Source organism: Ischnura elegans, chromosome 11, assembly GCF_921293095.1.
Source record: "Ischnura elegans chromosome 11, ioIscEleg1.1, whole genome shotgun sequence".
Taxonomy (NCBI): domain Eukaryota; kingdom Metazoa; phylum Arthropoda; class Insecta; order Odonata; family Coenagrionidae; genus Ischnura; species Ischnura elegans.
In genome coordinates, this window is record NC_060256.1 from 64,950,524 (window position 1) to 65,022,612 (window position 72,089).

The following is a 72,089-nucleotide window of genomic DNA, read 5'->3' on the forward strand; positions in this document are numbered from 1 at the left end:
GGACGTAAACTTAAAATTATAATGCAACGGGAACTATGGAGCCAGTCCTCAAAAAATAAAAAGAAAAGAAAAAAAAGAGGAACTGCGCGAAAACCTGGACGAGGATAAGACCGCGAGATGCATAGATAATCGACATTTTTACAGCTGAAATGGAGTTCAAAAGGTCACGCAACACGGACAAAAGAGACTTACGTGGAAGAAAAAAGGGCTGGGGAGGAAAAGAATATCAGGGGAACGGAGGAAAGAAAATCTTTAAATATGTAGAGAGATAACTCAAAATGATATTGCGAGAAAGAAGAAAAAATATGAAATGAATGTGGATGAAAGAGGTTTGTGCGTTCTTGCGCGTGGAGATTTCCACATAGAAGCGGGCTAAACGATAAGAAGGCTCATAGACACTTAAGATGTTTCTTTTTTTGCATTGAGACCAGAAGAAGGCTTCGAGAGGCGTAGTGTGGAAAGATAAGTGGAGGCGTGAACATTTTTTAAAAAGCAAATCTACTGAACGCTAGCCCTCGGGTGGTGGAGAGTCAAGTCAGAAAGTTAGGAGATGGTTTTACGCAGAAAAAATATTGTCGCACTTAAAATGTTTGCAAGAGAAACGCATTATACGTCGTTTTTGTGAAACTTTCAAAATATTCTCTTGTAAAGCTTTCTAATTGGCCGACTCCACGATAAAGGCTTTACGTGCTATAATTCCTGCTAATTGTTTTTAAAAGTTCACATATTCATACAATTTGTCACGGCAGTTCTTATCTACGTATTGGACAAATATTGAAGACTCTTTGAGTATATGTGCCATTTAGAAAAAAACGCAATATGATGATCTTTATGCCATGAAAATCATGATCCAGGCCTGTTTCTGGACAACGTTTTGCGTAAATAAAAAGAATATTTTAATTGAGGTAAGATAATAACTGAAAACGTAAAAAAAGGCCTCAAAATACAAAAAGAGGAAGATGGAATCAAAAGCAAACATTTATTCGCGACTTATTTAAAAGGCTTGAAATCACGAAATCCGATATTACGAAGTGTCAATTTTTTGGGCCCGCTGACTTCACTAGACTCTCAGCTAAGTGCTCTCTACGGATAATTTATTGCTTGTTTTATCCATTAACCACTACCAGGAGAAATATTGCTGTACTTTTATTTTAACGCAAGCGTAACAAAACATGGGTATTGCAGAATTTTGATCTCGATGTCACCGCTATCCACGTTGGTAACCGTTTCTAATGTACTCCTTGGCATGAGCGTCAATTCCAAGGCGGTCACGATAGATGATCGGTGGAATACTACGTCTGGATGAGGTATTGTGTATAAATTTCGTTTCCGCATTTGGAGGGAAAGATTCCGTCTATAATCCTATAGGGTGAGTAGTGAAGGTTAGTTACCGATAGTAATGGAAGTGATAAAATTCGTCATACTTTAAAGGGATATCGCTGTCTCCTATCTCGATTGGATATAGGTACGTATACGTATCAAATGTACCGAGATTTTACTAATAAAAACGGCAATCTTAGTCATAGAATTCAGTTAAAATGTAAATAAAGGTCTGGTCGGTACATAATAATTACATATCTTCTAAGCTAGTAGTATGTAATGAAGAAGGCGATACAACCATATTGGCCATATATTGAGAACATGGAATTCGTTGTCTCCAATCTCGATAAGATATAGATACTTATAAGTATCATATATATCTTCCACGAAAATGTTCAACTCGTTATGTAAATATTGTATATGAATAAAATATCATAATGAATAATATCCAATCGTGAATAGATATAAGTACCAATAGGTATCAAATGTATGTTCTACCAAAATATACTTCAATTCTTGGAAACGTGTTATATATTCATTGTATCTCCTTGCCTTGTAGATTTCTATTAATGTTCAATTGATTGTACCTACTCTTTTTTTTTGGTATTGGACTTTAAGATTCAGCTAAACGGCAAAATTTAGTCGAAGAATCCAGTTAAATTGTAAATAAATCTTTGATAGGTACATAATTATTTGTACAATAAGCTAGTAAGTAATGAAAAAGTCCTAAAATGAGTTGGGAATGCCTCATTAAAACCTTGGCAAGAAAACGGAATAACCTTATAAGCCATATCTTGAGACATGATGGCTTGATGAAGACAATGGGGACAAGTGGCAAGAACTGAAAAAGAAGACCTCGAATGAAATATATGGAACAGGTAAAGATGGATGTGAAAGAGAAGAAGTATGCAGGTGTGAAAAGATTAGCTAATAGGAGAATTAAATGGTGAGCTGCTTCAAAACAATCTTAGGATTGCAGACCAGTGATGATGATGATACTAAGCTAGCGTGATGAATTTTTTTAATGATTCAAAATTAACTCAATCATTTAGCTTTTATTGTAATTTAAGCATATTATTTTTATTGCATAAAACACTTTTGTTGGCATCGAAATATACTGCAGTCATGACAGCGTTACATACCGGAAGGGAGGAAAGACTGGGCATATCCTGCGGTTGCCTACGGGAGGAGGAGGGGGTATAAAAAGTCGCAGAATACGGTATGGCATTAATGCAATACCCCTGAGGGGAACTAAATCGTCACGTCATCTGAAGACGAATCCACTACAGCATTCTAACGTGGCCATTGGCAAAAAACGGTCTGGTGAACCTTGTGACCGACTGAATTGGATTCAACAACTGATCCTTCTCATGCGGACCGCTCCCTTTATCTGTATACATCCACCACCTGTCTCTTCTTCTATTCCTGCTCTTGAGTTCGTTCAAGGTATTTTTTGTATACCTTTCTTAATTTGCATGAAATAGGAATTTCAGGATCTTCAACAGCCATTGAAACTTCATTGTTTCCTTCAATTGTTAAATTAAATTGAATATCATGCCCAAATTAATGTTCAGTGATATTAAATATCCTCTTCATAATGATCTTTATTTTACTGGCTTCTACTAATAGATATTTTACTTTTTCTTTAACCTAAAATCTTATATTAAATCGAAACTTGTGTCATTTAGCCGGTGAAAAGAATCAAGTATTACAAAAATTACTCTTACTGTTTTCTTTGCTGACTCCCGGTTATCCTGAATGAAACAAAAAAACATATAATTAGCTAGACTATGGAAAGTTTGACATCCTATTCTTAAATATGCCTAAGCCGTGATGGAATCAAGCCACAACATGTTTTATAATCTCTCTTATGCTGCGATTGAGGAAATTTTATCACAAATGACTAATCGACTTCGATTTCATCCACGGATTTATTTTCTCGGTACAAGATGTTTCAACGTCAAGAGTTTATTTTTATGTACCTTGAGGTTGTGACATGTCGTACCGAGAACATAAATCCGTTGAAGGAATCTAAGTCGTTTTGTCATTTATGAACTTCAACTTCCACAAAGTTGAGCCGGAAACCATTGAATGTATGAAAATTTCATCACATTTAGGCCCTTAGAAATTAACCTTATTGTTTAGAAGATGGTTTCTGCATATTGCTGCTTGTGATAAATGCCATTTCTAGCATGCCTCATGCATTCATTTTATTTCACCTTCAGTTGCTGGCATTCATATGATGCAGCCTTCATGAACCTTTCCTTGCTTGTCTCATGTACCTATTCTCCTTTAACTCCACTCTTATTTTCATCAGATTCCTTACATCGCAGGCAAACACTCATTAACACTGCGGATTCTGGCTTCCTGAGCTAAATCGTCTCTCACGTCTTCGCTAGGCTGCATAGAACTTAAGATAGTAGAATATTCTTCATTGTATTTATCCCACGGATCTTAATATGGCTCAGATCGGGTAATGGGGTCCTCCATAAGAAATTTTTAATCTAAACATTTCCTTCTATATTTCTTTTGATTTTACTAACGTGTCATAATAAGTTCAGTTCTCATATCTTTGATGTTTAGACGGCATTATGCTGACACGAGTCATAGATTCCTTTGCCTGACTTGATTTTAATCCAATTACGTCATCAAGTCAATCGAAATTGGAAGGTTTTACGAGGAGGATTTTATAAAAACAAGGATAACCTGTTTACTGTTTGACCTCCACCTTGGTCGTATTCCTCCAATTTTCCAAAGCCATAGCCCACTCAAGCTAAAACATGGCTACGGAAATAATGCACAACTTTATTTTTTACACGGTTATTTTGCTTTGACGGAACTTGAAATTGGGAACAGCGTAGGAAATATGAGCCCTTAGAAATTATCCCTGGTTTTACGCAGCGGGCTTCAACATATTCCAGCCCGTCAAGTGACTTTTCTGGCACGCCTCATGTATCCAAGCTATATTATTTCGCCTCCACTCTTTATTCACCAGATTCTCTCCATTCCATGCACACAGTCCATCATCACGCCGCGGATACCAACATCTTGGGCCACCATCCGTCATCATGCAGCCGTATTATATCCCTCATCAGTTGACTCATTCACATCTCGTTTGGGATGCGATTCAGAGCCAATTAACTCTTTCGCCAATGGCATTGAAAATTCCGCGCGGGAAATTAATTGACCCGAGCGTGCGTGAATGTATGTATTCCGGCCGACGTTCGGTTGGCCAGCAGAGCAAGACTTGTTACGACTCTCGCGTTGATGTGAGGAAACGAACCCTTTTGTAATCAACTTCGCCGAAATTCGTTTTGATTCACGAAGAGGGAAAAAAGGATTCTCGGGTATTTTTTCTCGTAGGATCGACGCAATATCGTGAATGTTAGGGTTCAAATAATAATCTCAAAGAGAGTGTATGTGTGTGCTTTTCCTGCGATACTTCTTTTGGAATCAATTGTCAGTTATGCGAATAGGATATGCTTGTGGAGGAATTTCATTAACAACTTATTTGGGAAAATAATTATCGAAATGGCATATATGTTCAAATGGGTTCTAAATTATAATTTTATTTTGATGGGATAAATTCTTAGGCCTAGAATTTTGTCAAACAAACCATTAATTCGGACACTGCGGTCTGAATTCACTTTTTACCCTCGTTTTATGTCTTATAATTCTAGTGACATGATGGCTTTTACCCGGGTTTTATTGTTTAGATAAAGTGATAACCTGTAAGATTTAGTGAAATTTCAAATTTCTGCCAGCTGTGCCTGTGTATCGTCTCCTAGGGGAAAGAACTTTACAACTGTACTAAAGTAGAAGTTATTTCTTAAATCCTATGATAATTCTAAGATTTCCATACATCCAGGGAGCAAAATTGCCACTTGGGTGGTTGAGAGGTAAAATGTTCTAATTTTGAGTGGAATAGATAATATACTTGCTGGTAGTGAAACAATTTTTTAGAGCCCATTTTCTTAATTAAAGACGCCAAGGGGACCATAGTTTAACGTCCCATTAGACGGACACGGTGCTGTAATTAGAGAGCTTTCTACAAAGCTAGGGAGTAGTCTCTGACAAACTCTGGGTTTGAACACGGGCTTATTGATGGGAAGCTAACACAGTGGCCGCCTCACCTACCTAAAATACATGAAGGATAGGTGGGAGCATTCAAATTCACAAAAGAAATATGTAAAATTTCATAGCTGCTTACAAAAATTTTAATTAATATCCCGTCTCTAGTAACCATTCAGCTGCGACAACTATATAGTCCTCAAATCCTTTGTTGGGCACCATCATTAGCAATTTCGGGGATTGCTTTGATTGGCTTTGATTGCCTTGCCGGAGACCATACTTCTCTGGCAATTAACTTTTCTTTTTCAAAATTGATTGTTTGAGGCGTAACTTGGTGAAAACGATTCATTATTAAAATTAAAAAGAAGAACTTAGGGTTGGGTATGAATCCCCCCCTCCACCTGCCATACCCTCCCTAAGAGAGCCTCCTCCCCCTAACTTTTTTCTACCGCACGACCAAGTTCTTTCCCCCCCCCCCTCTTCTCTGTTAACCAATCCGTTCACCCTAGTTACCTTCCTCCCTACCCCTCCTAGCCTGGTATAAAAGGATGTGATGGACCTTTGTAGAGTTCACCTGATGATGACGTCTAACGCTGAAACCATGGTCGTAAATTTGTGAATAAATATTGATGTGAAAGACCAAATTTCTTCTTTTTAATTTTAATTTTTCTTTTTCATTTTAGTGTTGTAAGAGCTGTTTTCCAAATTCATGCGACTTCGGCTACCTGAATGTTTCCGGTCATAGAGTTTTGGTCTTCTCTTTGGATCTGGTGAGTTCTATTTTTTACTATTGAATTTTATTATTTAGAGATGCCAGCCTCGTTTAGCGCTGAAAAAAAATATCCATGCCCATTGCTACGCACTAACCCATTCACGCCTTTTACTCTTTCCTCATGAATTGATATTTTAAATGCTTTTGCGGAAATTGGCCAATCTCTACGACTTTGCTTTTGGGGCACATCGATTTTATTTTTGGGATAAAGCAATCGTAGTTCAAAGGCACTATGACCTATGTTGCTGTCCTTTGGCTACCAAAGACGTGTGTATTCCATTGTGGCTTTGCCATCATCTGCATACATGCTTTGTTTTATCTCCTACGGTAGATTCAAAGCATAAGTTTGTAAACTGATCGTGAAATTATGCTTTGCGCAAGCGCAACCTTTTAGCATTTATTCTCTATGAAAGTAATCACAAAATTAGCAAGCGTATCCATCGCGAAGATTGGAAGAAATCGTAAGGCGTGTATGCTTATTGAATTTTGTGAACTGGATAAATTTCGAAATTAACGCTTTTTATCCTATGTGGATTTTTTTGTTGAATTCAAATACATTGTTTTATATCTATAGTAATCTAAACTTATATTTTTAGATGCTTTCCTGCAAATTAATATTTTAAGCTATTTACACCAGTAGTGGGATGTTTTGATATCCTTTGACGGTTGAAATACTTTGATGAGAAGCATTTTAAATATTTTTTGAATATTTTTTTTTACAAGGAACTACGAGAAATCGGGGTGCCGCAGTGTTTTTTGCTTGAACAATTATATTTCAATAATATCCGCTTATTAACGCTTTAAGAATAAATCTCTCACTTAATTATGCATACCGCAGCTGTATGTTTTTTTCATCGAAACCAGACGAGGTAAATTACGTGCATTGCAGCCCTGCTAGCTGGTTGAATTCGGGCTAAGATACCGTAATTAATTCCAAAGCAGTTCCCTTACGTTAGATTTCTTACTCATCACTCCACTGCTTTTCGCGGTAGTGGACTGTTTTTATCATTACCACGCTGCCCGCATACACTTCAAGTGGCCATTGGAACACAAAAAAATCGCATTCAACTAACTAATCAAGCATTCCGAAGAGGTGGGGAAAGCAAGGGAAAAAAATAGCTAGAATCTGCATTCTCTCCCTTTCGGAGCGTCTCAGCACGGCATTCAATTACAGGAACCTTGTTGAAATCCCTTCTATTCAAGCCAATGATCGGTGCAGCGTACATGCATATTCATGCATCAAAAGGGGTAGCGTCGTCTCCAGAAAGTAAAAAATTAAATCACTATCAATAGATAAAAAATACTATATGTACGGTGAGATGTAAGATTTTATTCCATAAATTTCAATAATTATAGTAACTTTAAGCGTTCGAAAAAAAATTAGCCGGAAATAATCCAAATAATCAGCAACAAATTTGAAAAATTAGGCACCAATATTTCCGAAGTTATGGCTTACTGATAATTAATTGCCAATATAGGAACGCTGAAGTCAATGGAAGGCAGATTCATATATTTCAGAAGCATATGCTGAAAGAAGCTTTATCTATAAATATAAAAGAGGACATATGTCCGTCTGTCCGCTATGCGTTTCTATACGGCTCCACAAATTGCGACTAAAGCTTAAAAAGAAACTAGTAAATAGGTGAATTTTATGTACCCTAACCTTGTAGTGCCACTTTTGGTTGCATCCGACGTGTCCTTTGCGACATTTATTCAATACCATTTATTGCGTCACGTCAAACAGCTTCTGCGATTGTATATCCAGCAGGGTAGGCATACCTTTTTTATACGCACAAAGAGAAAACGTAAAAATCCCACTTAAGTGACCATGAATTCGGTGTTCCAAGTTTCCCAATTCTCTGGGTACAATGCTTCCCGAGCAATGCCGGGTGGCTTGCAGTTTCCTTGTATAGGAGTGCTAATCTATTTATACGTTACAATACGATTGATGCTCCCATAGTTACCCTATAATATATTCAACGTTGATTAATGAGTGGGTGGATTACATGAGCATGGTTTAATATCCTTGTTTAGAGGTGCAGTTCATCGTCGATGGCAAGGAAAGGAGTATTTTTTACAGTGCTATTCGATCAGTACGTATCAATTGTTCTTCCTTCTCTCCCATCATATATAGTGTTAAACTAGGGAATGTAAGATTTCATCCCTAACTACGCCGAATGAATTACACATCCTAATAGGACGGAATACCAGCATCTTTCACCGAAACCTTCGTTAATATTTATCGGGAATGCTATCATTTTCCTGGAGGAAGATATAAGAAAGGTAAAAAAAAGATGCTTGATGTAGGCTGATGGGAGAAATGAAGAGTATATTATTATTAAGAAAATCTCTAAATATACTAGCTTCTCTATATATTTTCATAATAAATTGAAAATTGAAATAAAAAAGAAGCAATACGGACTATACGTGAGAACCACGATGAAATGTAATGTAAGTACGTCACTGTTCTAAGTTTTGAAGTACTAGCAAATGTATCCTGTAATTCAAGTTAAATCGCGTTAATTATGCGTAAATCGAGCTGTCTTTGGTTCAAATCGCTGAAAAAGTGCCACCTTAAAAATATAATGATAGGATTATCCATATTTTCTGTACGCTAGTTTTGCTTTATATCCTCCATGAATACCGTCCATTTGACAAAACATTTTTGAAGTACATGCAGGGGAAGTTTTCGAACGTGCATTTACGAACCTATCTCCATAAGTAATGTCAACTATGGCTATATTACCTACCATTTTCAGCACCAAATGCAACAAAATACCTTTAAATTTTCAAGTGCCTATCCACCTGTGTGCCGTTAAAATTTCCAAGAACGAATACTACGCAGTGCTTTTACCAAAATTCCCCCTGTGACCCATGTCCTTCGGGGAAATCATTAACCCATACCAGCACCTTCCACAGCCGGACTCAACGACCTTCCATAGACTATTGTGATTTAGAAAACTCAATGTACCCCGCTAATCCTCTCTTTCTTCCCCAACACCGCCATCTTCTTTAGCTCTCATCTCCTCACCCACTTTAACCCCGCCCTCCCCTGGCTGGTCAGATACCTATCCTCACAGGAAAAACCCTCGTCCCAAATCAAGGCTGCCCCTTTCCCCCTCTCACTATTCCATTCCGTGTTTAGCCCTCACCCCCGCCCTTTCAACCAGTCCTTTTCCTTTCCGATAGATGTCCTCACTGTCACTTGTGTACTTTGTGTATAAATGTAGGATGCATGCAAGATTAGTCACCTGACGATGTAACCAAGTTACGAATCCCGGGTCATACCCATAATTAAATAACAGTGAACCTTGCAAAGTTTTATTTCCTTACTTCTAAAATTCTTTTTATTAACCTTATATTAAAAAAAATAGTTTATTTAAATCAGCAACCAATTATTACTTTGGTTTATTTGCTCATTGATGTTAAGTATGCGTATAAAATTTTGCATAAACTTCATGTATGGCTGAATATTATCAAGATAAAATTTGCTACAATGTATTAATTTTATTTGGATCGCAGAGAATATACGTAAAAATGTATTCATCTGTTTATCTCTTCCTCTCCTTTCCATTTGTGACGGTACCTTTCCTTATAACAAGACTCATTTATTATCTCCTAACTCATTGCCAGTAAATATATGCAGATGCTAGTTTACTTCATCCGTCATAAGTGTCGGAAGTTCTTGGAATATGTTATTCTCCCGTGCTCAAATCAGGAAACCTCGTGCGACTGACGTCGCGTTTTTTTTCTCGGTTGGGCGGGTTTATCGCCTCTCTCGTTTTGTTTCCATTAATTAAAAGGATCTTGATATTAACTCAAGTGGAACCTTTTTCTTTAATATTTCCATGCATACATTTCTTGGAAGAAAAGAAGGGGCTGACTTAATCACCCTGACGATCTAGAGTTTTCTTCCTTGAAAGTGCACGAAGTAGTCTAGTTTTCGCGACAGTATATGATTGCTTGTTAGTGAATACTATCCTGGAGAAAAATGTGACAAATCTGTGCTAGTAACTCCATTGAAAACCTAAGAAATTTGTACTAGACAGAGTTAAGAGTATAATATCATGCAAAATATATTTTATTTACTCTAGAACATGTCCATTACAGTAGAATAAGATGCAGTGATGAAATTGTGAGCTACGAAACTAAAATAAAAAACGACAAAAAGTGATTATCTACCACCAGAATAGGGTATTCAAATCGTAAACACGCAAGGATGAATACCGAAAAGCGACCGGCCTCTATTTATCACTTACTAATGTGCAAATTTTTTAAAGTAATCATTTTACTCGTAATTCTGATATTTTCTTGGAAGTAACTCAAAAATATTTTTGAGTTTATGAAATATTTATAAATCAGGATTACAAATGAAATAATTATCTCAGCTCAGTGAGGAACTCTCTGATAAAAGTCTTAATATTTATATATAGTATATGTATATTCCACTTATTAAATTCTACTATATATTCCTGTTTTTAAATGCATTAGTACTTAATTAGTGATCAGAATGAGAGCTCATTTAATTACACGTAATTTGGTTATCTAAACAGGATTTTGAGTGAAGCAGGGTTCCAAGATGAAGTACGTACGATATTGCCATATAATGCCAACATTGAGGTCATAACTATTTCCTACTCCCTATCACGACGCCGTATCTCAGGTTAGCATGAATCTAGTCTCTGTGTGCTGAATTCAAAGGGTTTGAGCGCAGCACGGTGTTGACACGAAAGCCACCAGTTTGGAATCACTCAATGATTATCAAGTTCTTTCAGGGTAACTGCCTCAGACATATTTCCGTGAATCAGTATTGCCGAAATGACGAGGTTTAGGAGACAAAGGTCTATATCGGTGCTCTATCCCTGAGGTCCAGTGTCGTGACAGACGCAGGGAATGGTCCTAATCACGAGGGAGGCATGAAAAGCTAGGCATGTCAAGTGACCGTGACTCGTTGACGTGATGGGGAAGGATAGATATATCTGGAGTCAATGCTACGTAGCATGCAGGAGAAATGTCATTATAGGTAGCCTTTGATGTACCTTAGATTATCTTTTGTTGCATGGGCGTGTTTTACAAGGTACGAAAGGCATTTGGAAAAGACAAGCAAGCCATGTGATGAAATTATATCTCATTGAGGAAGAAAAACAGGTAAGATGGGTTAATCCACCGTAATTTTAGGTAATCTACCCATTGCAGGGGTACTGGGCTGCTTTATGATTTTACTCAATGGATTTTAATACCTATGGGTTTATCTTGGTTCGATTTCCGGCCCTGATGAATTTTGTTTTGTCGCAATGGATGTGGCATGCATTTTTCAAATGCTGGCTAATAAATAACTGACGGCCCCACGAAAGTCTGACGTAACTTTTATGTTACCTATCATAAGTCTAATTCAAGGGGAAGTGAGGAACATAAAAAACGTTTCCATATTTTTGAAGTACTTAGTCACTGAAGCAATGGGATGTATATAACGCAGTGTGCAGTTGTGGCCCTTGTGTCATGGACTTTAGAAAATAATTTGATACTTTAGTGCATAATCATTGGAAAAAATTAGGCTTAATTGCAAGTAAATTGAACCACGAAATTAGATGTTTGTGTTTTAATAACAAAAATAATAATATTCTCCAATTGATTCTAACATGGTGGCCAGAAACAGATTTCAATTATTATTTAGCATCCGTGAATAAAGACAAGGTACTTATATATACCGCGCTATAAAAGCTGCGCTTCTGACAGCGGGGTTTAGTTGGTACAAAATTATTTTAATTATATTCAAGGTAAGAACACATTATTTTAATTATATACTCAATAATTTAACTCTATTAATCATTGATATATTACAATTTTTCTGTTGCAAAATAAAACTGCTAATTTTTTCTGTTCTTTCAATCGTTTACCGTCTAGAACTCTTATAATGCTTAGAAGAATCGCTTTTTGTATGACTGGAAATGTAGGGAAAAATGATGTGGCAGATAAAGCGCAAAAGCTCCAGCATACGTGTCAATGGCGTACAGACCGGAGTCTATAGTCTTTTCTGCAAATCTTCCGTGCATTACATATGGGTGTAATAATAAATATAATTCTTGAACTGCCTTTGATGTTGGGGCCGAGAAAAAAATCATGATGGATTTTGATATGATTTTATATAGAACGTATTATTATATACTTATTACTCTATGTTATTATTTTCGCTGAACACGTTATAGTCCTAACAGTACTGCTGACCAGGATAGTACGGATGATATATAAAACACTTTTCTAGTAGTAAGTAATAACTGTATATTTCACCATCGCTTATCGCCCATGGCACTATTGTGTTCTATGCGAGGGTTAGACTAGCTTGAAGGGTGAAGCAAAATAATGTGGCAGGAAATCATAAAAACTTCATTATTGTAGCATACAATTCGAAGGTTAAATATTCCGTTTAGAAGGAGATGTGGGTGTAATAACAAATATAATTCTTAAACTTACTTTGATTACGTGGCCAAGAAAAAAGCATGACGGATGAGATTTTTTTAAATACACACGTTGCTAAACTTACTATAGTCCTAAATGTGCTGCTGACCACGACAGCACACATAATATAGAGAACCATTTTCCAGTCGTAAGTCAAAACTGTATATTTCTCCATCGCTTATCGCCTGCGGCACTGTTGTGCTCTATACGAGGGAAACACTTGCTTGAAGAGTGAAGCAAAGTGATGTGGCTGGTAAAGCACAAAGGCTCCAATATGTGTAGCTGTAGCGAGCAGACGGCCCGGCCAGTCCTCTCTCTGCCTTGCTGCAGTGGATGTACTATGTGGGTGTAAATGATTCGTCAAATGTTCGAATCCGCATCAAAGCGACCCCTTTCGCTAACGCCCCCAAAGTGTCTCTCCTTTTTTTCCCCTCTCTCTGAATTCGAATATCCCTCCTTCCTCCCCATCTCACACGCGCGCCCTCTAGTCCCTTTTCCCTCGCATGCCATCCCCTGGCCCTCCACAGCCCCATTCAACACTTCATCCCCCATTTTATTTGCAAAGAAAGCGTCGCCCTACCACCCTAACCCGGTCTACAATCTCTTCATCTGCCTCGGCTTATTTTTCCTCGTCGTCCCTCGCCCTTTCCACTTTCATCCTGAACTCTCGTCTCCTCACTCTTCCAACGCCTCTTCTACTTCGGCATTTTGTCTCTCTCTCTTTCCTCTTAAATTTCCCACATTTTCCGATCCGCAATTCCCCTCAATATTAATAGTTTTATAGGAAAGTGACCTTTGTTGATTATTGAAAATATTTTCATCAACGACTTTATATACTTACACCAGGACTTAAGTTCATTAGGAATTTTTTTATGAAGGACTTTATATAATATTCAAGGACTTAAGGTTATTAGAAATTTTTAATCTAGAACTTTTATTCTAAACGCTCTGTACTAACCTTCAATATTTATGCCTTTTATAGAAAAGTAATTTGAGTTGGTCATTAGATTTTTTTCTTGAAGGACTTTACATACTATTCAAGGAATTAAGGTTGTTGGAAATTAATTTATCCAGAAATTTATACGCTAACGATGATAGATTATTAGAAATTATTTTATTTTAGGACATTACCCCATCGGTCTCGATGGTGGCGAGGTCACATTCCACTGAAGAGGTTGCGGGCTCGAGTCCCGTCTATGTATGCTGCCCTTATGCGTGGAATGGATATTCGTGTTCTTTGATTGTTAAGTGTAAAAGGCCAATGGCCCTGTTTTCGGTTGCAGAGGAATAAATAAATCAAATTATTAAATGTTAAATTATTGAAATTTTATTTGCAGTTTTATTTATAGATTCAATTGGTGATTGAAAATAATAATCATGAATTTTGAATTTTTTTCCATAGACACGTTGAAAAACGCATTATTGTCCTACATAGGTATACTGCTGACAGAGAGAACGCACATAATAATTTTTTAGCCTTAAGTTGTAACTATAGAATCCTCTATCGTTTATCGCCTGTTGTGTCCAATACATGATAAAATCTTGCTTTAAAAATGTTACTTTGGCGTATTTCTTCCTCTCATTCATATAAATATTTTATCTGTTCCTCTTGGTATTATCCCTCAATATTTTTGACTCTATCCGTAAGTGATTCGTGCTGGAAATTAAAATATTATCAAATATTCTATAATTTAAAATTTATTTACGGTGTAGTTGATTGATTTTATTGGTGGCATTGTTTCCCAAGCTATAAAAATATTTATCTTCGAGTTCCATTGAATTTTCGTTTCACATAAATCTGTTTTTGATATGAAATGGGAACAGTAGGACAAACATTTCTTTAATTCTGTGTATTATTCATCAGCCTGGGCTTATTTTTCTTCACCGTCTCGTCCTTTACACTCTTGTCCTGAAATCAAGCCTCTTTCGCTCTTCCCAGGCCTTTCCTCCGTTTGATGTGATTCTTTCTGTCTCTCCTCTTATATTTCCCACCTCTTCCTCTCTTCAAATCATAATCCTTCCTTTGTTTCTCATCACCGTTCCTCGCTAACACTGATTCTTTATTGCAGAATCCCCTTCGAGCTGTATTTATTTTCTCTCGTTCAATTAACTCCTTCATCAACGCATGATCAGTCGATTTCTGGGACATAGCCTAATTTGGCCGGGTTTAGGGTGTTGCAAACCTCTTCGTGATAGAAATCATCTGAACTATTCTTATAATTATAGCTTTTAATTTTATAAATTGTCTTCAAATAATAAATCCGGTTTTATTAACGTTAAATATATATTTGTAAAATATTTGCGCAGGTGTCACTCTTAACTACCTTCATAATTCGAGGTTTTTAATTAAGAAATTGTGTTAAATTTATGATTAAGTTTTGATTAATGTTGCATGGATTAAAAAATAATCGTTTAATTAAAATGTTCCTACTCAAGATAAATAGACAGAAAAAAATCTCTTTTTTGATGTATTTAAGATGTTGATGAATCTGCCTCCCACCAGCACGTTTAGTGGCTAAGCTACCGATTATATAAACAGCATTGATGTGATTTTGACGTGAAACTTTGGTACTCAAAACATTCGAAGTGACTATGTCTATGATGTAGGACGGTTTTTTTCGTCAGAATACATTATTTGTGAAGGCAGTACGTCCCCTTATTCCCACGACTGCGAATATTATTCGAGGATTCTCTAGTCCGCCGCTAGAATTGTTGTCACTTTACGTACATTAAAATCAGATTTAAAAATCACCACTCGCTAGAATTCATCTATATCCAATTTTCACGTAGAAATCTTTCGGATTCCACGATTGCTGTTAACTTAAACAGCGCTAACAGATCGATATACGATGGCTGAAGGAAGCTATAGGAACACAGAATGATTATTGCAGAGAAGTTCCTACGATAATTCTACGCGGGGACGAGCGAGTCTCTTTATAAATAATCGGCAGCAATACTGAGCCAGTAATTCATGTAAATCACACATTTAACGCCTGCGAACCGATTGTCAACTAAAAAGGACCACTTTCTCAACGATTAATGCCGAAAGTCACACTAACGAGATACTGCTACCTGCTGTCGCCGCCGAATAAAATGGGCGCGAAACGGCAACAGATATAACGCTTAACCGCCATGTTCTTGAGCCTCCTTTAATGGAGTCCGTTGACCACGACTTACCGTATTACCCTGCTTCATTCACTCTCCCCTTTCATATTTCTCACATTTTAATCTCTTCAGTTCATAATCCCTACTTTTCTTTTTATCATTCGTCTTCGCTAATCCTGCTCTTTAATAGCATAATCCTCTTCCAATTCAATTTATTGTACCCCCACGATCCTCAAATTTTTAGTACAGACATGATCATCCATACATCCTTGATGATTATTATGCATGGTGGAACCAGCAATAACCGTATCACTCCCGACAATTATCATTTTGAGTATCTATTATCGTGTGCCTTTTTTAATTAGTTACTTAAAACTTTTTATGATTATTATTTTTCTATTGGTATACAATTTGTCACATTTTTTAGGGCTTAGGGGTTTAAAAAGACTTGTAAATGAGTCATGTTTTTAAAATTATGTAAAAATTAAATCCTTCTGCTTTGCGATACACTTTTTGCATATAAAATTAATGGTATTATCGAAAAGCTCTCTTTGAAGTGAATATACAAATTTCTTTTCATGTTTCGTTTGCGGTGATTTTTATCATTATATTTTCCGTCGACACATTCAAAGCTATATATATTTCATATATCTTTGAAAGATAATACTTCTAATCTATATGTCAGCAGTGTAGTCAGGTTTGGGGGGTTAAGGATACGAGGATACCTTTTAAGGAATGAAAGACATAAAAAAACACCAATGAACCGAAATTTTATTGATCAAAGGTAATGAAAATTAAAGAAACTTCCTCCTATTTTGGGAAATGCTATCGTAGAAATATTTGATGTCCCTCTGATTTTAATGTCTTGTCTTTTATCTTAAATCGCTTACATAGATACAGTTCAACTTGAAAACCTCTAGATTTAGCCCAAGTCACTCACTATTCACGAGTCCATTTTTTTGAGTTCCAGTCGTCTCATGGCAACGTAATAAACAAGCTCACGCAATATTTTCTTTCTAGACGAAATAAAAATAATAAAATTCTATCCTTTCTACTCCCGTTTTATGCAGACCATTATAGCGCGCGCATGACCTGCGTGCAATGCGTGATGGGCGACATCCACATATTCTCGTACCTCAATATACATGTATTCAATATTTCATACAACGTTACTCAGCAGCCATCCAGTTACACTCTTGTGGTCTCTTTAACCTTGTTTCACTGTCTCTGTTCCTGATAAAGCTTTAATTTATCACCTGGCATCCTACCATTTTGATTTGCTCCACGCAGCTTCACCACTTTCCTGCTTGATTTCTCTCCTTTGAAAGTAGTGTCTGTTAATTATTTTCGGATTAAGTCTTAATTAATTACGTTCCTTCTTTTTCATCCGCTTAGGTGTTCGCTTTTCTCCTAATTTTCCTTTATCACTCTGTTCATCATCATCTGAATTTAGCTTTATCTTCCTGTTGCGAACTACCCAGCGAATTACACTTAATAGAGACACTTGCAAGTGTGCGTGAAATGCGAACATTCTACGGAAGTTAAATCATTTGTCATCATGAGATTCCAACGTATTCATCTCGAATTCACGAAGTTTTCTGCCACCTATCAGGTGTTTTCCCACTAGCCAAACTGCTAAGGCATACATTCTTTCCCTTAAGAGCTTCTGGATTCAACGCAAAAGTCTCTTATTTGGGAAATCAGGTTTTTAAACATTTAGTAGGCATATGATTTTTCATCTGTAAATAATTTCTTACTCCATAATTATAAGTTCAACAGATTCAGGTGATATAAAGCGGAAGTTTGACGTATTGAAATAAAAGTAGTTGCACGTCACGCGCCGTACACCTTCTGCGGTTTTACATCCTGGCGCATAGGCATACTTCGTGACATTCTCAAAAGGAAAATAACTCAATGGTCACACTTACTTATTGCATACCTTTTTACTGGGAGATACATTCACACGACAATTTCGGTCTACGCACCAACATGCATGTGTAACGATGAATGTTGTAGAGCGCGGTTTTTATTTGATCTCATGCACTCACTTAAAAGGCCCTACACGTAAAACTTCTTCGAGAACAACAACGAGACATGTAACATCATGGGAATAGTAGGAAAGATTCATCATTTATCTCTTCCGGCTTCATCTAATTTTCTTTTTCTTTACATGTAATGGGTGACATTTTCCATGTAATTTATTCTATTTGCAGATACCCAGGTACATTAGCTCTCTCAGTAGGTTTTCGCAGGTTTATCACGCCCCCCTTCTTGTGTGGGCGTTTTCCTGCTGTGGGTTTTTCCAATAAGGACGACAGTCAATATCCTTAGGTTTTTCCCACATTCACTAACATATTTTTACACTTGGTCAATGGTAACTTTGTTAACTTATAACTTTATTTGTTGATTGAAAATGGAACTTCTATTTATTTTTATGTAATTTCTCTGCATGTAATTTCACGAGCAACTTGACAATGTATTTAACTGCATATATTTCATGTTTGACGAGGGGTTAGATGGAAGATGGGACTTTCTAGCCCCAATCTCGCCCAATAGAGACATTTATTATTATTATGCACAGTATACAAAAATCAATGCCGATATGTCACCATACCTACTTAGTTCCTTTGCCTTTGTTCCTCGTGCCATATGACCATGAATTCCAATTTTTACACTCCTATGGGTTATGTCCTCCCCGAGAAACGCCAGGTGGCCTCCTAGTTTATGATAAAAGTAACCTCACGTCTTTTATCCATCATAGTCATTACCGCTCCTTTCTTCACACGAGGCTCCTTTAAATTCACCACATGTCTCTACTATAAGTTTCCACTCTTCCACCCTCGCTGGCATCGGTCAATCTTTGGCCAGTTTTTCGATTTTGCCCTCTCTCATATATAATTTTACCTCTTCCATCCTACACCGGCCCCTTCAATTTTTTATAATTGCCTCACTTTTGTCCACACCTACTTTTATTAATGCTTTCGACACCCTTTAAGGATCTGTTATAGTCTTCGTCTTTCATATTTAGTTCGAGTGTTTGGTCATTATCATCGATAAAAATCTATTTTCAGCGATTTCAGGCGGTTTTGACGAGGTTTTTTCTACGAATACACATATTCAGCAAATAATTAGGAATCTACCAACTGCGGCGACTTTTTATCAATTTCAAAAGTGCAATGGAGAATTATATTTTAAAATAATTGATTTTACATGAAAATGCTTCCGCCTACTTACTCTTCCTTATTTTCGTCCAGATTATCTACAACTCCGCAATTCACCTCTCTTTAATTATAGTTCCGGAACATATTTACTAGCTACCAAATTTTCCTATAATTTCTCCCATTTTGTTTTTATTCACTCCCATGCGTATGAGTATACTTTATTTTGATCTTTATGCAAATAACTCTCGGATTTCGATTCACTCGAGACGGTATAGCTATTTTTTCTCGTGGAAAATACTGTTGCTTTAATTACTTTGGCCTTTCACCTGTCAGTTCACATCACTGGTTGGTTCTTATCTTTTTCTTCTACAACTTTTTAGTTTTATTTTTCGAATGACGTATCTTCCTTTCATTTAACCTGTGTTTTTCACTACTGTTTACTCAAACTACTTGTCTTTCGTATTTGCTATTGCTACGTGTTTCTCTCCTATTGCTTCAATTTATCCTTCTCTCTGTTTTAATGTCTAATTAATGGTGTCTTTGACTATTTTGGTGAATCCTTTTCCTGTTCGATTTAGCATCTCAAATACCTTCACGCATATCTCAATTGGAATTCTCATTAACTCTTTCAACTTGTCACTCCCCTTTATTTGCCAATGGAGAATCCTGCGTTGTGATTAGGTCCTTCTTTTGGTTAATCTATGTTACATTACACCTTCACTTCTTTCTCTCATTTAATAGGAATTGAATAGTGTTGGAATTTATTTTTACCCGGAAAATAAACGTGTTTATTTGCTATTACTTCAATTTATTCTACACTCTGTTGTACCGTCTAATCCATTATGTTTTTGACTATTTTTTGAATTTTAAAAATAAATATCTTCCTGAAATATCTAGTATCTCAAATTTTTTCACGCATAGCTCCTCGGAATCTAAAGAAATATTATTGCTGTTAAATTACCTTATATTTCAGTAGGGAACCCCGCTTTGGGACTAGGTTATTACTTTGGTCTTACCTATATTTAATTTCACCTCTGCTTCACCATGCTTTCATTTCTAAAGGAATTGATATGTGCTGGGGATTATTTTAGAACAATAAGCAATTTAAAGAAAAAATAAGTTTGAGTCGGTAGTAATATTTTTCTGCTAATCGAGGTCCTCGACGCTACTTGGAAGCGCCACCTGTAGGTCACCCCTGAGGATGATATATTTAGGCGGCCATTTCCATCTATCGGCACTTATACCTATTCTGAAGATGTGGCCAGCATTGTCCGCGAAACGCCATCGGTAATCAACTCCGAGGTAGCTAACCCGCGAACCATGGAGAGAACAGTAATATATATCTAATTAGCAATTCCTATCCTTTTTATTGTTGACAGCTGGTGTTCTGACTTTTCCCGCCATACTCCTATTGATGCTGCTTGCGTAGTAGCATGTACATGTAGATGATATGACCCAAGAAAAGGTCCTACCTACTTCCCACCTAGAGAATGCCCCTGAGTCCTACCCTGGAGTTTCGGAGGCTGCGCGCTAGGCTTAGATTGCTTGAACAATTGAAAATGAATATCTTTACGAGCGACACGGAGAACATAAAATTGGAACCGCACTATATTTCCAGGTCCGACAGAAGCGATAAATTAAGAGAATTATTTTGCCGAACGGATAGATATGCGAATTCGTTTTTCCCCCGAACCGTAAAGGATTTTAATAAATGCTAGTCGTAATTTTCTTAGAGCACTTCCTTTTTATATGTAAATGGCTGGTGTACTAACACCCCCTGCCACACGCCTTTCAGGCGGCTTGCGGGGTATTATGTAGATGTAGATATCGTTACCACCCTTAGAGTGCTAAAACTTTAGGTGAGTGAGTGAGTTACACTCCCGTATTTCTATTTCATCCTTTGATTCTCATCAATGTTTTCGGGTCAATTTTCCTTTGATCTTTTATCCTCATCTCTCAACCCTCCTGCACTCTTACCCCAACCGTATTCCGCAGGCGTTCACTAGCTTTTCACTCTTCTTGTCTGGCACTGGTCAATCCTCTCTCCTGTGGTCAGATCTTTCTTTTTTTTTAGCCTCTCCCATCTCACTTCCACACCACTCTTGAGTTCACCTCCTCTCAAAATTTTCCGAATTTTATATATATATATCTCTTCTTGCACATCTTCCTCCTTCTCTTCTATTGGCCGTGCTATATCTTTCCTCTGTCTTTTGCCGCTTGCTTTCCGTTCATCCCTCTGCCTACTCCTTCCTCATCCTTTCACTACATCTATATATCTCTGTCGAAAACCTCCTCCTCACATTCTCTTTCCCCTCTTTCTTCTTCCCTGGCACTCCTGGCCTTCCCTCCGCCTATGTGAGCGAGGGAGTCTCATGAATATTTCACCGCCAGTGGTACGCTAGGTGGGTGCGTGATGTGAATATCACGTGGGCGACGGAGGGGTACCCCCACTTACACCCCCACCTTTCCCCTCCATACACATCCCCTACTTCTCCTCCTCCTATTTACCCCGCCTCCCCTATTTCGCAGTTGCTATTTCAGTCCAGGGTTTCTTCTCCTTGCGCTACTAGAGCAGCGCTTCTTTCCTTTCTCATCTGTCCTCCTACGTATTCTAAACTCATCTATTCCAATCTTAACTAATTAATTTTCCGCTTCAAAACGAATTTGTTATTTAGTTACATAGTTGTTAATTAAGTTCAGCGTTTCCTAATCTTCTTCTTATACAACTAGAAGAGAAATCCTTTCTTTTCTCATCTATCCTTCCATGTATATACTACTAATCTATGCTACGTTTTACGGAAAAATCCTCGTATTTGGGAATGGATATCACCCTAGAAAACAACGCTATTACCCTGGAAAACCTGTACATCTCAAGGAAAATATTATTTATTATGTATTGGATATCAGTGGTATAAATTATGTCATATACCTAGTTATATTTTTCATTACCTCACCTTTAATCTTCCTTTTACTATCATTTTTATCTGATTTTAAGGACGCAGTATATATTCAAAGATCATTAAGACCATCACATCATCAAAGACCTTTAGATTTTTATAATTCATATTAATTATCCTTTTGTTAAATATTATTGTCCTATATTAAGTTATCGCTATCGTTCTTCAATTTCTTACACTCCTTTCTTTTTCAGCTTTACTCCAAGATATTTCTTCCTATATTCTACGTTTTCTCGCAAGAGTCATTTACGTCTAAGGCTGTTTGTTGGAATATTTTCGAGCTATATTTATATTTCCATCGAAGTGCCGCACCCGAAAACTCACTCTCTCAGATGAATAAGCGTATTCACGGCTACCCAAAAAAAAAGATTCTTTTGAATAGTTATTGTAACAGAAAAAATCATTTAAATAGGTATAAGTATTTTGGGATATTATTGATCATAATCACTGGTCAACAATCCTAGGATTGGTTTGACGCAGCTCTCCACTCAGTTCTCCTATCAGCTAATCTTTTCACTCCTACGTATTTCTTCTCTTTCACATCTCTCTTTACTTGTTCCATATATTTTGTTCGAGGTCTTCCTTTTCCATTCTTGCCTTCCACCTGTCCTTCGACGATTGTCTTCATCAGGCCATCATGTCTCAAGATGTGGCCTATAAGGTTGTTCCGTCTTCTTATTAAGGTTTTCAAGAGGCTTCTCTTCTCTCCTACCCTTCTTAGGACTTCCTCGTTACTAACTCGGTCGATCCATTTGATTTTCATCATTCTTCTGTAGCACCACATTTCAAAGGCCTCTATCCTTGCTTTCTCCGCTGCGGTCATTGTCCATGCCTCACTTCCGTATAGGAGCATACTCCAGATGTAGGTTCTTATAAATTGTTTCTTTACATCCATATTTAAGTTTCCCGCTGTTAGCAGGTCTCTCTTTTGGTGGAATGCTCTCTTCGCCTGGGCTGTTCTGCTGATAATTTCTTTCTTGCTTCTCCCGTCACTAGTTATCTTGCTTCCCAAATAACAGAATTCATCCACTTCTATCAGTTTTTGCCTCCCTATTTTAATGCTGGTCTTGACTTCTTCTCTTCTGCTGCATACTAAGATCTTGATTTTCTTCGTGCTTATTTTCAGCTGATATCTAATCATTACTCTACCCATATTAACCAGAATATTTTTCAAATCCTTCTCTGTTTCTGCTATAACGGCTATATCATCGGCAAATCTTAGCATGCTTATTTTTTCTCCATGGATATTCACTTCCAATGCCTTTTCTTTGATTTCCTTAATGGCTTTCTCAATGTAAACGTAGAGAATTACGGGTGACAATGTACAGCCTTGTCGCACTCCTTTCTTAATTCTTGCTTCTTCACAGCTGGGCCCTGATTTTATCACGGCTATTTGGTTTTTGTATAAACTGTGGATGATTCTTCTGTCATTATAAAGAACCCCAATTTACTTTAGGATTCCAAGCATTGTGCTCCAATCCACGTTATCAAATACTTTCTCTAAGTCCACAAACGCAACGAATGTTGGCTTGTTCTTTTCCATTCTCTTTTCTATGAGCAGTCTTAGGGCCAATATTGCTTCCCATGTGCCTTTGTTTTTCCTGAATCCAAAATGGTCATCATCCAAGTACTCTTCTGCTTTTCGTTCTATTCTTCTATAGATGATCCTTGTCAGTATCTTTGATGCATATGTAGTAAGGCTTATGGTCCTAAAATCTTCGCACTTCTCCGCTCGTTTCTTCTTAGGAATAGGGATTATAATATTCCTCTCGAAATCCTTTGGTATCTCATATTATGCGATTACGTGGCGTAAAAATTCAAATGACTGTCAGAAGCACGGTGGTGAATGGATAGAAATTAATTTTAAATTATTGATATAAAAATAAATTTCTATCCATTCACCACCGTGCTTCTGAAAGTCATTTGAATTTTTACGCCACGTAATCGCAAAAACGAAACACATTTTGAATCAGCGTAATGACAGCTTCTTCCACGAATATTACAAAAGAGGATCCTCAAGTCGGCCTCTAAATCTATTTTCAACCACCGCGCATTTAAATGGGTTTACAGAAGTCGCCACTCGCGTCGCTGACGGGCAAGTTGATCCGAGTTTCACCGCGAAATTAGGAATAATTAGGGGTGCTTACCGAAATTTTTATGAATGATGATACGTTCTGTCAAATCCATAACTCCTCAATGCTATTCCCAACATTATACTGCAAAATATGGAAAAAGTCGCGTCGTGGACATTTTTGAAATCCGATTAAAATGCGACCGAAGTAACAATAGAAATGAGTCACCAATGGGATGGAATTGGGCTTCCTCTATGCGGTACCTATGTCTCACATATTGGCCTAAAAAACTGTATATTTAAAAGGTCAAAACATCGAATGGATGTGTCATCAGCCCATGATAGCACCCAATGATATATTTTTGTTTCCATCCGTGAAGAATAAACCATGTGGTCAAGGAATTTCAACGCCAGAAGAATCTATTGATGCGTTCCAAATGCACGTTGTGTGTAGTGTATATAAATGTGTGTAGTGCATAAAAAATAAGTGTTGTCGCGGTAAAATTCGGCTGGTTGAAAGGAAAATCATTCGCAAATAGAGCGGAATATACTTATCTCACGAGCTAATAAATTTTCGAAAAAATGATAAACAGCTGATATTTATTGAAATTGTACAAAGCATAAACAATCATGAAGGTGTACTATTCTAAAACACTAATTTGGCTAGTAATAATCAAACTGCATCCCACGAAGCACCTAAACCGAACGAAGAAATGATAAAATATACCGGGTGTCAAAATGACACCCTCCGGCATCCAAGGTAAATTTGATTTTTTAGGCCGGAAAAAAGAGAGGGGGATATCCCTAACACTGTCGTCTTATTGAGCCTTTAAAATGGTTAAAAGTCACGAAATATTTCTTTCTACAACAATCTTTAAAGATCATTTTGAAAAAAAATGTTCGCATAGGGTGTCAAAATGACACACTTCGGCATTCTAGTGTTAACTACAAAAGAATCATTCATATAATATTTCATTTCTTGCGTGGGTATCAAATACATGCATAATAACGATGGAGATATTTATATTTATATTAATGAAATACTTAACACACGTTTTTTTCAGCAATGATAGTTTCATTCATGTGATATATTGATTAGAATCATAAATGTGTCGCAAAAAGTTGCGTACCCAAAATTTAACGATTTAAATAGTTGTTAATTATGTTTTTAAATTAATCAACGAATTTAAAAACTTAGCAATCAATATTGCGGAGGAATTAGCAAATAATGCGTTGTACCTCAAGTAGTCGAGTGGCGTCTACCAGACGCCATAAGCAACAAAATATTCATATTCATTCCAGAAATGCGACGAAGCATAAAATCATATAGGTGACTAATTCAGAAGTATGAAATAATAAGGAAAAGGAAGTTCCCGAAGACAGTTCCCTCACTATGAAAACACCATGTGGGTAAAGGAAAAAAAATGGCTTTTTCGTCCGGTTGACGCCACGCCACCAACAGAGTGTTAAAGGTACTTAAGTTCGGTTCTGAAATTTAGCGATTGTATTTTAATTAAAAAGTGATAATATGAACGATGCCTTTGTTTAATGATTCTTCCACGCAGTAATAATTTTTTACGTGGTCGTCTTGTTGCCTGGATTTAAGTGATATTTTTTCTTTGAGCCCATGGCATCAGAGTCGACTATCCATCCATCACTAGCTTTTTCTGAAGCAATTTCCTTTTTCGGTATTCTATACCTACATGCTCTCGTTTATCACCGCCGAGCTCACTAATTCGTAACGCCCTGCGTGAAAATATATACAACTCTTGTGTAGATTAAAACGTTTATATTGAGACGTTCCCTCCCCGTGCTAAAATAATTTTGTCACAACTGTGTTATTTGAAGCCATCAATTATTACAGCCTCAATGTTTCCCGCGGATACAAGTGAGTTGCCAAATCCAATTAGTAATTGAAATATATGATTAATGAGGGAAAATTTCCACAGGCGTTTAATTGCACGAAATGGGTTTCGAGGAACACACATCACAGGATTAAAAATGTTTTTTTATAATTATCAATTTTGCCTGAGGCGGAGTTGGGACGCACTCAATTTTGTAGAAGTACAATTGAATTCAATATTATTGCGTTATAGTTCAAATTATTCCCATGAATTTGAGAACATGGTTTTTGTTGTTAATGTTTAGGGTTCCATAGAAAAACTAGATTTCATGATGTAATTATAAGTGGAGAGCCTTGCAGAAGTAGCGTTGCATATCGCTTGAATATAACATTGTCGAGCGTCTCCTTTACATTTATTGCTCTGTCATTGTGTGTAATGAGTTTTACCTAGAGAAGAAAATGAAAGACATGATCATGCTAGTACTTAAACTCCTTTGAAATGAAATGAAAAATGCAAGGAATGAAAAGTGTTTATATTCCCCTATTTTTACGTCCAATATTAATAATAGTTGTACCTTCAATTATAGTCATTTTTCCTTGCAAAGAGGGTATTTTTATCATTAGGACGAGAATAGTTCTTTTGTATTTAAAATGCGTTAGATTTATTGAAAATGTATTTTTGAAGGCCATTTTAGGCTTTTTTTTTGAATTTGCTGTTCTATAATTTCATCGGTTAGAAGATCAAATTTTCAGAGATCCGTTAGATTTTGGTACTTTTTATGTATCTTTTTCTATTTATTTCTCCTTCTTTCTCGTCACTATCTGCAAGTACGAGAACTCTAAGCTGCCCTTTTTTAACTGTTATGGGTGTGAGATTATCACCCCAGGTGAAATTATCTTATGATCGATGAAGCTATCTTCTGATTTAATCTTCGATATATTTCCATATGTTCACAGGTAGGAATTTTTTCTCATCCATAGCCTTCATTACCAGTTCCATGTACATAATACGTGGTCTTGCTCTACGGTTTTCACCTCAGGTATTTTCAGGAAACAATACTTGACCGCGGCAGTGAACGAGTCGTATACCCATTTTGTGTAGTTAATTACCGCACTACTCAAGTAGAAGAATGATGAAAATCAAATGGATCGACCGAGTTAGTAACGAGGAAGTCCTAAGAAGGGTAGGAGAGAAGAGAAGCCTCATGAAAACCTTAATAAGAAGACGGAACAACCTTATAGGCCACATCTTGAGACATGATGGCCTGATGAAGACAATCGTCGAAGGACAGGTGGAAGGCAAGAATGAAAAAGGAAGACCTCGAACAAAATATATGGAACAAGTAAAGAGAGATGTGAAAGAGAAGAAATACGTAGGAGTGAAAAGATTAGCTGATACGAGAACTGAGTGGAGAGCTGCGTCAAACCAATCCTAGGATTGTTGACCAGTGATGATGACTACTCAAGTCTCTAAAATATGGTACAGTTTTTGACTACGGATTTTCTTATAGTTTTACTCCTTTGTTATCAAACTGGTTTGTGCTAAACACTCCGTTTAATTGCTTTTAGTGCACACCACAAAAGGTTGTAGATCTTAATTGGGAGTCATGTAAACGATGGAGATGTATTACAAGGTTTATTCATGTTCTAGCACCTCCGATTATTTTCTAACTGGCTACTCATCCTATGAAAACTATGAAAGTAGTGTTGGTTCTCGTTATAATCTCCCTGCAGACGTACGCGATGTCGACGCCATGATTCCATGGCCGAAGCGAAGGCTCCTTTAGGAGTCTGTTTTGACCACCTGAAAATCGCCTAGATTGTTTTAGCTTGTTTTCCCTCGATGTTCTGCCTTCATTGACCTGTCGCACCCACGAACGCACTTTTGATATATCTATGACTTCATCACCACATACTTTTTACTTTTTAATCCTTTTTTTAATAAATACTTTAATTAACAGAATTTATTGTAACAATGAGACTTAGCAACCACATAAAACAGAATTCTGCCCTGAGGAAGTGCCCCTAGTTAGAGCTTGAAACGTTGACCATAATGGAAAAATTAACCCGATTGGAATCCCGAGAAGAACTTACCCTTATCATTCGCCGGTAAAGCATCAAATCATATTAGACAAATCTCTATGGGGAAGATATTCATCGCCGCATTCGTGTATTCGAGTAGCTGCGTAAGGAGAATTCGAAACTACTCGCGTCACTTAGGTCACTCGCGTTTTTACTGATATACCGTTACGAAGAAACAATTCCTACTTTTGTTTCATAAGTTATATATAGATGCAATAAGAGAACTGTCATCATACTTTTTACATTATTATATTTAATAATTAAATTTATTGTAACAATTATAACTAGCAGCCACAAACATATAAAGCAACATTCAGTCCTGAGGATGTTCCCCGAGTCGGAGCTTGAAACATTGCTCATTATGGAAAAATTAACACGTTGTAATCCCAAGGAGAGTTGACCTCCTTTACCACATGTCTCCATCAATATTTGATGAATTTTTATTGAAGCCACACCAAAAAAAATGCAGAAAAAGAATGATTTTAGGCTATTCCTGTAAAAGAAACTACGCCACTTCAAGTATCTAAAACAGATTGTTCTCATTGTAGGCGCTGCCGAAAGAGTTCTGTCTGTCCTATAGCTCAGCCATTTTTGTCACGTATTGACAAAGATTTCGTGCTCATTTAAAATAATGTATATGCTTCCAGTCTTGGGCAAAAAATCGTCCTTTGAATTTGAATGCACCTCGTATGTTAGGATGAGGCATAATTTTCGATAAAGTAACGTTTAGTAAAAAAGTCAAGTTTCAAAAACGTTCAATTTTAACGGAAAAGAAATAATGAACAGGAACGTGAAATATTATTTATAACCTTGAGAAACCTTTCTTTTTAATTTATTATAAAAAATTTTTTTTATTATAATTAAAATATTTTGAGTGCAATAATAATTTACATTCCATGCGACGGTACACTTCAATCGTTTGGCAAAAAATATTTCTCACAAGTCTTCTAATTAAAATGGCCCATGAAATTTTTAGTTTCTAATTTTCGAAAAAATAAGCAAATTCCTAATGTACATAACAAGCATAGGATATTTTCAGGTAAAAGTAAATGATTTGAAGTTTTGTGACATATCTTAGTAGCTGACGATGTTTTGAATAGCTACCTACATTTGTAAGGCCGAACGAGCATCTGCGTAACCTGCCTTCAGCCGTGGCTGGAGCATGTGTATCAATTCAGTGAACAATGTTTTTATTAAAAAAATCATCTTCATTCGCTCCAATAATCCTAAGTGAAAAAGAACTCTGTACAATATTCCGGAATACAATTTTTCGACTCATATCAACTGTGACTGGTGGTACTTGAAGGCTTGCTCAAAGGTGTCTCACTATCATGCATCCTTCTATAGTTAGATTTTTCTCTTCGCACTAATTATATTTTAAAATTGCCCATTAGTCTACGAGTTCAGTGCCATAAATTTCCAAATGATAATTTTCAGTGTTCAGCTGAATCTTTTTATCACCAGATTAAGGAATAGGTCAAACAAATATGTCATCCAGAAAAGAGTACTCATAAGGTTCATAGTTGACTCCATTGTTTTTATTTAACACCACCGCTGTCCTCTCCCTTGCTCTTCGCAAAGATTTCAGCTATAAAAAACAAACGCAGTGAAATCTAGAATTCTTCTTTTTGACGTTTTGTGCCCCTGTTTAATCTTGTAGGTACGTCGTGAAAAAACGCGAGAAAATATTCATTCGGTCTTACCTTCGGGCATTCGTCTGCCCAAGTGTATGCGAGGGTGGGAGGCGTTGCGGGGTCAATCTGAGGCCTTTGTGAAGAGGAAGTCCAATGCAGGTCAGCCAGTCTGCTGACGGCTTAAGCGTAGCCCTGAGGCTTTAAGTGCGCGTACGATTTTGTTTTTTGCTCGCCATGCCATCCGCATTTACATGTTGCGCTTCACCGACTTTGTGCCGGTCCAGTTGGGGTCAGATTGAATGTGACAGGTTGGATCGTCATGGGTGACGTGTTTCTATGGATTTACCCATACATGCGTGCCTAGATTCTCCTCTAAAACTCTGTAAATGATTTGTAAATTTTTACTGTGGGTACTTTTATATTTTGTAGTATTTTATAGCTGATAAATATAATTATGTATGTTTCTATACTTACATAAATAGGTATATAAGTGTATGCTATGCTATATGTATAATATGCAGCCATCTTATATAGCATTACTAGCGTTATATGGCTGCATGGAATACATGAATAGGAATTCCTATCTCTGAGAAAGGTGGACCGTTCCACCGAAAATTTAATTTTGTATTTTCTTAAACTGTGTCTTTTATTTTTTGTAACCAACCTGGAATATTTTCGTGATGTACAGCTAATCGAAGAACATGTTGAAGTATGTAGTACATAAAATTATGCTTTTCTGTCAGCTATAAAATACTGAAAAATAAAAAAGTATAAATGATAAACATTTACAATACATTTACTAGAATATCTATACAATGCTAGAAATGTTATCTATAACATATAGAGTTACTAGCATTATATAGGTGATAGAAAAAGTTTCTCTGAAAACTATGTAGTCACCTGGTATATCACCTACGCTCCACTGGTAGGGTCAAAGCTAAGCTTTGCCAGGAAACCAGTTTCAGTGCTCTCCAAGTAGTGGAAACTGCAGGACGTCAGTAATTGTAAACCTCTGCGCGACGACCGTGTCATGGCAAAAATGGAACGGATGGACAATCGAGCAACTGAAAAAACCTCTTGAGGAGACAAACAAAATGATTCATGAGGCTTCAATCATTCAATCAATGATTCATCCGATCAGTCCCACCCGCAATTTTTGAAATGGTGAAAGGCATTAAAGAGGGATTGGGAAGAGGTTCACGTCAAGAAAGGCAAGAATGAACAAATCAAAAGTGAAATCAGCGCTCATTGCCTTTTTAGTCGGTCTACAATAAAAAAAATCAACTAATGTCTTACAAGTCTAATGACTAAGTAATGTCTAACAATCAAGTCTTACACATACGTGCTGAAAAGAGTCCAAAAAAGGGTCATCATGATGAGAAAAGGTATCTCCGCTACCTGGAAAATCCGTCTCGAGAACACACATTGCCACAACGAGCTACGCGAGTTCTCGGCAAAATATGAGGCTCAAACGCTGTTTCAATCCCTTATAGCACGGGTGGGCAATGGGGAACATGCATGAAATTTGTTCATCATGCTAGTAAGTCTTATTGAATAGGCAATTTTCTCACGAGTCAAAATATATAAGCCAAAACTCTCCTAGCACTACACAAACGTCGTTAAATGCTTATTAAAAGTGATAGAATATCGCTTGATGTCACGTGAACTTAAACGCCCTCTGACGTCATCGCACGTTACACCATTCACTTCGCTGAGAGAGTAGAAGGGCAGACTCTTGATTGCAATATATCGAAGTAAAAATCATCAACGAGCTTTGTAGTAGTTCCTCAAAGGACAAATTGGCTTAAGAGGGATTTAAGAAAGCACAATACGACAGTTTACTTTTGGTCGACTTCCATATGGCGGTTGATTTTCTGAAAAATAGCGATTACTTCCAAATCTCACCAAACAATCCCCTTCATTTGTTTCAATAACGCCTTGGCAACCCAACATATTCACAATCTGCTGTTTGACGTTAAAACAGCAATTATTTTCGCCATATTTGCGTTTGAGCCCCTGCATAGACCGATTTTTTATCCACTTCCTCAGTCTATCATCAGTGGATTCCGTGCCGTGACGTCACTCTCCGATGACGTCGTGTTTTCAAGCAGCCGATGAAGATTAATTTTCAAAGACTCATAACTCAGCTGAAAAACATTATTCATCCGCGAAATTTTCGGTGAGTACATTTGAGATAGGGAATTTCTTATTCTAGTTCTTTGAAAAAGTTGCGCATGTTCCCCATTGTTTGGGCTTGGGCCACTTTGTATGAGTGGAGGTTATCGGAGGGCCCCACTGTTTACAATGATCGTATTCGTCAGTTAACATTATGTTAAATTTCAGAAAAAAATATAAATTTTATAATAAAAACTAAACAATAGTGGTAGTCCTATTCTACTTATTCATTTGGTTAATTTTATATTAGATTTTTAGCCACCAGCATATTTAATTGTGTAGTCAATCTAGTGGGGCAAGTGTACCCTATCACATTTTTTAAAAAAATTCTGTGTCGGGCCATCACTAACTCTGTGGTGGGCCACAATTTGCCCACCCCTACCCTATAGTCCTAAAGTTGTCCCAGCAGACTTCTTTACGTTACCTCAGATCAAGGCAGCCCTGAAATGAAACCATTTTTCGTCCATAGAAGAGACGTCAGTCGTGACGAGAACCTTGCAACAGGTTCCCGAAGAAGACTTCCTGGGAGCGTACCGGTCAAGACTGAGTCGCTGGAAAAAATATGCGGAAGCTCAAAGGCATACTTAGAAGAATTGATGGCGTTTGTGCAAATATGCTCAAAAACTTCTTTTTAGAAAAATAATTGTATTACTTTCGGAACGCACAGTTTATAGTTGACAGAAAAAGTTATTGTGAAAATTTTGTTATCACCTAACTCATCTCCTCTGTTCTACTTGTCAAATTTTGTCCTTCCCTGTGACGCATTAGGTTTAAGCTTAAGGTTTTTATCAATCAAATATCTTTTATTTTTCACAATAGCCTATCCATAGTATTATTTTTTTAAAATATTTTTTGAACCATATTTAATTAATAATGATGAGGACTTAGTGGTAAGGGTAAAAAGTATATTCTGGGCGTCTCTATCAAACGTCCTCGTGTAGTAAAGTTGGTATATTATCAATGCGGTGTATAGAATGACCTGTTCTCTGTTCCAATATTTGATTTGCCCTTATCTTCGAATAAAATATTAGTTTAAAATAAAAAAAATGCATCATGAGCCAGTAATCGCCTCGTAAAAATGGATTGGACTCGTTTGTGGTATCAGCAGAGGAGGAGCATTTACAACCGTAAAAAAAGTACTTTCAGGCTTGAGGACAACCGTTTGGAGGTGAATTTTATGAACCCTATTGTTAATTAATTATAATGGCGATGCTAGAGATAGAGGAGAGTTGAAAAATGCTGTGGAAAAAGCCCTTAGATTCAGCAGTAGCAAACATTTTGCTAGTGTCGAATCTAGAATGTAGTCTTTTCTAAATAAATTATAGCAGATTATTCATTATATCTGGTGTAATATGTAATTATCTGACGTTTATTAAATTAATCTCTGTTCACAAATGTAGGACTGCCGAAATAAAAATAAACTATTGCACAATTGTGAAATCAACGTAGATTTTATTTCCTGGTACTGTTACTGCGGCATATTTTTGTTACATGTGTACAAAAAGGTGTAAAGGGGATGAAAGTTGTATTAATGCTTACATATATATCGCCAAATATGAGCTAAGTATAAGTTACTTGGACTGTTTGCTGCAATTTGAGCTGAGTTTCATGGGATTCCTCCTCAAAGTAGGTACTCAATTGCCTATTCAGCTTTTGCTCTAAAATTTTTATATTGTACCATTGAAGTTAGTATTATTTGCGATTTCATGAGATTTTATGAAATGTAATTCTCACAACTCGTTCACTCGTTTTTCAAAAGATTTTCAGAAAATATTATAAAAACACCAAAATAATTGGCTCTCTCTAATTTTGCTGGACTTAAGAATTAAGAGAAATGACTTTTAAAGATTTTGCACTAATCGACAAATCACTCTCTGGCAAAAGTAATGTTATTTTTATCTTCTTTTTCTGGAAGGAGAAAACGATAATAGAGTGTATGGCGTGTTTTAACGGGAATGCTTTTTTCTTAAATTTTATCCCCTTCACGTTATATTTTGTGGCTCTCATTTGAACAGAAATTAAGTTTTTATATTTGTTTACGTTTCACCTTTGAGCATTTATGAACCAATCCTGGCCCATAAGCAGAGTACCGGTGATTCCATCTCCATCACTTAAAAAAAACAGAAAGTAGAAAGACAGAAAATAGATATGGATAAATAATTACTTCATCATCAAACCTATGCTCTGGCCCATAAAATTTTAGTTCTGAAGGTAGGTAACGTGAAAGAAGTGGTAATGTTAAGTCAAAAGATGGAAGGAATTTGATCTGTTTTCTGTCATAGGAGGATTCAAATAATTTAGCTACATTAAAAACGAGAAGAGGAATCCGTTTGGCATGTCCAATATTCTGCTAAGCCATTCCATGCTGTTGTCTGAGTTGGCCTATTTTGATGTCGGGTTTCTACCCTCAATTCAATGTGTTGAAATCGAGTGGAGAATCAAATGCGCTTCTAGATATCTAGTTCATCTCGTTTGTTTTCTTTACCTAATTTCTCTGCCTGCGTTTCGTCTGACTTTCCCAATGGGCATCTTGACCCAGGAACTTAATTATTTGGTACGAATATACAAGAAAAAAATGCAAGAATATCTAGAGTATTTTCGCTTTCGAAATGATATTGTAGCTTTCACATTTTCATTAGTTGACCATGAGGCTTTCTTTTTAAATACTTGGTCCGCCACAAACTGTGGGAATGCTAGCCAAATCTTCAGCTATTCATCTCCATGATTTTCTCTCTGCGTCTAAGCACAGCGTCGGCCAAAGGGATTATCGCACCGTAAAAGGCATCACGACTTTCTCAGTCTGCCGCGGACGTCCTTATCTCCGCTTTACTCCCTTGCTTTAAAAACCTCGGGTCGTGCTAAGTCAAGAAGTTCGGTGGCCCTTCTCTTGTGAGGAAATAGGTAGCTGTACTCGAGCTTCTTAAAGCATCTCAATTCTACTGGAATCAATCCTAGATCACTCCATCTCCGTGAGTCTTATTCTCTTTGAGTCGCAAAGGCTTAGCGGATCTTCAAAGACACGGAAAACTGAGAAGAGGCCGGCTCCAATTCAATTTCGGGCCTGTTGCGGTCCTGTAAATTTGCCGTCACAATAGATGTCTGCCTCAGAAAAGCCATAGAATACGTAGAAATAGCAAACTTCAAACACAAATGAAATATAACCTCTTCGGTCCTCGCGTATTGTATACAATTCAGCGACGTTTGAATTTTTTTCCGCTTCACTATGTAAAATGCCGTTATTGCGATGGTTTCAGTGCATCCTGACAGATGAAAGCATCATGCAGAGATATGATTCACAAAAATTGCTAATGTTATTTGTTAACGTCTAATTAAACAGAAAACATAAAATACATACCAAAAATAACGTTAGATAGATACTGAGGAGATTTACTAATGATTCCAGGCTTAACTTTGTGAAACATTTTGATTTTAGATGTAGCAATGTAACGGTCGTGTTTTTTTAAATACATAAAGTGCACCTTGCAAAGTTGCAAAATATTTCAACTGAATGATCTGTCAATACCATGGGATGCCGCACAAAGTTTGGCAGAAATGGGCAGTCTAAGCGTGCTTGGCCCATAAGCAGTTTTATGATTGTAATGATACATCTTGAATCCATCATATATTAACGTCTCCAAGTTCACAGTCCATTATTATGAGTTACTTAGTCTCACAAGAGCCCTCAAGTATAATCACCAGATCCCGTACAAATTTTGCTAGGTAATATGACACGAATATCCATGAGGCATAGCTTTTGTTTCAGTTGCCAATGTTCAAAACTTTTCGAGATATTATCGACGGAAGTACAAGGAAAACGCCTAAATGTAATAAATCTAAAATAAAACGCCTAAGACACAAAGTACACCATCAGTGCTCTTCGTCTAAGCAATGGAGCATAACCTTTCGTCAGGCGCAATATTGGAATTGCTGAGGTCAGGCGCAATGTGCCTGACAGGCACAGATGTGAAAAAAAATTAACTGTTGGCATAGCTTAGTGGTACACCTTTAAATTTTAAAGCACCATAATTAGTGTAGTCGAATACTTACACGATGTCATTCATGATATGCATAGGGCCCTTTACATGCCGTCATAAAATCGAGGCCCGACCCAGGAAGGTGCGATTTAACGTGACCTTTAGGCTAATAAGTATTATTGTATGTAATGTGTTTTAACGTATGAATTCTATAAGATCAGGACTTTAATATTTTATTTTTCTAATAATGATTTTATTCCGCTAAGCTATGCTGAGTGATAGTCCACTGATCCGTCGAAATAAAATCAAAAACTGAAATGTTGCATATAGCATGTCAAAACAAAAAGCTACAATAAGCGTCAAGGGTCCATGTCAGTCATTGAAAGAAACAGTATGGTTGTAATGATCTATTCGTGGCTAAACCATCAATAATGCTTGAAAAAATTCATATTAAAATGTAAGAAACTAGCCGATATATATAAAATATGGAAAATCGTAATGTTTTGACTGTGGCGCAAAAAATTTATCGCCTACGTTTTTACCCAATTAAAAAATTGGGAAGGAAAATTGAAGGATTCGTGGAGTTACTTTGCGATTTTACTGACTGTAGTGACGGTAAAATTAATTCATTCCCAAGTAAACTCCCTCGTCACTCTCTGCTTTTGAAGTAGTACTTTGTTATGTCACATTTTTTTAATTCGTAAAGTACATTTTTCAGATCAGTCTTCATTTTGATCTCCATAATGCATTGTAACCCCCATATATTCCTATTTTCTGCCGGAAAATAAGTGTATTCAAAGCTATATTTGAGAGGAACTGAATAGTTTGGAGTTTAAAAAAATATTTATGAAAACACAGAATTAGTTTAGCTATAACGCTCGATTTTTCCGAATGACAAGTATTTTAACTCACGACTATTTAATGAAGTAGTTTTGTTATTGGAAATAACAACACCGCTTAGTATTTATTATTGTGCTTAGTGACGAATGGATAGTATATTGTGGATATATATTGTATTATATTTTATGTTTTGAATAAATTATTGAGAAGCTAAAAGTAATAAAGGTGCAACTGTTTCCATGAAAGCAACATTCGTTGGGGGGCCGTGGGAGCACGTGCAACCGCACCCAGATGTTTAAAAAATAGACAAGATTTTTAAATAAATTTTATATTAAAGTTGGGATCAAATTTTGTAACTTGTTTATAATCCAAAATTTGAGAAGACCGTTCGCCTGTCAGACCCTTTTGCCCCCGGAAAAAATCCTGGATCCATCCTTGATTCGTTGTAAACTCGCGGTTCCACTATCTCTTTTTTTTACTACAGCACTAATTACGGTTGGCATTACTGACACTCTCCCGGCAGTACCATTAAGCTTAAATCTAACCATGCATGTATACTCCTGTGTCTAACTGTATCAAGTTCACCCTTAACCTCAAAGTAATTCCAGTGTTTTTCGCGCCGAGATTGGTTGGCGTATTTCTGCGCGACGATTTCAACGGAAGGAGTGCTTAACTACGCTCAAGTTTCCTCCTTTCATCTATGCAATGTTAGGTATGCTTCCGTTCTATTTGGACCTGAGCCCTTATAGCGGAATATCTCCTGTCAAGCGTACGGGGAAGCTGTGGGAAACTTGTTTGCCTCATCCACACAGGTAGGCTGACAGGTTCGGTGAGCAATTCCGTGATTTATCATCATCACTGGGAATCGATCTTAGCGGATCGGCACAACCCTCCACTCAAAACCCCGGTGTGACTGCGTATTTGCGCCCCTGCGGTTATTTGGATTTGAATCAGTCATTCTTCGTTTTACGTGGGTATTTTATTTTCCAAATCGAGAAAGCAATCAGTGTAACACCAGGGGAGATATAGGAATGTTTTAAATTGTGACAAGTTTTAAGGAATAAAATTTCGAAAAGAATTTACCCTTATAATCGATTAAGAAATCATCGCATATTTGGCTTATTTTTTCCTCAGACATCTTTTAAGCATACACGATTGAGATGCCTTTATATGCGTGCTGGCAGGTACTCCACCTAAAGCTGCATAACCCTTTAAGCATAGTAAAATATGTCCTTACCAGTGGCGTAGCGAGTCGAGAGGTCCGGGGTGTCCAAACTCCCGCCCGAAATATAAAAACACAATCACTCTCCTTCATAAAAGAAAACAAAATATTGAAAAATCATGAATTTACTAAAGGTTATTTAGAAAAGTGAAGTTTTTGCGTTTATGAAAAGTTCTAATATTAGTTGAAAACCCTCTACTTAGTAGCCTTTTTTTAAACGATATTCCCCCCTGGTTTTGGACCATTTCCTAACGAAATTCCTGGCTACCCCACTGGATCTGGCATTGTAAAATTGCAATGTGATTTCTGATTACCGATCATTGCCTACTGATTAGTATAGTGATGAAATATATATTTAACAAGCCAAATGAAAAATAACTAATTATAATATATTACCTCATTTATTGTTTTTTCAGACTTTTTACCCCTGGATTAAATTATGTTCTACTGATGAGCCCAATACTTAGATGCGGTTTAAAGAATTGATTTTACAGTTTTAAGTCTATGTATTGACTCCTGATAAATATATCATTGTCTTACATGGTGTCTGTCACAAGTCGTCCTACCAGTTGCACTATGTATTACGGTTACGCATACCCAGAACTCAAATACGGGTTAACACTATGGGTCATAGCAAGTGGGTGGGAAAATATTTAGAATGGAAAAGAGATATATCCGTTTAATTACTGGAAGCAAATAAAGAGAATAATGCTGGCCCATATAAAAAAAAATTGAATTGAATTTCCATTATTGAATATTTACGATTTTATAGAATTTGTTAAAGAGCATAAAAACTTGTAGTTTTTTAATAAAATCGAACATGATTGTAACACAATTAGAAAGCATCTATACAATATATCAATGCATAGGTTGAAAGCTGTGCTAAACCCATAACAGGGTACTGACAAAGGACGCATTATTTGATATAATATCTATGCTGACAGAAGAAAGCTAGTGTAATGCGAAAGGGTTTCTTAATGAGGATTGGATATGTATGAAACTCATGCAATGCACTAATTTTTCTAATGTAACTTTTTAATGAGTTTTTTTTTTTTCAATCTTTTTAGTTTTACTTTAGTTATTGATGAGACACAAATTTAACTATAGCCATGCATGAAGCTAGTATTGTAAAAAGTTAATATCAATAAATTATCATTATTATTATCTTTTTCATTATATTTTCTTCATTGTTCAATGAGTTATTTTTGTACTAAGAGTACGGGTTCTCGCCAAGGTAACTCTTTACTGCTCTATTACGTTGAGAAATTTTCTCGTGATTTGGCAAGTTGAAATCATCACGGCCTTTTGAACTTCGATGAATTTATTTGGATGAGAGTTGAGTCTTTTTATTTTTTATTATTATTTTTATTATAATCTTATTTATTTTCTCTCATGCTTGCAAGGGGTCTCCATAGTGTACGGACCTTGTCAAGTTCAACTGTGTTTAGTCCAGTTATTCTACAGATATGAACCGTCGGACAATATAACAGGTCTCCGGGATGACTGAATTTTGTATTTTTTCTAATATGCCTTCCGGGTTTAGTTTTTCATTTGATGAAGCACTTCATATGCTGTAATTCCAGTTGCTGTTGTGACAATTGGGCATATATCCACCGATTGCATTTTCCACATGGCGTTAATCTCTGCAGAAATATCGGAATATTTATTAATTTTGGAGGGTGTCATTTTCAATTGTCGAGATAATAATACTAATTGTTACAAATTATAAAGGTAGTATTAATAATAATAATAATAAGAATTTATTGACAAATTAACATTTATAATACATATCATCGTGTGTAGCTATAAGTAATTTGGTGTCTCGTCATGAAGTAAGACAAGTAAAAATTGAAAAAAAAACCTCACATTAAAAATAATTAAATTTAAAATTACTTTATTTTACTATAATTACCAGAAATCGCGATCAGTAAAGTAAAACAAATAATGTTTCGGTTATGTCCAAGGTCTCATTATATCGTCAGCAATGTTTTTTTTTCCTCGTGGGAACGAATCAAGGCTAAAATATCGAGTGGACCCTCCTGAAGTCACTTCCCTCTGAACTTCTCGGAGACACCGACACTTCCCCACCCTTCCCACTGCTCTCTTCCATTCAATCTCCAAATCGCCTCTGCCATTCCCCTTGCGGAGTTATCTCCGCCCTTCATCTCCGTTCTCTTCGCTGATGCGCCGAGATGTCTCAATCAGTGCTCAGCCGCGCGAGCCCGATAGTTCTTCTTTCCCCTTCCATGTTCCTCTCTCGATTATTCTTCCTTCGTGAAATTCTGCGTCGATGGAATCGCAGTCTTCTTTACGGTTGATGTTCTTCCCATGTGCTTTTCGTATGAAAGTTCGAATTGACGTAGTTAGAACGGCATTGGCTGCAATCAATTGAAGTATTCGGACCACCTATTGTTTACGAAAAAGAGTCGCCAAAATAATCTAAACAAAAGAAAACATAACTATGAAGTAATGTGAGCGCAATTTTGTACTGCAGCACAATTAAAACGTCAAAAATGATTTTTGAAAGGTATTTACAGTAGCCAACTTGCCAAGATTCAGCACTGCTTCGAAACTTCGCACACTAAACTGTTGACGACGCTTCTACCTAAATATGCAATTAAAGTGGTAGATTCAAAATAAATGTATTTACCTTCAAAAAATAGGTATGTAAAAGTCGGGAAACTAAATATATTTGCGCAATTTAGGCGAATTCGGTGTAGTGGTTTTGTTTTTGCAATGTTGGTACCATAGATTCCCAGCCACCTTGCCAGTTTTAGGCAGTATTTCGAAAATATCTCTCTCATTTAATCATGGACTTCTAACATACCGTAAATATTTAGATTTTTTAATAAATTTTGCTTCTAACGAGTGCCATCTCAGCAATTTCTTGTAGCAAACTGCTTCGCTAGCTTGAGGAAATGGTATTTCTCCATAAGAGCCATTGTTAAATTATCCTAACTTTAGCGTCAAATATATCAAAAACGGCGCAAAGAAATATCTTTTTCTTTGGATCATTGAAAGTACAACTTTCGAAGAATATGTGACCAAAGTTTCATCAAATTCTTGTCACTTTTACCGAGCCGCTTCAACTATCTTACGGGAGATTTAATTTGTCTTTCCTGAATCGTATCTTTTAGCGGTGCAATGCTTGTTTTAGACTTGCGTTTTCAACTTGAAATTATCGGCGTATACAAGGTTTTCCAGTAGGAATGCTCCACCCAGCAATGACGGTGAGCTCCCTCAGTATTAAGTACATAGATTTAACCATTTGAAAAAGATTTTTCAAGTTTTCAGAATACATAGAATAGACATTTTTCACTATTTTTCTGTGTGTACCCTGAAAAATTGGAGGCCGTAATGTCTCTTTCAAATGGTTAAATCTCTGTTCTTATTCAACAAATTTAATAATGAAACGTAAACGAACAACCATGCCCTGGATAGGGGAAACCTACTCAGGCGGGACTCGAACCCTCGACCTCTAGTTTGGCAGGCGAGGACTTTACACCACCGCCACCGAGGCCATTTTGCTGTGATATCCAAACGGCAAATATAAAGTGTAATTATTCTCAGCAAATACTCTTACTTATACCATTGTATGAATCAATTTATTCCTGCGCTGCGATGCCAATCAGTCTACGTTTGTTAGCATATACGTATGCCTGCTATATACTCTTCTCTTGAAAGAAGGCTGTGAGTTCTGCTCGGTGGTTCAGTGATTCCTTTTTCTGATTTCATTAGCAGCGACGGACTGTCGTTGCACAGAAAAAGTATCGAGGCCTTGCTTTTCCTATCTTGTCCTGTTTATTCCACGCCTTCTCAGTTCCGTACGATTTTATCGATCAAGGTCGCCGTTTCCCATGCTTTCCTTTGCACTTGATGGAATAGATTGGATAAAGTCTATTACGTGGAGGTAAAGAGGCTACAAACATGTAGAGAAGAAATGGAGTGATATATAGTGCCCCTCATGTTTTTCATACTTTCCATCTTATTTTCACGAAATAATACTTCACGTTCTTTTTTTAAAACCTGACCTAGGTGTTTTTAAACCTGGTTATATCTCTTCGAAAACTATATAAGAATTTAGTGATTTTAATATTATATAGTAGTTTTTGTGGTTCTTGCCCTGATAAGTAGTTATTATTTTCACCTCGAGAGGCCGTTTATATTTGAGTCCATATTTTATATTCCAGAGAAAAAGATATAAGTGCTGATGGATATCAAACTAAGGGAAAATATTATGTTCGTATGCTATGTATGTTGTGCTTTCATGTGAGATTGCTTCAATTTCTTGTAGAATAGGTACTATATGCCTTGCTAAAAGTCAAAAGAATAAGGTAATGTCTGATATGCGTCGAATTTCAGAAAGACTAACGTCTGTAGCCTGAAAAAATTCAAGTCACAAAATTCGAATTTTTTACGATGAGCTTGCTTTGGTTAATGAGTTTTGCCATTGTTTTGGCTTAAAAATATTAATAAACGAGCTATATTGTGGCCTTATTAGCCCTATATTCTTGCATATCACTCTTTTTTCCCAAATATGTGGTGAGCTGTAATTTATTACTTCAGTCCGGTTCGTCCGATGGCTGCTTCATCATTGCTTCATTCCTTATCTTATCTCTTTGCCTGAATATACGTTTTCTGTGCGATCTATAAATTCTCTGAAAAGTAGGGAGCCTGAATGATATGCCGGAATTATGAGCTATTAAACGAAAGCAGTAAGTACCTACCGTGAACTTATAAATGTAATTGCTCAATCTCTCGCCTCTGTTTTCTTAGATTATCACCTCCACCAACCTAAAAGAAAACATCATGCTGACGGAAGGCGTGTCATTTTTTTAACCATTGAGGCTGGATATCATGGACAAATTTTGCTGTTCCTTAAATTTGGGAACGTGGCACTGGTTAATTATCAAAATGAATCGTACCATGCCAAATTCGGTTGGTTTTTCCATCGCATTATGCCCAAATAGTTTATTTCGAGGCTATAAACTCCTGCTGTATCAAATTATATGTATTTTTTTATCGAATTTATGTATTTTATTTTATCATATTGCATACTACTTATATTGTTAAAGTAATTGTCGGGGTAATTTGTATAAGTAAAACTATACAAATTACCCCGACCTATCTTGCCTCACAAAATAGAACTCCCTCTTCAAGTCACAGTAAAGCCTACTCCAATTAATTTTATTAATGTTTTTCTCATTATTCCCGTCCCGTCTCGCAAAATTGGTAGAATTCTTTAATTTCTTAAAGAAAACATTATGAATTTCAGCTTTTCCTTGGAAAAAGTAATATAAAATGGGAGCTTATTTTTTTTGTAGATAATACTCGGGTAGGTATTCCAAATGTCTTCGTCATCAATGCTACATTTCTTATCTTCACTCCTCACCGGAATATTCGTCTTCAGCGTACTTTGAACCGGCTCGAATTTTCTTAGCGAAAAGAGGGAGGGCTTGGTGAAATAAGAGAATTCGCGCTTCGCACAAACCATCAAGCTAGCGGAGGAGATTCGAGTAGCATCCTTTTGCATCGCTTGGAGGGAAAAGAATGAAAGGAGAATAAAAAGATAGGGAGGCTACGTCACCAGATACGTCGATACCCCGGCACCCACACCGCCAATCGACACAGGTGCACGTAGAGGCAACGCCCCTTATTCCTCCCACCCCCTTTTTGGGCACTTTTTTCTTCATCATTCTCTTTCTTCTCATTTTCGAAAAGTCGGAAGCAAGACCTCATCGCTCGTAAACTATCAAGTAACCGTGACAGGTCTTTCTGACTCAAGTGATACATTTAAATTAATTATTTGTTAATATTATTTATGTAATTAATTAATTTATTTGTTAATGTTATTTTTTTAATATATTTTATTTATGTAATTAATTAATTTGTTTATGTTATTTTTTTATTTTTTTATTTTATTAAATATTTTATTTATTTAAATAATTTCTTATTTTATTAATTTAAAGTATTTATTTAATTATTTTATTTACGTATTACTCGAACTGCACAGAAGAGGTCAAGTCCTAGATTTTCTACTTAGTCCTAGTTCTAGAAAGTTCTAGACGTAATAGAAGGATGATTTCTGTTGCCATTTCTGTCGCATTTTAAACGGCTTTCAAAAATGTCCTCAGTGCGGTGATGAGTCTTCCTAGCCATTTTCCCTCAAATTCCGAAAATTTCTCGTCCGTGTGAGAAAATGCAAATATTATCGTCAACTAAGCAACAGATTCTCTCGTCCATCCGCAAAATATTCGAGATAACTCTTAATTTTCTTCGACAAGACCAAAAGAAAAATCATATGGGAAATGCTCTCATCTTATCTAGAAACTGCTACTGAATTTGATAATATTTTTATTTTCCTCATCTTCGTATTCAGCTCTGCTCGTAGTTTGAACGGCTGTAATACAAATTGTTCATGTTTACCATGAATATGACGCTCAATTGTTGACGATGCGGTCGGTTTCAAGGAATGTATAAATTTAATATGTGGGATGCACACATTTTTTTCCAACTCAATGCGAAAATTTAACCACCAAAGTGACCGCTGAAGGAGTTTTTTTCATTAGAAAATGATAGTTTTTAAAGAGTGTAATCGAAGACAATCTTTTAAATATCTTGTCGTTGTTTTGTTGTAGCCTGGCAATGGTATTCAAGCGATAAATTAAAATTTTAAAACTAATCGGTTAATCATACCAGTTTTAAAGGTAACGGAAGCAGGCGAAATATAGTGGAATGAAATCCTATAAGTATTAAAAGAATAGAGAGATGGCACATTTCCAGAGGTTTATTGAGAGTACGACGCGTTTGGACCGTTAGGTGATTATCGAGTAAAATGAGGAATATATCCTACAAAATCGCCAAGCATATCCCTAATAACAAACTCCGAACTTGCATTTATTATCTGATCACCTTGACCACCAAGCTGCTTTGCCGCACCAAAGATAGGATTCCTCACCTTAAACAATCAGGTGTTTGTAGAATAAAGTGCAAGGATTTTAATAAAGTGTACATCGGTCAGACGGGCAGGAGCTTCGATACACGGTGAAGGAGGACAGAAAATGCTGGGAGAAGGAGAAACCACCTCCCTCGTAGCGATACATCTCTTCGAAGATAAACATTCTTGTGATTATGACCCGGAGATCGTCCACGTCCACATTAGGTAGTAATAATCCACATTTAAGCCAAGCGCTACCTGCTAGCAGGGTACTCTGCAACCTGCTAGCATCCTGCGTCGTATCAGCGCTCAAGCCTAGTCTCAAAGTCACCTCACAGGGCGGCAGCGGGAACCAGGAATACGTCACACGGACTTTTCCCATCATTCCTACTTAGCTGTCGCGTTTTCGCGCACTTTAAAATTTTCACTTTTCGTTTAATCGCGAAAAATAGATATCGTCATGTGAAAATCTAAGAGCGTGAAATGCTTACTCCAGGGGCAATAATCTTTCGATTTAGGCAATAAAAAAATAATAGGAAACCACCCTATTACCTCTAAATGCTAAAATAGCTGAGGCAGTACCTATTGGAGACTCGGGATATCTTCTTTCCCAGGCATAGGCGTAGAGACCTCCCACTATTTCTTCTCAGCGATCTCCTACTCCTCGTAATTAGCTTACATCTCAGTTTCTTGACCTCTTTCTCTCCCATTTCAAAACTCTTCTCGCTTCTGTGAGAATGCGTAAAAAATTTTCTCTCCCATCGAAACCGGAATCTGATTCTCTCACCCACCCAAATCTTGAGAAACCTCTTCATTCAACCCACAAAATACTTAAGAATATCATTTTGGAATTTTTCCCTTCTAATCCAGATTTTCTACATCCAAAAGAGCTTTCCTAAGAGCAGAATGAATTAAATGCACGCTGCAGTTCCATCGGCGGAAGTATCTAATTTTTCTCTACGTTTATGTAAAAAATTAGCTGAAAAAAAGGCTCAGCCATATTGTTATACATCTATTGCTAACGATGAAACAGAATCTTTAAAAATACCATAAAAGTAAGAAAAAGTAGTTTTAATTAAGAGAGTATAACATTTTTTTAATAAAACTATTAATAAACCACTGCATAAGGATAGAGTTGGCTATTTTCAGAAAAATCGAGGGTGGTCGTTTTTCGCTAAATTTGTCCAAATTTGACCTCAAATGTATTGTTAACGTAAAAGCACAAGAAATAAATAATATGTCAAGTAATGCACAATTTATTATAGAATAAGTATGCGAAGTTTCAGCCTCCTAGCTTTTAAAAAATCGTTCTTGAGGTTTTGTCTAGCTTTTTTTTATTCTTGCCCACTGTGCGTCGTGGCCTGCGGCCAAGATCGTTTCCTTGATAACCCTAGCTGTAGCATTTATGCATGAAAAATTAGTGTTAATACTAGTCAGGTAATAATGACAGTTTTAGATATTTAATGATTACCTCTCTTTATAATTACTCAGTACTTGAAACCTTGCATCAGTTACATCTATTCAACTGTAAAATAATTTAGCGACCACTTTCCTTCAACCCGTTCGTTAGTCGTTTAAAAAAGGATTCTCTTTCCTTTCTTTTATACGAAATACCTCCCAAAGACTCTCGACCTCTTCTTTTCGCCAATTTAAAAAATTTCTCTCCTCCGTGGTAGGGTGCGAAACATTAAACTGATTTTCCCACCCGCTGGAAGCTCGAGACCAATTCATTTCATCATCATCATCGATTGTCATCAATCCTAACATTGGTTTTGACGCTGCTCTCCACTCAATTCTTTTATCAGCAAATCCTTTTACTCCTCATTTTCACATTCTTCTTAACCTGTTCCATAGATTTTATTCTACTTAGGTCATCCTTTTCATGCCTTGTAACCTACTTATATATCGACGATTATCTTCATAAGTCCATCAATGTCTCTTTATTCCTCAAGAAAAGGCCTCTATGGTTGTCCCGTATTCTTGTCAAGGTTTTCATGAGTCTTCTCCTTCTCTCCAACTTTTCTTAGGACTTCCTCATTACTAACTCGATCTATCCATTATCCTCCCCTTTCTTCTGAAGCACCACATTTCGCAAGCCTCTATTCTTTATTTCTCTGCGGCTGTCATGGTCCATGCCTTACCTTCGTAAAGTGGCCGCTTAATTAATTTTCTGTTAAATTGATGTGGCGGATGTAAGGTTTTCAGTAATGCATGATAATAGAAAGAGGTATTCATTAAATTTTTCACATGAGTATCACCTCGAAGTTTCTTTGTTTTAACCTTGAAACTATGCTTTGAAATGGGTTCCAAAGAGTTAGATTAAAACAAAGCCGTACTTTTGCTTTAAGTGACTATATTGCTTCATTGATACCCCATGAAATGGACTTTATCCTAGTATAATTAAAAATTTTATAGTGGCTAGTTAATCGTAGAAGTTTGAGATGGAAACTTAATTTATGCCTCATTATTATTATTATTATTATTGTTATTATTACACATTGCTGTAAGTAGACCATTGCCTGGTGGCAGCATTAGATGTACATGAATAACAAATGTGTACATACAAAGTTTCTATCTATCTAATGCAAAGTTTAGACAGAATAGACACCCATGGTAAAAAAAATACACTAATTCTAATCTCATACTACTAAGAATTTAAAATTGCCCCAATAAACCAATTTCAAACAATCCATTAAATACATTAATTCTAATATAATACAACTAAAAAATGAACATTGACCCAATTGACCCAATTTCAGAGTCTCCCTTTTAAACCACTATGTAATTAATCAATAAGTGATGAACACTTCTACCTAAAAATTTTTGCATTTGCAGGTAAGATCTTAAAAATAACTTCAGGTAGGTCGTTCCACTCCTTTAATCCTCTATGTAGGAAGGATTTTTTTTTCAAAATTTTTGTTTTGTTTTTTTAACTTAATTTTGCTACTCATTCCTGAAAACCTTACAACTACCCTTATTATTCAAATTTCACCTCCTTAATCGAATAATTTCCCTCAAGCCATGAAGTGGCCGCTTTAGACAGGTTTCAGTATGCTATTTTCTGTGCCAAAGGGTGTGAATATCATCTGAAAATCGCTCTCTTCTAGTGTAAAATTTCATGATATATCTAGAAAGTTTTGTAGATCGTGATAGACTGAGTCGGAAATTAATCAAAAATAACAGAGGTAGTTATAATTTTCTTAATTTAATCTTTTCTTATGCATGAATTTCAATTTCTAAAAAGTTCCCACGACCGGGAATGGAACCACGGACCATTGGCTTTCCGCGTAGACCACTACGCTATCCAGGAGCCTGAATTCTCATGACCATTATAACAATAAATTTCCGTGACACTTCAGGAATTAGATAGCATAGTGGTCTGCCCAGTGGCCTGGAAAGTCAAAGGTCCATGATTGGACTCATGGTCGAAGGGAATTTTTATCTTATAGTTCATGTATTTTCATTTTACCGCCGAACACGAGACAAGCTCGAAATATTACTCGTAAACTTTACTTACTTTAAAAATAAAAATTTGGAGTAATATGGTTTTTCTTGGATAAAAACATAAAATATGAGTAAGTTCTGGTGAAAGTACTATCATATCGAAGCCAATATTGGGGGCATTCGTACATGACGAGTATTGCTGCGCATTGTATCTATTGGATAATTTATATGGTGGCTCAAAATTAATTCCAACAGTTTTTTCACATTGATCTGCATAACTTCTTGTCATAGGCGGAAGCCAGTCGACTTCCTTGATCCCTCTATTACGCTATCCCCGGTACCCTCTACGCCTCCTCCTTGTAACAATTTCCCCTCGAAGGCCTCCGACCTCTACCTTCCCCCAATTCCAAAATCTTCTTCTCGCCCCCGTGAGAAAGTGCGAAAAAAACTCTTCACCCCGGCAACTGATTCTCTCAACCCCCCCAGAAACTCGAGAAACCTCTCCGTATTTTTTTTTCACCCGGGCAGCAGAGTTCTTGCCTCCCCTGTTCCTCACCCATGACAACCCTTCACACAAGATAATGCATATTATATGCCCGGCTCCCTTTCCTTCCCTTCTATCTCCCACTTTGGCCGCTTTTGGATCTTCACTCTCCACTCTCTCACACTCTCTCCGTACTCGCACCCTTCCGACCTTACACTCTTCTCTGTCAGCTCAGTGGTCCCCTTCCTCCATCTCCTCTCTTCTCGTACTATTTTCTACCTTTCCCGCAATTTCATTTCCCATGCTTTTTGTCCCGGGCACGAAAAAAGCTCAGAGAGACCACTCACTTTTTCCTCCCCATATTCCCTGCCTTCATCTCTCCAAATTTTGAGGGACTGAGATTCCAAGAGGGTTCACTACGCCATTATCTCTATTTCTTTTTTCTCCCCCTTTCTTTTCGCTGTTTATATGACTTCATGCTCTTATCTATATACGTTTCAATGTCTGCTGTCAGAGTTGATGTGGCAGTCTGGCCATTAAAGTCAACTTTACATCATATCTGGAATTTTGTGAATTTTTTTGGGGGGAAAATGCTAAAGTGGTCATAGCATACGCTTGTTGTTTTGCCTTTTTCTGCTTGAATTATCGAGTTCTCTCGAGGAATTCTGTGTTGACGCATGTACCTTCTCAGATTAATTTTTAAAAAATTTGTGTTAACGATGTGGAAATAAGTTGGACCTCTACAGCCGTTAGATGTTAGATTTGGAAAGTCGCAAGGAGCCCGTAATATTTTAATCATAAGTTTAGCGCCGGCATCCACATAGGTCCACCAAGGTGTTTGGCGTTTAACTTGGTTGGTCGTTTTTCAGGCTAGCCCCTGTATCAGCGAAGAACTTACCACTTAAAGGTTACGGGCATGAGTGCGAATGATTAAAGGGGCATACAACCTTAGGCGGAATCGTATTTACCAGTCACAAGCAATGCTCTATTTTTGTATGTTAATTTTCTCCATCTCTGAATTTGTGATAAGAATATGAAACATAGCTTATACCGTTAATGTCGTGCAAATATTAGTGAAAACTATTGGAATGTTAATGCTATAGCTTTTTATTTACGAGTGAAATAATGAAAACTGTTTGCATTCGATGATGAAGGGCCAATATGTGCAGTTATTAATTGATATTTTTAATGATTAGGGTTTGCACTACATGCTAGTATGCTGCAAAATGGGTGTTCCTTGGATAAGTCTAAGTTACGAAAGGAGAAATATTGATGATCCGCAGCAACACTTATCCTCGGGATATTTAGTGTACGATTATTCTTGAAGCAAAAATTATCGCGGTATAGTTTCTCAATTTCACTGTTTCATTGATGGTCAGATATTCTCCGAGATAAAAGGCAATTTATACTTTCAGAATAGATAATACACATACTTCATGTACCAATAACTGTAATGATAATTATTTAATATTGTTGGAATAACTGTAATTATCGTGATACGGTCGTCTTCACAGTTGCATCTAGTATCCTCAATTAGTAGAGCATGTGACGTATGGCCCTTTGGAAACATACGCAGATTTTTTCTCAGCTGCAAACACCGCTTAATTATGTATATCAGCGGCAGCTCTGTGAGAGAAAGAATTTTTACTATCACTTAATTGTCAATAAATGACAATGAAATGATAGTATCTTCATTTTTAGATGGATTTTGTTGAATTAAAAACATAAAATATCAGTGAATTCTGAGGGAAGTACTATCACTTGTAGCTAATGTTTGCGGCGCGTGTAAATTCCGAGAATTCGTCTGCGTTTTATATATTACATAATTTGTAATGAATTCTTACGAAACTGCTTTTTTTAATTATAAATTGTATTTCAGCTTACCTTAGCCATTCATTGCACTCACAATAATAATATTCCAAAGTAGTATTTCTCAGTTAATTATCGGAATCGCGTAAAAGTGGACATTGATCAAAATATGGGATATCTGATAAATAAGCTGAAATTCTGTCAACTTTTTTTCAATAATACGTTACGTATATTTAAAATGATGGACACAAGTATAGGTTTATTTGATATTGAAATTTTATAATCTCCATTTCAGTTCGACGGATAATCAATTGACCAAAAATACTAGTAAGCACGGAAATTGGAATAATATTGATAATGACGGTTTAGTTTTGTTCTCACACGAAATTAAAATAACCAAGGAGTTTAGTTTCGTCCCGGGAACGAAACTAAATCAATCAAAACTCCAATGCTCATAGTTAACTTCCGAACCCAGAAATTGTGTGGCGGGGGATAAAGGAGAGCTATGATTCATTACGTTTGACATGCGTGTAGAGAGGTTAAAGCATTGAGCATAAAAATTGAATGACCAGTTTAGGTTCACCATTCTCCTGTTAGTGGTAAAATATGAGTGCCCAATGTATCTAATAAACGGTAGGCCGAACCCCTGCTTCATTCAGCCATGCTTCGTACTCGGTGTGAGGGTCTAAATTAAACTGTTCTAAGGTGAAGAACGTGATCCCTGCGGTGCGAAACATTATCTGCGTTTCGTTTCGTCCTAAAGTTTTAGTTAAGTTTCGACCCGAAGTAGTTATGACTCCGATTTCGTTTCTACCCTGAGTTTTGCTCCCCGGGTTTAAATATGTTTCGTTTCCAGATTTCACTCCCGGGAATAAAACTATTGAAATTGTACTAGCTTTGACTTTCGCTTTACTTTCCAACCCTACCTAGAACTGATCGACGATAGTAAACTTAGCACCGATTTCATATTGAATATCGAGACTCGAACAACCATCGATCATCAAACTAATTTTTTTTATACCCCTAATGCCGATATCCGCCGAAACTTTATTCCCAGTAGTTTCCTATCCCAATATTTTTTGACGGATTGAATTAATTGAACCGTTGAAAAAGAAACCACTCACATATTCATCCCATCTCCCTCTTCTTTCCCTACCTTACTTCCCATAGCTTCGGTCGCTTCTATCTTTACCCATGCTCTTTCAGCACCCTCTATCATTCATGGACCGACATCCACGATATTCCGATACCCGTTTCCGAGGTAAAGGATCCCTGCCCCTCCTCCTTTTCATATTGTTGCAGGCCTGACATTCTTCACTCCGGTCTTAAAGGTTTTTTTTCCCTCGTCTGATATGCTTTCCACCACATCGCATCCAAACCAAAAGTGTTTTTCCATTTCTTCTTGGAATTAGATTCCGGTTTGTGTGTTTTTTTTGTGCCCATATTCGAGCACTCGTGAATCGTAGAAAGAGATCTCACACACTCACGTAAATTCGTGAATAATTCACTCCTATTATTTTATGAAAATGTGAATGGTGAAGACCTCCTTCGCTTCTCTTACTTTTTTTCTCTTTCTTTCCCGCTCTTGATTGTTGTTACAGCGAGTAGAATGCTAGATGTTCCTTCAGAACCTATTTTTTTTACCTTCCATTTTTATCTCTGCGTTAAGGTGACTTTTGAAATTTACTACTGCATTTTTACTTTGTCTCAGGAGATCGCGAATGAGTGGAGTTTCTCCCATTTCCTCCGGTTGCATTTTTTTGTGTTGGAATTCATTTTACTCCCCGTTATGACTGAAATAAACATTTCTTTTCCTAAGATCGTAGACAAAATAGGGGTGAGAAAAATGGACGGAACATATTTTTAATGGCGTGAGTGCGTCACCAAATTCAAAAATAAAATGTACGGTTATCATTTCGCATGACTTGAATTAACGGAGAGCGAATTCAATAGGTCTCCGGGGATTAATTTGATATTGCTGGCATTTTGTGCTCGTTTTAGTTTCGCATTTTGCCAGTTTAATATACAATTTAAACGAGACTGATGGTGATGTGTTTGGAAATTTTGCTACAATTCTATCTCATAATGAGTAGGGTAGTTATGCGGATTTTATTTAGAAAATATAGTTCCTATTATACGAGCTCGCGCGATTCTACGTTTGTATTTCTCGATGCTATACTTATAATAATAAAAAAGTATGAACTTACATTTAAGTAATCACGAGTGTCATTTAAGTATTTATGAATACATTCTTGTAAACTCTTAATCATAAATCACACTCATTCTCCTCAGTTCAAATTCGTTACCAATGATACAGTAGGCTTACACAGGATCACATATGGAATGAATATTGCCGGATAATAATTATTTTTTAGTAAATTTTTTCTCTGAATAATTATCTGATCCCAGAATGATAAATAGATCTATCGGTATTTAATTATAGGTATTCTAATTTTATTCTGTAAGGCCTAAAAACTCTAATAAATAACGTTAGATGATTATCTCCGTTGGCATATAGAGTGAGTATAAAAACAAAGATGTAACGAAATTACAGTTTTTCCATTTCAGTTTCCTTATGTAAACATGGAAACATGGGTAAAGAATTCTACTTTCGTAAAAAAAAGTATTTAATATAGGAAAAACTGCTTTATTTAGTCTTGTACTCATATACATGCATCAGAAATACGTTTATGGCATAGCCATTCGAGGAACGAAGTACGCCCTTCCACTATCCTCTTCTGTCTTCTTAACCTAATGCGTTGAAAATGTCACATACTTAGAGTTGTGCCATGCTTTTTCGTGTTTCCCATTCGAAACTTTTATCGCATTATTTGCTCTGATGCAATGCACGCTAAAGCCCAATGTTCTAACTGTGTTTTAACGAGCAACCGTCATTATCGTTTCACTAAAGTATAACATTGAATAGAATTGAAATTCAAAGTAATTCAATAAACCCTTGCGTGTGTTGGAACCAACTAATATATCGTTGCACCTTACTAAGCTGCTGTTTGCGAAATTACAGGTTCATGATAATTTTAATGGAATTATTTTTTTAATGAAATAAATTACACGAGAGCGAACTTACATACAGGTATAGAAGGATCAAAGAGGATTTGACGCTGTTCAATTCAAATGACAGTTTATTTCAAAAGCATTGGTATCACCATGGAAACAAGTAACGTAAACTTCAATTTGGATGTAGGAGAATTGCTCGTGACCCTATTAATAGTATATAAATTAATTTTACTCCCTTTGAAATGATTACGCTGAAAATAATAAATATTTCTGCTCATACCGCGAAGTACCTTTGAAATATAGGTACGAAAGATTATCTAATATGGAAAGGCTAATGCCAGGACTATTAAACGTATGGAAAATTTAAATTTAACGCTTCAAATACGCTAATTTTTACCGAATGGAAATTAATCATGACGTTAAAGTTATTGATTCATGTAATTCCCTTGAAAATTCCAAAGATAATTAAATTTTTACCGTTACAAATATTACCATCATGTTTTTTCATGTATTTTGTGAGAGATATAATAAGCATCGTTTGAGAGACCAGTGCTTTACAATATAATATTTCTTGGAGTTTAGGCCAATTTTAAAACAAGTTTCAGCCAACGTTTCGATTTATTTTTAAATCATCATCAGGGCTATGTAAGAAAAAAGTATAAACAATATAAAATACAAAGATTAAAACAATATACAATATTTATACATAAAAAAGGTACAGTCGGGTTTTTTATACAATATATAAACAAGGTCAAGAAAAGGAAAAAAAATAATAATTATCTGACCAGTGTTTTGGAATTTGATTTTGAGTCTTGGAAATAACTATGGATATCAAATGGAGATGACGAAGAATGACAGCGATGCTGTTTTACTGAGGAACGTACAAGTAATAATATAATTCTAGGGACTGCTTGTGAAACTGTAGAATTAATGTCTTTAAAAATCTTCAGCAAACAATTTAACGTGGCGTAATATGGTCTGTATATCTCTAATAATTTTAAAAAAGCAGTGTGGAACGCGATATTCGAAATGGACAATAACGATGTTCGTCTTTATCCTCAAGCAGGAAATAAATAATTTCTCCTCTTTCTTCAATTATTTCACAGTATTACTTTATCGATTTCCTTTTCTTGGCCTCAAGTATTTAATGGCGATCAATGTCTCATTGTATAGGACTCAGAATGATATGAAATATTGTTTGCCTATGTTTCGTTATATTTCATTAATATTCTTCAGTCCTATAGTTACATTAAATTGACAATTGAAGGCATGGTCTATTATTGCAATGGTTCTTTAAAATAATAAAATAGAATATTAATAAACAAGTAAAATTGAATTATTTTTTATTCTTTCATGGCAAAACAATGTAATAATATTTCATGCATAATTTCATGCATGCAATAATATTGCATATATTAATTTAATAAAGCCATAATAATTCAAACCCCTTATGAAGATATAAGAAATATATCGAAACTTTGGCAAAAATTTTCCATAATATTCTCAGAGACCTGTTCCTGTTAACCATAATTTAATATATATAAAGTTCATTATAAATACGATTCTCATCCATGACATCACTTTCTACTTTCACACTATCCAAGAAATTGTTCAGAAGCAATGGTGGAGTGAAGTTGTGGAGAAGTAAACGTTTCATAACTGAGTTGATGAATAAGCACCATTAATTTCATGCATGTTCAGGAAATAAAACTTTGGAGAAAAAAGGGAGAGCCGGGAAAAAAGATGGAAAAGTTTTGCATTTACGGGGAAAAAAGTCGGGGCAGGCGTCAGAAAAGAAGTGTCTCCGGAGGTGATACATAACATTTAAATTTAACCACTATCCCATATTTTTTCTCCCTGGCATTTCCTTTTGTAACGAAGGAGCTAGAACAGCGGGGCTTGGGTATGTTTTTGCGTGCCGTGACGCCAAGAAAAAGGTATTTTCGCGCGGTTGCGCAGACTGAATAACTTCTTCCGACTTCCTGCTTAAGATGCTACAGCGACCACCGCCTTCACCGAGGTTCTCCACCGTCTAACACTCCAGAGAATAAACCGTAATGTCCCTACCCCTCATTCCACCCTCTGCTAACCCACCCCTCCCATATCACCCCTTCCCAGCATACCTCAGAGACTCCTACAAGCAAACCACCCCTCCCACCCTCATCTTACACATTTCCACCCGCCCTGAACATTTTTTTTAGTCTCTTTCCCCTCCACACCAGGATGCTTTCTTCATTTCAACCAGCTTGCGAGGTGGAGACACCCGGATACGGCGGTGCATATAAAAAAAACATAAAAAAATGATACGCAGGAGGACAGGACTCCAGGTGGCCAGGAAGCAAAAATACCTCATTTTTTAAAAGCATTCGATGGCCGAAATAGGAATACTTATTCTCCCATCTCTCATTCTTTTCTCTTTACACACCGTGAATATTTACGTCTCTTTTCTTCCCTCTCTCTCTTTCTGGTTCTGCCTTCCCGGGTTCCACAGATACTTTTCTTGTCACGTGGGATACCTCCATGGGATACGTCTCGACGTGCAGTGCAAATGGAGTAGTGGCTTTTGCCGACGGCCCTGGAGACCGACGCGAGGACGCAAATGACAAAATAAATAGCAGGGGCATCTCCCAAAGCCCCTAGGGACGAGACAGGCGCGTGTGATTGACCTTTGATTTTATATGGATGGGTTTGCGATATGATGCAGAAGACGTGCTACCGGAAGGAGTGCGAACTATACCGCCTGCCCCTCGTTTTCTCCGTGAAATACGAAGATTTCCACCTTGAGGCTACTCTTCCCTTTTTATTAAGCCTTATATCCTAAAAATATATGGCATATATGACACTAATGGTACTTAATCATAATTCAATCCTTCGCGACCGCTTTACGTTTTTCACGACTTCTAATAACTGCCCCAAATGTTTTCGCGAAACGCGAAGTTTTTCCACGTTGAGGATACTCTCTCCCTTTTCTTTTAAATTTTTTATTCTAAAGTTGTATGAATTTAATGCTTTTTTATTATCATCTGATCCTTAGTAACCGTTTTATGTCACCCGTAAATTATTTTTTTGCTGTTAAATAACCGCCTAAAATTTCACGAATTACGAAGGTTTCCAACTTGAAGCTACTTTCTCCATTTTTTATAAGATTTTATATCCTAAAAATCTATTGAATTGATGGTTCTTAATCATCATCCAACCCTAAAGGTACACGGTATTTCAACGTGCACGAGTTAATATCTAAAAGCATAACCGCGTGAATGAACACTAAAATGCACCGTGTAACCGCCCAACTTGTGCGCACGCATGAACGGAAAAAAGAACCTGCTCTAAGTTGGTTAATTCATTCGTACATGTTCCGTTCCTAAAACTTCATTCACGCAAACAGACATTAACTTGTGAGTATTAATGTATCGTGTAACAAATTCTTTAGGAACCTTTTTAAGGCTCCCGCAACATTTTTACAAAACAAGGCACGTAGCCAGGTAGGCTGTTTCAGGGGTTTAAGCATCCCCTAATGCGTGCTAAACTTCCAAAAAAAAACATTGCGTACCAATCAAAGAAAAAGAAAAATTAGTTTGCGTATGAGCAATTAATTAAAAGGATTTTTGTTTAAATGTGTACTATATAAAACATTTTTTCTCGTCGTAGTCTATGCACCTTTTTTCTAAGTTTTATGCCCTAAAATTGTACTGTAAATGAATTGTAATTGTAAAATTGAAATTAAGAGTTATTAATCATTAACCAACTCAGAGGAACCACTTTACTTTTCTCCAAACATTTTATTGGCTGGTTGTGAGAGCAATAACTGTGTCTTAGGTGAGTATATTACTTACTACAAAATTCATGAACATATTATTAAATAATTAGAAGAGTCACTATTTGCCCCATGGCGTTGGTAATAGCTTTGAAAAAATTCTAATTTAAAATTACACTTTATATTCCAAGTATTTCTGTAACATTAACACTTAGACTGAAAATTATTGCAAGAATAAAACTGCTGAGAATCCGGGTCAATGTTCCCCTTTGGAAATTTTCTAGTTTTGGGAATTTATGACTAAATTTGGCGAAATGACTCCGTTTAATTTCATCCGCAGATTTGTTTGTAGTCATGTCAATATAAAATTTTAGATCAATAAAAATCAAATTTTAGGAAAAAACTATTTCTTAACGGATGCATTGTGATAAGTTAGTTTCTACAATGATGAAAACTACGGTGAAAAATTCTTATTTCGACTAGCATTTTAATTTGGACAGTAAGATAACTCATCAACCTTTTTTGAAAAGTGTTAACATTATCCAACTGTTGGCCTCTTATCATAGATATCGAGTAAATAAAATACGAATGGACGTGGTGAGTCAGAGTAAGGAAAAGACCCTGCCACTGGAGATGCCAATCATTTATGCCAAATAGTTCCTTGGAGTTGAGACATCCTATCACGTATCTTTCACTTAAATCTCACCTATATTTTTTTTTCACAAAAAGGCATACTCGTTTCATTCTATTCTTAAAATAATTTTCATCCACCTTCCATCTTTTCGAATGTCCATCCGTCAATCAAAGATTCCAGTATTCTTTCCCAATCGCTAAGTCCACTTTCTCAGACCCGTCCTTATTTCTATTCACATTTTCTCTCCACACCCACCTAGTCCAGCGCTTTTTCTTCAATGCCATGCAAATCCATTAGATAACAGCCATTGGATATTAATAGTTACACGATCCATTGCAATATGACATCAATTGTCTCCTTTGTGTGTATTGAATTCAATTTTTTCTGTACTTTTCTTTCTTATTACAATGCAAAGATATCCTATCTCTATAGTATGACCAATGTGAAATCGATCTTATTAAGTAGTAACCCCTATGAAAAAATTGTATAAACCTGAATGAAATTTGCATACATTCTTATACAATCGTCATGACAATGAATAAGAATGTATACACATTTTATACAGGTTTATACAATTTTTTCATAGAGGAAACACTGAGGGAAAATAGTGTCAAACTTCCCAAAAAATCTTAGGTGCCAATCAAAGACCCGAAGTCAGCGGATGATCACTTATTCAAAACTATATTTATTTAAAAATGTATATTTTACTAGTTTTGTTTTTAAATTTTGCTTTGTTCTACGCACCTATGGAATTTCTACTATTTAGGTGTTTGAACGGGATGGTTGGCTTACCTTGAACCCCTTCTAACCCCTTCTCTGAGCTTAGAGAACCCCTTCCTCCCGCGAAATCTGCCTTTGTATTTTATCTCACCAAAGGATTTTAGGGAAAACTCCAGGGAACTAGAAACTTTGGCTTCTTACATTCAGGCAAAGACTATGTACACATTTTTTGGAATTGCTAAAAAAATTGTTTCTAGGACATCATGCATTAATATTGAATAATTGCATATTAAAATAATGACTGTATTAGGCAGTAGCAGAACAGATATAACAGGTTTTCCCTAGGTACCGCTAAGCAAAAACCGGCTTCAAAAAAACTAATCCGAGTTACAGATTTTAACTCCATGAAATCTGAAACTTTTTCTTAGGGTGTCGGCAAATTAGACTAACAGCTAAACTCATTCACGAAAAAGGAGAGGCAATATATTTAAATTAAGATCTCAAGCATCATTGGTTTGATCGCTTAGGTATCATTGTTTAGACAGTGTTACGACACTATGGGAAACGAAGCACCATATATATTTTTGGACCCATTTATAGTGTAGGTATGCTATGTGGCAGGAATGAATTATGATGAAAACAGGCAAAAGTATACTGAAAACTATAAAATCAAATACCGATATCACATTTAATACACGAGGAATAGTTGTTCATTAATTTATTATTGAACGTAATCCAGTAAGCCTTCCATATACATATGGGCATATTATGGATGACGTAATCTGAAGCATCGTTAATTTATCTAAATTAATATGAATTGATAGGATAATCTCAAATTTGATTTAAAACATTAATTTCAATGCTATTGAAAATTATTATTATATTACGGAATGTCATTCATTAGCCCTAAAATGAACATGTAATTTTAATCCTTGCAAGCAGTAATGTAAAATCAATTAAACATGCGTAAATGTTTTTGGCAACTTGTATGCGCCAATTCGTTCCACCTTGATCAGCTTTTGAATGCAACATGGATGCATTAATTCCTTCGTTTTTACTTGAATGTAAAGCCATAAATATTGAAAATTTCTATCTTCAATATCACCTAACATTTATAGCGGACAAGAAAGATTTTTAACCGAAAAAATTCTAAGCAACGATATGAGAAAATTGAAATCCAGCGACAACGTTTTCTTGAAACAGAATATTTATTCATACAAACTTACCCAGCCAGAAGTATTTGCCAGGCAGTGCTGGGCAAAATACAAGCCAAGAAGTATTTGAAATAAAAATACCATTCCAAATGTATTTGAGATGCAAAATTAAAATACCTTTGACTAGGATATTTGAAATAAAACTACAGAATAGTATTTTAAATGCCTCTTAAAATACAAAATACATTTGTATGGAAACTAAGGGATCTTAAAGAAATATAACCTTCTTTGGCACGTTCTAGGTAGTTGCAAACATGAAGAAAACGATTCTTGTGGAAACGAAGTAATCTCTGAAATATAACGCTACAGAAGTGTTATCATAGCCACTTCAAAAGTATTTTTAAAATGTAATTTTTATTTTGAAATGGGAAAATAACAAATCTGCGCCCGCACTTCCTACTCAACACAAATACCGTACATGTGTAGAGTTTGACCTGCAACATTTTGAATGCTATTGACTATAGTGTAGAGAGAAAGAAAAAGCTTTCCCCTTCAACAGTGTTTAAATCAGTCTCGTTTTCACGAATATTGAAAATATTGAAATATTAATGATTTTTTCCTTGAAATTACAGGAAGTAGCGTTTTTTAAGAGGGACATTGGGCTGAATCCATTTTTGGGATGGACAAGTGGGAGATTGTCAGAAATTTCAACGCCTTTGATTCAAATGGTACGTATCCTTAAGTTTCTCAAAATTTACATATTTATATCAAATAAATCGGTTTGAAGGTAGTAAATTGTACTTTTAGCTTATATTTTTCCATAAAATTAGGGGTGCTTTATCATCACACCTCATTTAGCCTCCTAACTACATTAATGGTGTGCTTTTCTCGTAATAAGGATTCCTATCCCTTGTTATGCACTTGACCCAGACGGGTTAACCCACAGAATATCCTCACGGGGTAGGTTTAATTAGAGTATGCAACGTAGGCTTTAATTAGAGATTCCATTGGGCTCACGAGTCACTGCTGGGCTATCAAACTATCCATTCAAAAATCCCCTACTCATTCCACTGAAATCATTGCCTGCCTCTCATTCCGTCAACAATGCTTACCTTGGCAAACTCACCCACTTTTAGCTCCATCCTTGGAATTCCAGCCCATTCGTATGCAGAATTTTTATTAATTGTCCTCCTTTTTGTCTCTCCTGCGAAGATTATCCATTCCGTAATTACAGTCATGAACCCATAAACAATTTTAATTTTTTTCCAATGAAAAATGCAAAATAAGTAACTCGAACAATTTATATACTTTTGCTCGTGTACGTAAGGTTGTAAGGTTTCTTATGAGTGAATGCGTAAAGAAATATTTTGAAACAATCCAAGTAAATACGATGGTTAAGGGAGCGAAAGATTCATTCTGTTTACGAATCAATACCTCCGATGACGACGTGGAATTTATTTGTTTGATTACGATGAGTACGTCACTGTCCTCTGTAAAAACTGAGATCGGAGTGGAATATGTTTTAGTTACCATGCACGAAATTTATTTTGGGATATTTTTTCCCCTTGGTGATGAAACTGGGTCAAGTGTTTTGCGGTTGGATATTCAGAGCCTGAATGTACCCATTTCCTTGCATACATGTTGGAAAGAGTGCTCTCAGAGTGCAGCAAGCATGCTAATGCAGAAACAGTCGGCTCTTGGAAAACTCTGGAAAGGTTTAGAAATTTTGGAAGTTTACCAACAGTTACTTCTACCCTTGTTTAGTTAAAGATCCAAAAAAACGTTTACTCGGGTCACTCCAGAATATGGAGAGTATTTGTATTACTTCAGTTTTATTTTATGGATGCGTATTGGTGGCGAAAAAAATAATGTAAGGTGTGAAAGCTGAAGTGTTCTGGAAACACTGCGCTGCTTGCTGATACGAAAATGGGATTGGAGCCAAGTCATATCACCCTAGCTTGGTAGTCTAGCTTTATGAAGCTGAAATGTTTTTATAACTCCGCCATATATTTGCTTAAAGCCTACGTACATTTTGCTGCTTAATGTATCATCATCAGCTATATCGTGAATAGGAAACGTTTTTGATTTTTATTGTTTAATATGACGCTACACCTTGACCTTCCTCTAACATTGAAGCATTTTCAGTTGGTTTGGATAGAGCCTTGGATAGGTCTGATGTTGCAGAGTCTAATCTATGAAGAAAACTGTGCTAACTAATCAACTATTTGATCAACTCAAAGCCCCAATAACTAGTGAAAGAACCGTAGAAATTGAAAGAACTATTAGTGTTGTAGAGAAAATCGCATTTAAAAGGGGGTAAATTATAAAAAAATTGCTGTTTTTTTAATCCGATTCATCTTAACTTTTATTGCAACGGTACGCCTTTCAAAGATGGCTTATTTAATTTGTCGCCTGCTCAGGTGATATTGTCTTCAAGGGATTGGAGGGTCGAAAATGAAGTTTGCGTTTTGAGCTTAGAAAGGCCTTGATTGCAGAAACCTCTATTAACCTCAAAGAATCTATTGTTGCCTTAAAATAGGAAAATGATTCCTAGTTATTTCGAAAATTTTCTGGATTAATAGTTCAAAACTTGGCGTAAGGTGCATTATATGGATTTATCTTCCTCATTGGGTGATAAAAAATATGGTTGAAATCGAAATTTGAAGTTTATTTAACCACGAACGCTATCGTTCTATTTTTTTAATTTTAATACCAACATATTATAATGATCTATTAATGTGTTTAAATGTCATGCAGTATAACAACCTTTGGTCATATATAGGTACTAGAAAAATGATTCCTAGTTACTTAGCAAATTATCTACATAAATATTTCCAAACTTTGGGTTAGGTTGTACTTTTTAAATTTTAATTCCTACTTATTGTAATCATAAAGAATTGTGCTTTAATATCCATAGCTACCAACGTGGTATTCTTCTAATGGGATGTTTTACACTTATAGTCATGATTGATAATGTGATTTCTACATCCATGCCACAATGATCTGTACTAATTAAATTTGGGTGAAGATATCTCAGGTTTTATAACGGGTTATTTTCTTAATTTCCCTTATCGGTGCCTCGGACGTTGAGAAACCCGAAAGTTCTTAATCCATATTGTTCACCGACAAATCATGAGGAATCACCCGAACTATAGATGACCAATTACTCTAAGGGGACGTCCATTAATTACGTGTGTTGATTTTGGTGATTTGTGTGAGATTGTTCAAAAATGAGTATTTTCAGTGTAAATACGTAAATCTATGCTTCATTGCGTTTGATTTATTAAAGAAAACAATTTTTTAATGAAAATTAGATAAGTTGAAGCCATGTAACAACAGAATGTTACAAATCAGAACCTTTAGGCTAGCTGGTAGTTAAACAATTGAAGAGCTACTTTGTGGCGTTCGCCTATCCACAATAAATATTATTGTAGAGTTTAGTAGTGTGTATTGTGTAGAGTTCAGTCATATTTTCATTGAGAAACATGTTTTGCTCAATTCAACCCAGTTTTATCGCAATACTATACTTTTTCTTGCGGAAAGAAATACGCGATATCCATGAAATTCGTGGTAAGTTTTTCGTGGCGGTGTTCATGATAAGCGCAGTTTTCCGGTACTCCAGCCGCGTTTGTCTGTTGCGTCGCGATGTGCAATGTCGTAGTTTGCTATGGGACGCTAAGCCGTGGTCCCTTGGTGGATTTCTTTAGCAGTAGGAAAGTACCGACGCCAGGTTTCTCTCTACCCTTCCATCTAGGCGAAAATGACCTTAGCTGTCGACTGTATCCTTCTAATAACATATCAAGGAATTTAAAGGAATGGATCGCCAGCATGCATTAGGTGTTTCGATTGATAATATTGTAACTTTTTAAAATCTTCGCTGCTTTATAAACAAATAATTCCAATACACTTCGAAACAAACTCTATATTTTGAAACTTAGAGCATAAAACCAACATCAAAAGCCACCATGATATCACAATTCCATTTATATCTACCACCACCACACTTCTGAACCACCGCCATGAACTGCATCAGCGTGGATCCTGAGTTCCGCTATAGTCCTCTCCTCACGCTCTCTTCTCCTCTCGTAGACGCCTCCCCTTCTCTGCTTTCTCTTCCTTTCTCTGCTACACCGCCACCTTTCTTAGTCATTATCCCGATCCTTCCTTTAAACACGTCTGCCTCCTTCAACTCTCTATACACAACTCCACTTTTCCTTCACAACAATCCCTCACTACCAATGTCAGTTTTAAATTATATAAAAACAATATGGTGGCTTGTTTATGTTATGTTACAATATATTGAATTAAATAAAACTAATGCTGATGGGGAATCCTCATGTCAATATATCATCAATGTTGCCATTCGTTGGATTTCTTAAGGTGGATAAGAAAGAAGGAGATTTTTAGTTCAGATTTCAAATTAGTTCGATCAGAGAATTTAATGACAAGGAAAAGACTTTCACGACACTACGAAGATATATCGCATCCAATTTAAATGAAAAGTTTTTTCAATTCCCATTCCCAGGCATACCCAAACACACCTCGCCTAAGATTTTATTTATTTCCATTACCCCATAAACAGTATATTTACGGTCTTTACAATGGGAAATTAACAATCAACAATGAATTACATTCACATACGCCCATGTCCTGGATAAGGGTAACTTACCCAAGCGGGACTCGTACCCGCGACCTTCGGTTTGGCAAGCGAGGACTTTACCTCGCCGCCACCGAGGCCGGAATACCGGAATTTGGTATACAAATGTGAATTAAGTGCTGTATGAGTCATAAAAATGAATAATTAGCGTGCGGCCAGCGCTCAATCTCAGGATAAGGAAGCATGACAGAATAAAACACTTGCAGGGAACATACGCTCGCGAGAGAGAGCCCACGAGGCTCACGGGCACATTGTGAATGCATCAGCGATCCTTCCACCCACGCCCGTACTCACCGATTCCGCCCAAATTTTCGGCCCTAAGTCCGACTTCATCATCTCATCCTCAAACGCAGACGCATCCCGCCCCGAGTCAGTCTCATCCGGCTCAACCCACATGCGACGTATTTGCAGATACACACGTCCATGAACTAATTGCGAAATGCACCCGTAACATTGTGCCCTTACCGTGAATTTTTTTCGAGGTACTTTACTGGACTTATGATTTAGACAATATTACCTGTTCATTTTTTAAAGTTTAAGTACGATATTATAAAGTTAGGTGCAGGAAATGAAGGGGTTGACACAGAAGAATTATGTTAGTGCTGAAATAAAAAGTCCTGAGAGAATTCAGTAAAGAGCTTTGTCAATTTAATCTTCAGATTTATGACTGATAATGATTATGAATATAATACCTTTCAAACGTTTCGGTACTGAAAACCATTTCTACGGCTTGTAATCATTATTATTATAACGGAGTGTCCAGACCGTGGATTTTCGAGGTCTATTGCTAGCTTTAGACTTGCGACTGAATCTGTAAAACCAGTTTAATTTTAAGTTTGGGTCCGATAATATAGCAGGTGGTGAGAGCTGTAAAATTATGTACGTGTTTAACAAAATAATAACGTGGGCGTTAAAATGCAAGGTGCTGGGAGTGTTAAATAGAGAGCTGTGTCAAACTAAACTTCGGATTGCTGACTGATAAAGATCATGGATATATTACCTATCAAACGTTTCGGTACTGCTCCAGGGTTTGTAATTATTGGACAAGGGAGGATCTTTAGTGCGTGTAATGTCTCGTACTTTCCGGCGAGCAATAGGAGAGACTTGCCCAATACTGGGCACTGCCCGGTGCCGGACACTGTGTGTTTCAGAAAAAAAAGCTAAATAGAGGGTCACTCACCTGTACCCGGGCCCTGAAAGTGCTATGATACCCAAAGTCATTGCGTGGTAGGCAGCCGTTTCCTGCTTCTTAAGCTTCAAAACTGTGACATTTGGTCAGAACATTTTGTTTCCTTATAGCATGTGTCAATGCTACTGAAATACACAATGCATTGAGGTAATAGATATTTAATTATAAGCATTATTTTGCAAAGGTAAAGTTTAATCATCTCTCCACCAATTTTGTCCAGTATCGGACAGTCGTGAATTTCCCGGTACAGGACAATAACACTATAGTGTGCTAGCACATTAAACCTGATTTTGCTCTTTCGAAGCACATCGCTCACAATGACGAAGTAGAAAAAAAGGGTATTTGGGCAGCGGACTCTATGAAAATGGCAGCAAAGCAAGTAATTGAAAATAAAATGACTATTAGACAAGCTTCACTCCATTTTTCTGTCCCAATCAGTACGCTGGCAGACAGAATCAAGCAGCTAAGATGAGGTGGGGACGTGGACATGAAGCCACACACGGTCACTTGAAGAGGGTATTATCTGAAGAGCTTAAAAACCACATTCGCCGAGCATTTAATAGATCTAGACAATAAGATGATGCCTATGAACAAGAAAGAGTCTCTAATATTTGCTTTTGAGTTAGCTGAACACTTCCACACCAATTTCATCAAGAAAAAAAGACTGTAGGAGATGAGTTTTAGTATAAATTTTGAAGCCACTATCACCAACTTTCATTGCGAAAACCACAGTCAACCAGTAATCAACGAGCTCTTGGTTTAAGCCAACCACAAGCAGACCCCTTTTTAAGCAATTATGAATAAATTCTAACAAAATTTAACTTTATTTACTAATTAAGAAATGTATGTACTTGTATTAAATGATTATTTACATCATGTTAACCAATGTAATCAACGTGTTCTCTAAGTATCAGGTACTGGGCAAGCGTTTTTGGGCAAATCCAAAAACTAAACCTTTTTTATTTCTTAATTTTATATATTTAGCCTCTGAATTTTACTAACATCGATTTTTTTTAACAAACAATAAATATTTTTACTTTCCAAAAATTTCGTTTTTGTTTCCTACACGTATTGCAAAAAATTATAATAATATAATTTTTAAAAAACTTTAGGCGTCTGGTACTGAGAAATTCTCCCCTATAACTCTCGGTGTTGTAAACGAGTGAGTTACCAACGAGAGAATATATTTCTATAGCATATCGTGGTTCGACAAGATGTACAGAAAAAATTCACCCGCGTTACATGAGGCAGTCATGATAGTGAATAGTGCCGACTCTTTCATTCTTTACCCTAAATTTCGACCCTAAGTCCCGCTTCATCATGTCATTCCGAAACGATGACGTCTCTTGCCCCGAGTCGGTCTCATCCGGCTTAATCCACATGCAAAGCATTTGCAAATATACACGTCCACGACATAACTCCGAAATGTGCCCGTAACATTGTGCCCTTACCGTGAATTTTCAAGGTCCAACACTAGACTTACGATTGAGAAAATATTACCAGTTAATTTTTTTAAGTTTAAGTGCGATATAGTAAAATTAGGTGCAGGAGGTGAAGGGTGTGAAACAGATAATTTATGTAGTGCTGAAATACAAAGTGCTGCTAGAATTGAGGAGAGACCTTTGTAACACGGTTTCCTTACCGTAAATTTTTGAGGCCCGTTACTAGCCCTAAACACGAGTCAGTACAGCCGGTGTAATTTTTAACTTTAGGCCCAATAATATACAATTGGGTGCAGGAGATGAGAGGTGAAAAACAGAAGAATTATGTGCGTGCTAAAATACAAAGTAGTGGGAGATTTGAAAGTGAGGCATGGACAATGACAGCAGAGGAGAAATCAAGGATAGAGGCCTTCGAATGTGGTGCCACTGGAGGTTGATAAAGATCAAATAGAATGATCGAGTAAGTAATGAGGAAGTCCCATGGAAAGAAAATGAAACAACCTTTCAGGTCGTGTCTCGAGACATGATAGGCTGATGAAGACAGTCGTGGAGGGATAAGTAGGTGGCAAGAATGAAAAAGGGAGACATCGAACAGAAAATGTGGAACAGGTAAAGAATGATGTGAAGGAGTAGAAAAGCGCGCGAAATGTCCTCCACACAACATTAAAGAATGGATCGGGCAGCCTCTGAAAAATCTCTTCTACCGCCGGAATTTGAACCCTGCCCAAATAGATGCCAGCACTCTAGCCGCCAGACCAATTCCGATTCCCCATAATATTGTCTTGGTTATCCTAACTATTGTACGGGGTGTCTACAAAATATCCAAGAAATGATATAGAATAAACTAATTTTTCTTTTCACTCACTTTCTCGAAGGTTATCTGGTTAACGTTTTGCGCATTCTCTCACCTTGTGTAGAATATTTTATGCTAACCCATTGTTAAGATTAGCCTAAATTGACAGGTATTTAAGTGTTAACTTATCCATTACTCATTAAAATATACCCTGGCACATTACAAATAATGTCATATTTATATTTCCAGGCATTATGTTTTGTTATTCCCGACAAAAAAATTATCTCTGTCTTACCTCGCGCAGTATATATTATGCTAACCCATCTTAATTAGGCTTTAGGTTAGGATTATTTAGGATTGGTCTAAAATAACAAATAAAGAAGTGTTTACTGATGCGATATTCATTAAAGTACCCCATAAAGCTTATTGAAAATACTCTCATATTTGTTTTATCCGGCACTATTCAGGAATTGTGGTGTTATTCCCAACTCAAGATTCTCTTTCTCTCACCTGGCTACCTCAAATCGGAATTTGGTATGTGGAACTTACCCACCTTTGGGCTTTCGCAAGAGGGAAATCAGCTCCCGATGCCTTTTCTGTTATTCTTCGCGGGTGGAAGTGATTCCCGACACATCCTGACCACAAAGTCATCGCTCTCCCCGGATCAACCTTCACTCTCCTTTCCTTCTCATCGGTCTTCCGCACATCCAACATTCACTTCTTCCCTTAACCCAATTCCTCAAATTCAGCATGCGCACTTCTGCCACCTGCCCGGACTGCTACTGCTATCTTTTTCCCCGCCTATTATTTTATTTATTCACCTAGCCCCAGGCGCCTACAACTCCCTTACTCACCCTCTCTCTAACTGCTTTGACGTAACTTATTCATCGTGTATCTTCCATTTCTATCTTTGGATCTCCACTTCACCTGTCCGTCACTTTCCTTTCCACGAAAGCCTGGCTTCTCTCTCTCTCTTCTCATGTCCGAGAGATTTTCCTTCCCCGACTCGGATTCAAGCAGCATCATATTTAGGGGTGCCTACTAGATGCTGAGGAGAGAGAGAATATGGCTGAAGCTAGTGTCGAGCGGAGAGTGAATGTCGTAGTAATGTAGAATGTCGGGTAAATGAGGGAGAGGAAGGAAGATAGTAGAATTTCTTTTTATATAGAGACTAGGTACCTTACTTTCAAGCTGTTATACTGACTAGGGAAGTTTGCAATGATGTGAGATACCTGTACCAGTAAAACACAAACGTATTATTTGCAAAAATTGTTATTTCATGAGTGTGTAGGCATGTACCTTGCTAATTAAGTCAAACAGAGCTTACTTAGAATAACTTTTGAGAGAAGAAAATACAGAAAATATCCTTCATAATGTTAAGTTTTTTGTGAATCTTACCTTAACTGGTGGCGTAGGTCATGTAATAAATACATAAAGAGTGTTCGCGATCGGCTTTTGGCAGTATCTAATGCACTAGTAATCGTAAAATTTTAGTGCGAATGTTGAAATAGGCCATTTCTGATCTTGACGTGAAAATTATTATCTCAGGTATTTGATGGTGGTGAGTTGTTTCATGATCTAAACGACGGTCAACTGCGGAATTATGCTGCGAGAAAAAGCATTCTACGGTAATTTTACCTAGGGACATGCAGGACAGGATACTTGTCAGTAAAATTTGCGGATCACTTCTATCAGGTAATCTATACAAAATATGGAAAAGAGGATGTGTCAGTCCAAAAATATTCCATATCAAATCTTAAGCTTAAAAGATAAGTACGATATTTATAGTACCTGTGAAGTAGCAGCACTGATGCAATATTTAAAAAAAGTGATACTGAGCATATTCGATTCCATTCCTCCATTGAATATGGACAAAAAACAGATTGTGGTAAGAACTTCTTCCTCACACGTTGACCTGATTGAAGAAGCCATTTATTTCTCGACCCGACTTGAATTATATGTCTTTCCCCAGAACTTCCCAATCGATATGTTCCCTTCCGTTGTATTCCTTTTTTTGGGACCTGTCCCTTATCATTTTCACTCTATTGGTTTTCTGTCTGTGATAAATGTATATTCTAAGAAATGGCTGGGTTTGCTGCGGTCAAGTGAAAATAAGACCACTGCCGTGTTTTCTCATCACCGATTCTCTGACCCGATGAAATGAGACCATTTTGAAAACGATGAATCAATACTGGAAATATACTAGTGCAGAGTTAAGTACTAAAAATAATCTTTCAAGGACATTCGTCGATGTATTTGACGTTATGAAGCCCTCTTCCTATCGCTAAATATTGGTATATCGCCTTGGTCAAGTGCTGCGATGCCGAGGACAGTATCTCTTTCAATTAGGATATTGTGCTTTTAAGTGGAGCATCTACGGGCATAATGTTCATTGAGTCACAAAACGCATCACCTAATTCGTCTTGCATCAAGATCGTATGTGGAAAGTAGTGAACCATGAAGACATTTCCATTTCTCATTGAAATAGCTTGGGAAAAATATTTTATTTCCTTCAAGATTAAAAATAACGATCCTTAGATCCCTTAATGCCAACAAAATACTGCCATAGACATACTTTGCCCTCGAATTTGAAGCTGAGGAACAAGATAACAAGCAAAAAAAATTTAAAAGGTAAAATTTTACAAAATATTCAATTTCCCAAGATGAATCTCTTTTCAAAGCTTAAAATGGTATTTTTATCGTTGCAGTATAACCGACCGATAATGGCTATCTAGCCATTCATTATAAAGAATGTTATAACTAGAACACCTGCTTGCATAAAAATAGTCATAAACCGTTGGAATTGAATTAAGGATATGAAATTATTATAAAGCCAATTTATATTCAATTATGTCACATTATTACATTGTCTGTGGGCTGAAATACTTTTACTGAGCTACTTTTCTCTGCCAGAATCTTATTAATCTTCCTGGTGGATAAGTGTCCTACCTCTCCTCGCTGCATCCTGTTTAAACTCCGAAATATTAACTTTGAATATAGATTTGAAATAAATCTAGCCATGAGGAAGTAAAGGCACCAGAAAGATTTACTATTTTCTTGTTTGCTGATATAATTTAGTTGTAGTTAATACAGGAAATTAGAGAGAGAAATGGGATCTGAATAGATATCTATTTCGTCTTAAGACATCATTATGCGTATAAATTATGGAGGAAACTTTCAACTCATGATGGAAGAGTTTGATCGCCCTGGGCGAGAAGCAGAAATAGCGTTGCTTGTAGTATCCCAAGTTTTTTTTTACAATTATGCATATCTTTGGGAACATGCGCGATGTTAAGGCCCGATTCGAAGTGCTAGAGGTGCGTTAATCCATGCTTAGCCGGCGCGTAGAACACATTTGCACCACTTGCTTGCATTATAATCACGTATTTTACGCCGTAATAATGGACTTCTAAAATATCATATAGTGCTTATCCTACCTCGAATATGGCCCTCGGCTACATTTTTTTGACTTGGCTATACTTTGAGCCTAGAAATCACCGGAGAAATTCTCTTAGGACACGTTGTTTACTCCTTCCTAATGGACACATGGACTGAACTTCGAATGAAGACCATCAAAAGGGGAAGGGCTGTATCGAATTACTCCTATAAACAGAACATCTTAAGTTCCAGTTGAGGAAACCCTGGATGGGTGAAGTGCGTATTCCAGGAAAGGGCAGTGATGTTCATTATGCTAACCGCGAGCAACTCGATGTTATCTTACGTCATCTGGGTAGGAAGTAGTCAACCACAAATCACCAATGGGTGGGTATGGTATTTGGAGGAGGCGACCGACAGCTTTATTTGCGCCATACGGGAAGTGTAGCTAAGGAAGGGTGGAGAGAAATCCGGCGTTGGCATTAGCCTGCTCTTAGCGAAAGGCCCCAAAGGGACCACGACTTAACGTCCTATCTGGCGGACAGGGTGTTCCGCCCCGTTCCGCCTTGAAATGTCCTCCACACATCATTCAAGCAGGGATCAGTCAGTCTCTGGAAATTCTTTGCCACTGCTGAGATTTGAACCTGAGCCCATAGGGTGAGAAGCCAAAACACTAGCCATCTTACTAACCCCATCCCAATCACCAAGGGGAAAACTCACTCATTAACAAGTTAAAGTATTTAACAATCAGATATTACATTTTATTACCGGTGTGCAGTAGAATTTAACACTACGTATAATTTTAAATCATTTCATTCGGATTATTGGTGATCACGATATCGTGAGAGCTAATTATTCCACCGTTAAATATTTTGTATTGCGGTCTATGTTGAAACAACCCAAATTATATGGAATTTTTCCCCCTATATAAGCATGATATGAATGATTCCTTCTGTGTTCCCTCCTTACTCTTTATTATCCTAGCAGACCTAATCCTCC